The sequence below is a fragment of the Mustelus asterias genome, chromosome 7 (genome assembly GCF_964213995.1).
Source record: "Mustelus asterias chromosome 7, sMusAst1.hap1.1, whole genome shotgun sequence".
Lineage (NCBI taxonomy): Eukaryota > Metazoa > Chordata > Chondrichthyes > Carcharhiniformes > Triakidae > Mustelus > Mustelus asterias.
In genome coordinates this window covers 74,560,566-74,627,722 of record NC_135807.1, presented here as the reverse complement: position 1 = coordinate 74,627,722, position 67,157 = coordinate 74,560,566, and the positions used below count along the sequence as shown (strand labels likewise).

At 41.2% G+C, this 67,157-nt stretch overlaps 1 protein-coding gene across 1 annotated transcript; it reads right to left on the bottom strand.

Moving 5' to 3' along the window:
- Positions 1-14,611: 14,611 nt before the first annotated feature.
- On the bottom strand, positions 14,612-65,583 carry mcmdc2 (minichromosome maintenance domain containing 2). Its single transcript, XM_078216281.1, has 14 exons — positions 65,515-65,583; positions 63,317-63,447; positions 63,113-63,172; positions 61,610-61,805; positions 53,776-53,898; positions 47,808-47,915; positions 43,056-43,184; positions 41,788-42,025; positions 31,389-31,594; positions 31,132-31,298; positions 28,570-28,749; positions 19,257-19,399; positions 15,492-15,601; positions 14,612-15,328 (listed from the first exon to the last, which is right to left on the bottom strand). Exons 1-14 carry the CDS (start codon positions 65,525-65,527, stop codon positions 15,162-15,164), a joined length of 1,971 nt encoding a protein of 656 aa, XP_078072407.1. The 5' UTR covers positions 65,528-65,583; the 3' UTR covers positions 14,612-15,161.
- Between the last annotated feature and the right edge of the window lie 1,574 nt (positions 65,584-67,157).

Genomic DNA, 67,157 nt, shown 5'->3' with positions numbered 1-67,157 from the left:
CTGTGGTTCTGGTCTCTACATTTAACAAAAAGGAAAAATTTGCATTGGAGGCTTGTGACGATATTGTGCTTTAAGATATGTATCTAAACATGTTTCTCTGCAGGTTTTTCAAGCAGGTCCTAGCATTTTTATTGGTGCCGGGATGTCTATGACCAGTGTCCTGTATTACTGAGGCGTATAAATGACATCATGCAGATTTTAATCTGGACCTGTGGTTTAATGGTCCTTTGGGGATTACTGTGTGGTACTTGATTTGGAATGATTGAGAGGTCAGGTGATATGCCTAGGGACATTTTTTTCACAGAAAAGTCCAGTTTTTACTTTCGGTTCTCAGTTGCTGCTAGAAGCTGGTGAATGAAGGCAGTGTCTCTGTCTCTCTCTAATGGCTTTTTGGAAAATTCCAGGACTGGGAAACGTCAGAGATTTAATCCAACATTTAAAGCACCAATTCACAGCAGGTGTTAAAAAGCTGAAAATCCAGCACCGTGTGAGCATACTTGTTTTTGTGCCAAGTCTAGAGAAGGGTGCATGTCTCTGGGATGGTGTTTGACTTGAAACAACATAGATAGCTAGCTGTTACGGTTTATACTGTGTCATGTTTGAATCTTGTAGTTGGTAAAAGTTGTGCTAATTCTTTTTATTATATTTTAATTGTGTTCTTAAATAAAATTTAAAAGTTTCTTAGTGGATCACTTGAGTCATACCTGAAGTGAAACACCGTATGCTCACCCGTGCCAAATTCAACTGTAAAAACTTAGGATTTAGACTAACTTCATAAAAACCTTGGAGTTTCTGGCCTGGATCTTAACAGGCTGCACAGTGAAGATGCACTAAATTGGACCCTGAGATGAGGGATGTCCTTTGTTGAAAGGTTAAGTAAATTGGGTTTATATTCTCTGCAGTTTAGAAAAATTAGGCAACCTTAATTGAAACCTACAAAATTCTGAAGAAGCTTAATATGGATGCATAATAAGAGGGCACATAATTCTTAAACCACATTCATAGAACTTATTTTGCCAATACGTAGCAGGCTCAATGAAAGGCGGTATGACCAAGAGTCATCTAGACTTGAAATGTTGGCTCTGTTCTCTCACCACAGATGCTGTCAGACCTGCTGAGATTTTCCAAGTTACTTTGCTAGCTAATATTGCAATTTTTGTTACGATTTAATATCTGAACGATTTCAGTAATACCTTTCACTAGTTTTCATAGTTTCAAAATGTCATAGGTCAGGTATTCATGTACAGCAGCCATCAGCGTTTTAAGCTGACAGATTTTCAATACTCTTGTCAGAATTTCACAATGAAATAAAATCTTTTGTGGAGGTTGTTGAGATGCCCTAATGAAATAGGTCAGGCAGCACCACAAGCTGTAGGAGCCATATGGATCACTGGACGACATTTGTGCAGAAACTCTTGAGGCAGAATGTTTTAAGTGGAACCAATGGTCTTGGAAGCACATAATGACTATATTATTAGAATGAAACTGCTGAGACTTTCCAGCACTTTGTTAGAAACCATAGAAAATTACAGCTCAGAAACAGGCCTTTTGGCCCTTCTTGTCTGTGCCGAACCATTTTTTGCCTAGTCCCACTGACTTGCACTTGGACCATATCCCTCCACACCCCTCTCATCCATGAACCCGTCCAAGTTTTTCTTAAATGTTAAAAGTTAAAGTTAAAAGGCATTTACCACTTTATCCGGCAGCTCATTCCACACTCCCACCACTCTCTGCGTGAAGAAGCTCCCCCTAATATTCCCTTTAAACTTTTCTCCTTTCACCCTTAACCCATGCCCTCTGGTTTTTTTCTCCCCTCGCCTCAGCGGAAAAAGCCTGCTTGCATTCACTCTATACCCATCAAAATCTTATACACCTCTATCAAATCTCCCCTCAATCTTCTACACTCCAGGGAATAAAGTCCCAACCTATTCAATCTCTCTCTGTAACTCAGCTTCTCAAGTCCCGGCAACATCCTTGTGAACCTTCTCTGCACTCTTTCAACCTTATTTACATCCTTCCTGTAACTAGGTGACCAAAACTGTACACAATACTCCAAATTCGGCCTCACCAATGCCTTATATAACCTTACCATAACACTCCAACTTTTATACTCGATACTTTGATTTATAAAGGTCAATGTACCAAAGGCACTCTTTACGACCCTATCCACCTGTGACGTCACTTTTAGGGAATTCTGTACCTGTATTCCCAGATCCCTCTGTTCAACTGCACTCTTCAGAGTCCTACCATTTACCCTGTACGTTCTACTTTGGTTTGTCCTTCCAATGTGCAATATCTCACACTTGTCTGTGTTAAATTCCATTTGCCATTTTTCAGCCCATTTTTCTAGTTGGTCCAAATCCCTCTGCAAGCTTTGAAAACCTTCCTCACTGTCCACTACACCTCCAATCTTTGTATCATCAGCAAACTTGCTGATCCAATTTACCACATTATCATCCAGATCATTGATATAGATGACAAACAACAATGGACCCAACACCGATCCCTGCGGCACACCACTAGTCACAGGCCTCCACTCAGAGAAGCAATCCTCCACAACCACTCTCTGGCTTCGTCCATTGAGCCAGTGTCTAATCCAATTTACTACCTCCCCATGTATACCTAGCGACTGAACCTTCCTAACTAACCTCCCATGAGGGACCTTGTCAAAGGCCTTGCTGAAATCCAGGTAGACAACATCCACCGCCTTCCCTTCATTCACTTTCCTGGTAATCTCCTCGAAAAACTAATAGATTGGTCAAACATGACCTACCACGCACAAAGCCATGTTGACTCTCCCTAATAAGCCCCTGTCTATCCAAATATTTGTAGATCCTATCCCTCATCACACCTTCCAATAACTTGCCCACCACCGACGTCAAACTTACTGGCCTATAATTTCCCGGATTTCTTTTGGAACCTTTTTGAAACAACGGAACAACATGAGCCACCCTCCAATCATCTGGCACCTCCCCCGTGAATACTGACATTTTAAATATGTCTGCCAGGGCCCCTGCAAGTTCAACACTAGCTTCCCTCAAGGTCCGTGGGAATACCCTGTCCGGTCCTGGGGATTTATCCTCTCTGATTTGCCTCAAGACAGTGAGCACTTCCTCCCCTTTAATCTGTAAAGGTTCCATGACCTCCCTACCTGTTTGCCCTATTTCCGTAAACTCCATGCCCATTTCCTCAGTAAATACGGATGCAAAAAAACCATTTAGTATCTCCCCCATCTCTTTTGGTTCCATACAGAGTCTACCACTCTGGTCTTCAAGAGGACCAATTTTATCCCTCACTATCCTTTTGCTCCTAACATACCTATAGAAGCTCTTTGGATTTTCCTTCACTCTGTCTGCCAAAGCAACCTCATGTCTTCTTTTAACCCTCCTGATTTCCCTCTTAAGTAGCTTCTTGCACTTTTTATACTCCTCGAACATCTGATCTGTTCCTTGCTGCCTGTACATTTCATACAACTCTCTCTTCCTCTTAATCAGTGTTACAATCTCCCTCGAGAACCAAGGTTCCTTATTCCTATTTACTTTGCCTTTAATCCTGACAGGAACATACAAACTCTGCACTCTCAAAATTTCTCCTTTGAAGGCCTCCCACTTTCCATTTACATCCATACCAGAGAACAGCCTGTGCCAATCCACACTTCCCAGATCCCTTCTCATTTCATCAAATTTGGCCTTTTTCCAGTTCAGAACTTCAACCCGAGGGCCAGATCTATCCTTATCCATGATCAGGTTGAAACTAATGGCATTATGATCACTGGATCCAAAGTGTTCCCTCACACTCACATCCATCACTTGCCCTAACTCATTTCCTAATAGAAGATCCAATATCGCATCCTCTCTAGTTGGCACCTCTATATACTGATGTAGAAAATTCTCCTGAACACATTTTACAAACTCTACCCCGTCTAAACCTTTAACAGTATGCGAGTCCCAATCTATATGTGGAAAATTAAAATCCCCTACTATCACAACTTTGTGTTTCTTGCAGTTGTCAGCTATCTCCGCCGATTTGCTCCTTCAATTCTCGCTGACTATTGGGTGGTCTATAATACAAGCCCATTAATGTGGTCATACCTTTCCTGTTTCTCAGCTCCACCCAGGTGCATTTGGAATACCGCGTCCAGTTCTGGTCGCCACACTACCAGAAGGACGTGGAGGCTTTGGAGAGAGTACAGAGGAGGTTTACCAGGATGTTGCCTGGTATGGAGGGGCTTAGTTATGAGGAGGGATTGGGTAAACTGGGGTTGTTCTCCCTGGAAAGACGGGAGACTTAATAGAGGTGTATAAAATTATGAAAGGCATAGATAGGGTGAACAGTGGGAAGCTTTTCCCCAGGTCGGTAGTGACGTTCACGAGGGGTCATAGGTTCAAGGTGAAGAGGGGGAGGTTTAACACAGATATCAGAAGGACATATTTTACACAGAGGGTGGTGGGGGCCTGGAATGCGCTGCCAGGCAAGGTGGTGGAGGCGGACACACTGGGAACGTTTAAGACTTATCTAGATAGCCATATGAACGGAGTGGGAATGGAGGGATACAAAAGAATGGTCTAGTTTGGACCAGGGAGCGGCATGGGCTTGGAGGGCCGAAGGGCCTGTTCCTGTGCTGTATTGTTCTTTGTTCACCCATAGGGCCTCTGTAGACAAGCTCCCTAATCTATCCTGCCTGAGTACCGCTGTAACATTTTCCCTGACCAACAATGCCACACCCCCCCCCCCATTTTATCCCTCTGCCTCTATCCCGCCTGAAACATTGGAACCCTGGAACATTGAGCTGCGAGTCCTGCCCCTCCTGTAGCCAAGTTTCACTAATGACTATAATGTCATATTTCCATGTGTCTATCCACGCCTTCAGCTCATTTTATGACAATATTATTGACCTTTGTCTCCAAGTAGAATTACAAAATGCAGCTTGTAGGAATATTGCTCATCAAATGATCTTTCTGGAGAATATCTAGCTGTTATGTTATATGATGGTTTATATTACTCAGGACTAGGTACAGCTGCTTATTGAGATGCTTTGTTTCATTCTTAGAAAATGAGCAATGAAGGTCATGTATTCTCCATCCTAGTTGCCCTGAGAAGATAGTGAAGGGCCATCTTGAACTGTTGCAATCCTCATTATGCAAAACACTGTGATGCTGCTTGGTAGAGAGGGTCAGTTAGCTAACTGACAGAGCGATACCAACAGCGTGGGTTCAGTTCCCATCCCAGCTCAGGTTATTGATGAAGGCCCACGTTCTCAACGTTGTCCTTTGCCTGAGGTGTGGTGATGCTCAGGTTAAATCATCACCAGTCAGCTCTCCCTCTCAAAGGGGAGAGCAGCGTATGGTCGTCTGGGACTATGGGGACTTTACCTTTGGTAGAGAATAATAATTGGCCCAGCAAAGACAAAAGAATCATGATATATGTCAAGGTTAGGGCACTGGGCTGCCTGATTAGATGTCCATTTATTGCTGTTTAAAAGGGGTTTTGTTTAGTTTTAATCTGGGACTAATGTGATGTCCTGGAGTTTTACGATTTTATGACCTTTTTGAATTGTTAGGGGAAGAATGATTGACAGCTCAGGTGACGAGTGCTTTTACTTTGTTTTTGGCTGCTGTTTAGTTAGGTGGTGTGTGGGCCTGATTTTACCATCGCGTTGCGCCCATTTTCAGGTACGAAAACTTAGTAAAATTGGGCGTGTGGCGAGTAGCGTGAACTGCACCTGCCTCCGCACTGGTTCCCCCTTTACCGAGGCCTGAAAATGGCCATGATCGGGACCGTTCCACTTTTTTTCTGCGCATGCGCAGTTGGAGACGCCACTCGGAGCTGCAGAGTTTCAGGTGCATGAAGCCCCGCCCACAGACTTGTGCAACATGATTTGAACTCGCTGATATTTTTGCAGGCAGAGTGCGTATGGGGGCACCTCAGAATGGATCTAAATGTCGGATCTGAAACACCCCCAATTTCAATTCTGCCCAGCAATTAGGATCAAAATGGTAAAGTAGGGCCCAGTGTGTTTGCTGTTCTCCCTGTTATTAGAAATTTTGCTATATTAGAGGCAGTGTTTCTTGCCTTCCTGGAGTGAAAACTTTGCTGTAAGAGGTTTGCTGGCTACAAGCTTTATCTCTACCTCGAGGTCTGCTGGAAGTCACAAGGCTGGGAAATCAAGAGTTTCAATTCTATGCAAAGGACTAATTCACAGCAGGTAGAACCACGAGCATTCTTATTTTCTGCTCTAAACCTGGCAGGGGTATGTTTATAAGGAGGTTTGTTGTATTGGAACAGTGCATTTGGTTATTAACGTTTATACAATATAATGGGTATTTTTTCTTGTTTGTAATTAGAAAGAAAATTAGCAATAACTTTTACTATGTGTTAAATGTATTCTTAAATAAACTTTGTTTGATAAAGGTTCCCTAGTGGGTCATTTAAACCATACCTGGAGTGAAACATCTGCTTACCCTAACCAAATTCAAAGTGCCAAACTTATGGTCTAGGCTGACTTCATAAAACACCTTGGAGTTTCTGACCTGGATTATAACAATCTGAACGATGATGAGCAGGAAAAGACTCTCCATCCCACCTGTGCTAGATAATTGTATTGTTTCTGTGTCTGTACATATACTATCCAAAAGTTATACGTTCTCCTGGAAGAGGTGAAAAACCAGACAGGGAAGGGTAGGTTGAAGTGTGGAAAATTCCACTTCTCCTTGACAATTAAAACCAGTTCCAGGCCATAAGTAAACTCTTGTAGATGTGCAAAATCATTCCAGCCAGAAACTTGTCCAGCTCTCATTCAGCAAGTCAATGCTCACCACATGAACTAGCCTGTTCCAGAGGTCCATTACCTTTTGGGAGGAGAATCATCTCCTGACATCTAACTTGTATAATTTAAATAAGCACCTGCTGGTCCACCCTATCATTACTTTGTGACTTTCATGTCATACCCATAAAGATAATTGGTCGTGGACACTACTTTTTTAAAAAAGTAACATAGAATAATGGACACTGCACCCTTTTAAAATGGATTTCAGAAAGTCAAGTGACTCCTTTGTGGTTTCTAGACAGAGACAGTGGCACAAATCTTTCCATTGCCATCTGTCATATCACAGAGGAATCCCAGAAGTACTCCTTTGGAAGTCCTAATGTAAGGACTCCATAGAAATTTCCAACTTCCAATGGGCATTTGGAACCCTCTGAAAAATGTCAAAGTTGGAGTCAAAGACATCAGAGGATTCTGACTTTCCAGAATAGTTACCCAGGATCATTTTGAGAGTACATAGTGTCCATTATTCTATAAATAAAAGCAAAACATTGCAGATGCTGGAAATCTGAAATAAAACAGAAAATGTTGGTTAAACTCAGCAGGTTCTGCAGCATCTGTGAAGACAGAAACAGAGTTAGCATTTTGAGTTCATAAAACTTCTTCAGAAATGAAGGGGAGTTGTAATGTTCTTGATTATATAAGTGGAGGAGGCAGGCAGAATAAAAAATCAGGGATAAATCGGAGCTAAGGACAGTTTGACAAAGATATCACAGACACCAGACAAAGGGAGTGTTAATGGTAGCATTAAGGACTAATGTTGCTTTCTTTTTAAAAGCACCAACTAACTTTACTGGTATAATGTGATTGTCACAAATAGATTAGGGTGGACTAGCAACATGATTTTAACTTGTATAAGACCAGAACCCGGTTAGGTGTAAAAAAATGTAGAATCTCTGGAACAAGTTGCTAGCTCATGACATGGGCACTGACTTGCTGAACCCCTCCAAATAAGAGCTGGACAAGTTTTTGTCTGGCATGGAGATGATTTTGTACATGATTTAGACTGAAAAAGTAGAGGGTGATTCTCCCAGCCCGCTGTGCTGCTCTAGTAGTGCAGTGGGCTGGGAGACAGCAGCAGTGGCCATTTCACAGGATTCCTACTGGGCGTCATGGCCTCCACGTGTCTCCCAGCATAAGTTTTCTGACGGAATCAGCTTTCACTGTGCATTGATCTTTGTTCTCCTATTAACACACTCTGCTGTCTTACCTTAATGCAGCTATCAGCATCTTCTTCAGTCCTTAATGCGACCATTAACACTCCCTTTGTCTTCAGTCTAAGGCATCTTTGTCAAACTCTCCTTAACTCCAACCTATCCCTGACCATCCGTTCCACTTTCTCCACCCCCTTTCCAACTATATAATCACATTGTTACCCCTCTTCAGCTCGGAAGAAGTCATATAGACTCCAAACATTAATTGTTTCTCTCTCCACAGATGTTGCAGGATCTGCTGGGTTTACTCAGCACTTTGTTTTTATTTCAGATGTCCAGCATCTGCAGTATTTTCATTTTATTTAACTTGTGTACTTACCTTCTCCCTGGCTTTTCAAATACCTTTAAATTTGACTAGATCTTTAAACTTGCTTGGTTTACGGAAGCTAATGCCACAAGGAAGAGGGTATGGGTTACTTACCTGCAACTGAGCTGCCCTTAACTGTATGCCCGAGTGGACACTCCACTACACAGATCTCACCTGGCCTGAGTGAGGTCAGGTGAGATAGAAATGGCTGGATTTCAAGGTAAGTAACTATGAGTGGAGTGGCAATCTGACTCAGTTGCCAATGGCAGTTGGCAATGGTCATTCTCTCTTTTCTCTGCCCCAACTTCAGCTCCTTTGTTTAATATGGCCCTGGGAAAACAACAGTCCAGAGGTCCCATATTCCTCAAATGTAGGTTCATTCTTAAACAATGAGATGTGTAAACTTCACAATGGCGATGAAGTACTCTTATTCGGGTCCATTTTAACTAACTATTGGTCACAGAATCAAACACTCTCCCCCAGTTTAAATGCCCATGGTCATCTGTTAAACTGCAGGTTTTGTGGCCACTTTCACAAAGTCGGATCTTATAGTCCGTAATATCCAATATCCTCATGCTTCTACTGAGCATGACAGTACCATCAAATTATTGGTTCAAGAAGTCAGAATAAAGTTCTTGCTGCCAATACTTGCATCAGCACTCAATGAATCTGCATTCAAACTTCAAATTCATGCATATTCTCAGCGTCTGCAGCCTGTCAATATTGTAATTAAATGTTTTTTTTTAATGGTGAAACTGTTCTCTGCTATAATAGTATATTGATTTTTATCTTGCTTTTACTAACTTTCAAGGAACGGTAAATGTTGAATAGCTGTCAAAATCATTTGTTCTAATATCATCAATCTTGTTCATTTGACAGGTTTTGGATACAGACATCATATAGAGGATCAATTAGTCAAATATTCAATGACTGAAATTGTCAATGGAGTGTCCTTTGTTCCCTTTCCTGCAGTTTTCAACACACATTCTCTGTCAATATCTTAGAAAAAATCCAATGGTTTATATTTCTCCTCAGCTGCCACTGATGATACTGCATGATGGGCAAATAGGAGGGATGCATTAAGTGGGCAGCTCTCTCTGGGCGATTCACCTCTAGAGGGTTTGCTAATAACTGAAAATTCAACCAGCTGAGGCAAGAAGGTTCAGCTACCTAACTCGAATTTCAATTCAAATTTCTGACTGCGAAGAAATAAAATGCCTATTTGTGCATTGGGATAATGATCTATTAGGCTTTCCTTGCTCGAGCACCCCATTTTCACTTACCTTATTAATAATATTAATGATATTTTACACTTATGCAAAAATGTCTCAAAATGCTCTAATTAAACAATTACACTTTGAGGTGCATTAACCTGTGCAGACAAATTGGGAGCCATTTACATCACCAATATCCAGCAATCTTCAATGAAATTTTAGTGGATTGAGGAATGTTATTGCAATTCAATACTTTTGACCATTTTTCCATAGTGCAGTCTTGGACATGGACTATATTTAAATGTTTACTTCAAATGAAAGTAAATTTGCAGTTTGCCATATGCTGCAACTGTTGAGAAAAAAGGATGTTGATATATAAATGAGTCAAACACTGAAGAGGTTATCCACAGCTAAAGACAATAAGTCATTCATATGCCCTCTCAAGCTGCCATCAATGACAACAATTCTGGGCCCACAGGTGGTACTAGACCCTGTTACACACCCTAGAACCAGTTTATGTAGGGGGTCAAAAATGCCAGCACACAGGTAACATGTATCTTGGGCTGATATCCATGCAGCCAGTAGGCTTCTAACAACTGTCATTTTGAACATGCCTGGAGTCAATGCATTATCTAATGATGAGGGAAGAGATTGCAGAGCCTTCTGGCGATGATCTAATAATGAGGGAAGCGATTGCAGAGCCTCTGGTGATGATCTTTGCGTCATCGATGGAGACGGGAGAGGTGCCAGAGGATTGGAGGATTGCGGATGTGGTTCTTATTTTCAAGAAGGGGAATAGGGATAGCCCAGGAAATTACCGACCGGTGAGTCTAACCTCAGTGGTTGGTAAGCTGATGGAGAAGATCCTGAGGGACAAGATTTATGAGCATTTAGAGAGGTTTAGTATGCTCAAGAATACTCAGCATGGCTTTGTCAAAGGCAGATCATGCCTTACAAGCCTGGTGGAGTTCTTCGAAAATGTGACTAAACACATTGACGAAGGGAAAGCGGTAGATGTGGTTTATATGGATTTTAGCAAGGCGTTTGATAAGGTCCCCCCATGCAAGGCTTCTAGAAAAAGTGAGAGGGCATGGGATCCAAGGGACTGCTGCCCTGTGGATCCTGAACTGGCTTACCCAAAGGAGGCAGAGAGTGGGTATAGATGGGTCTTTTTCTAAATGGAGGTCGGTCACCAGTGGTGTGCCCCAGGGATCTGTTCTGGGACCCTTGCTGTTTGTCATTTTCATAAATGACCTGGATGAGGAGGGATGGGTTGGTAAGTTTGTCGACGACACGAAGGTTGGTGGGGTTGTGGATAGTCTGGAGGGATGTCAGAAGTTACAGAGGGACATAGATAGGATGCAAGACTGGGTGGACAAGTGGCAGATGGACTTCAACCCAGATAAATGCGTAGTGGTCCATTTTGGCAGGTCAAATGGGATGAAGGAGTACAATATAAAGGGAAAGACTCTTAGTACTGTGGAGGATCAGAAGGACCTTGGGATCCGGGTCCATAGGACTCTAAAATCGGCCCCGCAGGTGGAGGAGGTGGTTAAGAAGGCGTATGGTGTGCTGGCCTTTATCAATCGAGGGATTGAGTTTAGGAGTCCGGGGATAATGATGCAGCTATATAAGACCCTCGTCAGACCCCACTTGGAGTACTGTACTCAGTTCTGGTCACCTCATTACAGGAAGGATGTGGAAAAGATTGAAAGGGTGCAGAGGAGATTTACAAGGATGTTGCCTGGATTGAGTGGCATGCCTTATGAGGATAGGCTGAGGGAGCTCGGTCTTTTCTCCTTGGAGAAACGTAGGATGAGAGGAGACCTAATAGAGATATATAAGATGTTGCGAGGCATAGATCGGGTGGACTCTCAGAGGCTTTTTCCCAGGGTGGAAATGGCTGCTACGAGAGGACACAGGTTTAAGGTGCTGGTGGGTAGATACAGGGGAAATGTTAGGGGGAAGTTTTTCACACAGAGGGTGGTGGGCGAGTGGAATCAGCTGCCGTCAGTGGTGGTGGAGGCAAACTCAATAGGGTCTTTTAAGCGACTCCTGGATGAGTACATGGGACTTAATAGGATGGAGGGTTATAGGTAGGCCTGAAAGGTAGGGATATGTTCAGCACAACTTGTGGGGCCGAAGGGCCTGTTTCTGTGCTGTAGTTTTTCTATGTTTCTATATGTGACACTGTAGTATCATTATGTCAAGACATAAATCAATACCTCTACAAAAACAAAATACAGCAGATGCTGGAAATCTGAAATACAAATGGAAAATGCTGGGAATACTCAGCTGGTCATGCAGCATCTGCAGAGAGAAACAGAATTAATGTTTCAGGTCGATGACACTTCATCAGAATTTAGCGAAGATAGAAATGAGCAATTAAGGCTGGAAGGGGAGGGGAAGTAAAGAAGAGAAGGTTTGTGATAAGGTGGGGGCAAGATAGATTAAATGATAAAAAGGGTACAAAATTAATGGGTAAACAGAAAAGGTGTCTAGATGAAGTATAAATGGCTGCCATCTTTATGGAAAGCAAAGGAATAAAGAAATGTGGGAAACCCAAACCAGCAAAAAGACACAAAACAAAATGGAGTCAGAGACTATAACCTAAAATTATGTCCAGAAGGTTGGAGAGTGAAAGTCAAACTTATCTCTTCCTAACTTCGCCCCTTGTCCATTCTTGATGAGCCCATGAAAACGCCATAGCATGCAATGCTACAGACCAAGCGCTGGAAAGTGGGATTAGAATAGACAGGTGCTTGACACCCAGTATAGACATGATAGGCAGAAGGGCCTCTTTCTGTGCTGTAAAACTCTGACTGCATGGGCGAGATTTTCTGGCCGCACTTGCCCCAAAGCCAGAAAATCCCACCTGAGGTCAATGGACCTTTGCATAGTCTGTGTCCCACCCACTGATTCCTGTGGCAGGCGGGACGGGGAAATTCCACCCTATGACTCTTTCAATCTTCCAAGGGAAGAGTGGTCCACCCTCAACAGATTCAGGACTGGCCATGGCCCCTACTTGACCAACCTCCACAGATAGGACATTAGTACCAGCCCCTTATGTGCCTGTGGGAGTGTGAAAACCATGCACCACATCTTAGAAGAGTGTTCAATCCAGAGACTCAACGGAGGTCTATCTGCACTTAACACAGCAGGACTGGAAGAAACTGCTTGGGTTAATAACTTTGCATTCGCTAAATAAAACATCTTTTGTCCATGTTTGAACCAAGGTTGTAATGAGGTCAAAAGCTGATTGATCCTGGTGGAACCCAAACTGTTCTTTTTGCCTCATAAGGAATACACCTATTCTCTCCTGCACCAGACATGTTCGACTTATTCAAGTCCACAGAGCTTTGCTGGAAGTTGGAAGGGTAAAATCCAAGCAACCCTCATTTGGGAGCATGGATATTGCTGGAGTTTAACCAGTTAAGGACATACAACTTAACAACAAAGTTTCTTGCTGCTTATCTGGACACAATCATCACGTATTCTATTAGGATATTGGTTTACATGGTTATCTGAAATCAAATGGGAAGAATCCAAACCTCAATGACAGCTCTATCCATTAAGGTTATATTTATCGCTGGGTGATTAATCAGTACCCTAAAGTACTGTGGGCCTGCCCAGCTCACTGAAAATGGTACAGAGGTTGACTTGGTCAGAATTTCCACCTCCATTGTTTCAAAGAGAAGATAGGAGGTAGTGTAGCTTGCTGAAGTCAGGTCTCAGTCTAAATACACTCCTTCCCCTTATCAAAGAAATTGTACCATAAAGTGAGAGGGAATTGGATAACACCCAAATATCTCCATGCTGACAGGAAAAATTACACTCTCAAAAAACCTCAAATAATCATTTTGCTCAATAAAAAGTGGGAATACCTTGAATAAAATGCACGTTCTTAACCCATCCTTTCTCCTGACCATCACTAACCTTTTAAAGAAATCATGTAAGCAACATTAACATTACAAGATAGCTACTAAAAATATATGCAGTGAATATTTAGTACATCATTGAAGAATTAGTTTAAAACAGTTACTAAACTTGCCAATGTGAAGGAGACAAATAGTGAGATACAGCAGGGTACTTTTAAACTTTGCTGCATAACAAACATTCTTACTGCCACCTAGTGTTTACAGTAAGTCAGCCAGAATTGAAGACATCTTAATTAATTTGTCTTTTTTAATATGTGGATCTGATTAAAACTACTTTACTAAGGTCACTTTAAGTATTTAAATATATTTGAGGTTCTCTCTAATCTCAGATTTATTATAGAATTATTACAGTAAAGGTTATCTAGGGCCTGGAATTTTCTCTGCATTTGCACCAAGGTTGCATATCAATTATGTGACTTTAAAGGTTGCAAAACATTTGCAGTGAATTACCTGAGTAATATGGTCAAGTGCCCTAGATCCATGGAATCAGTCAATGAAAGTCTCAATGTGAACAAATCTCAGCACAAAACTGGCCATAGCCTTGATTCTCAAAAAATGACTATCCTCCAATTGTTCTTGTTTCAGGGACAGCTCCACATTATGCCCAGATTTTAACAAAGTAATATTTTTGGTTCTTTAATTGCGTTTTAAAAATGTTTTTAAAAAAATTATCTGCACTGAGATCGCTCCTTTTTCTATTTATTAATTTAATTTTATGCCCAAAATATAAGTTCTACTCCAGAAGTGCAGGACAAATGCAGAGTATTTATTTAAGTAGAATAACATTGTATTTTTAAAAATTTTATATCATATTGAACTATACGTTTCATCTTACTGTGGAATAAAGCTAATGAATCAAATCAAACTTCGTCTCATTAATGATAATCTGCTCTACAGTTGGTGAAGTTGAAGAGACACACGTGAAAGGCAGATCCAATCCAGATCATAAAGGAGTTTCATTGTTTCCCAAGCACTTGCTTTGCACCAGTAGAAACTGAGCAGTTGTGAATCAGCAGCCACAAAATAACTCAGTGATTGATGCCACTGAACCTGAGGAGATATCAATGGTAGAATCTAATTCACACCTAAATAAAGTCACAGAATCTTGCAAAGTACGTTAATATTTTTATTATAGGATGCCTGTATTAGGGCATAATGAGCTATTCCTTGACAGAATAAAACAACAGCTTCCACAGTTTAAGGTGGCTAAAAATGGGGGAGAGAGTGGGGATACCACACTTGTTTGTAGTAATTGGAAATCTACCTGCTCAGATGTTCCCTGTGAATGCCCCTTTATAATTTTCTGTTTATAATGCAACCTTGTATGTTGTAAAAATAATCACATATAGATGCTAAGCAAAGGATCATTGTTTAATACCAAACATTAGAGCTATTAGTATCATTTTCTGTTCTTTAACTTGAGATTTTCTTCTACAAAAGTATTAGAATAAATATTAAATATTAGCAATATACATTTTATGTAATGCTATATTAAGTAACATAATTCAATAAATTTTATTATCCTTACCAATAAGTTATCATTTGTGTTCTTTTATATTTATTGAATTTCAACATTCATAAAAAGTTACTAAAAAGCAATAATACAAAAATTACACAAGTGTTGATGGAAAATTCTCAGTACAATGCATATAAATCTGTTTCCAGTTATTCTTCAGGAAAGTGTACAGACATCCCAGGGGCATATGTAGAACAGAACTGTAACAGTTGTTGATGGAACTGTACCAAATATATATCTCTTTGATTTAGGCTGTGCTCATCACACAGATCAAATGGAAACACTGCATTAGGAGCCACACATAACACTGAGGTACCTACAGAAATGAACATGAATGAATTTAATTCATGATTATGTACTAGATCTTGTTACAAGTTTACAATACTTGAAAGGCTTTCTAGCCCTTTAAAATGTATTTTTCTTTTCCAATTACAATCTAGAATTGATATTATTGTTGAAAGGGATGCAGTCATCATTACCATGCCTTGCAGTGATGGAAATCTCATATAGCAAGATTGCAATGACAGCGTCCTGTTCCAATACTTTGTTTCTCAGGCTGAGTTTGGCATGTGTTTCAGACAGTGACATTCTGTCAATTTGGAAAAGATTCAGAAGTTTAAAACATAAATAATTTAACTGCTGCTCCACTGACATGTATTAGCTGCAAAACTCCACACATTCTCACACAATTCTACTATAATTACAAATAATACTGAGAGAGGTTTGTGCTTAATATACAATTTTAAAATACAATAATAGTTTTAAGAGAATATAATTATTTAATCAAATGATTTATCAGAATGATAACTTGCAAAATGAAACATTAAATATTTTAGCAAATATTAAAATATATCTTTATAGTTATTACTTTGTGCCTGTTATTATGCATAACAAATACAACTTAAATTATATGCAGATTTTTAAAAATAGGTTCCATCTCATCTGCTGCTTAAGATTATCAAGTGTTAGTGTGTGTGCATGTGCTTTGGATCTATGGGCAAATTTTTATGCTTATCAAGCATGAAATATGGAAAACTTTGTTAGTATCTGACATTTCCATAACCAGATCCAGATAGATGCTGAGTAAATACTCTGCTCCTGTACAACTTATTCTGTGGGTGAAATTTTCTGTTCTGGAGAGAAAGTGCAGTGGCGGGCAGGAAAGTCGGCATGATTCCTGCTGAGCAGGAATTGAGGGAGGCCGATCTCGCCTTCTGTGCAGGGTTGATCTCTGTCCTTGCCAACCAACTCTGCGGCCTGCCCTTCATGAGATGAGAATGCCCTCAGCTCCAGGGTACCTTCTCTGCACTGGGAAGGGCTCAGCACACAAGGCAAGCATGTATGCTTCTGAACTGTTCTTTCATCCATAGCACTCACAGTCAATCCATCTGTCTTTATGCAAGACAAGTTCACCCATAGTAAGAAGTCTCATAACACCAGGTTAAAGTCTAACAGGTTTATTTGGTATCACGAGCATTTGGAGCGCTGCTCCTTCATCAGGTGAGTGGTGATGAAGGAGCAGAGCTCCAAAAGCTCGTGATACCAAATAAACCTGTTGGACTTTAACCTGGTGTTATGAGACTTCTTACTGTGCCCACCCCAGTCCAACGCCGGCATCTCCACATTGGAGCTGCGACATTGCAGGGTGAGATTGTAGATGATGCTGCTAACCTTCATGGGAGACCAGCCTTCAACCTTTCCCTATCTCCCTCCTGAACCCTTTAACATCAATGGCCCCATGCCCTTGTCGACTTGACCCTTGCCCTTTTCAAGGCCACATGCACCCTGACTTTCCGTGATCCCCTATAGCACCATACAAAATTCCCTTTATGACTTTTCAGCTACTGACTCACAGGGTGCAGATGCCTTCCCTGATCATGACTGTGCCAGCTGCCTCACGCTACCATTTGGTGTATGTGCTTGGCTGAGGAGCCAATGGTGCGAAGCTACCATTCATGGGATTATGACTGAACGCCTCTAAGTCAGAGTCCCGCCTAAAAGTTCTAGCTCCCAGGACCAAATTTCTTAGGTAACTGACCGTGCCCCGCACACCTTGCTGTGTGCAACTGCCTCTGCCCAGAGAGGCCTTCCTCCACCCAAGACTGGAGTGAGACATACATGCTATGCAGAGCCCTCTAACATGGCCCACACAGCCCCAACACAGTCTCTTTAATATATCTCAACAGCATGGCCCCAGGACAGTCTTCAAGATCAATGACCTTCAATGGGATGGAGTCATCCATCCCATTGAGGGAGGACAGAAATATCACTATAGTTAACGATCAATTCAAAGATAACAGCGAGAGATTGGATATTGATAAAAGGAAAGGTAATTAGGAGGCAGTGAGGATGGAGGAGGATGAGACTGACTTGAAGGGTGATAGTGGAAGGTTGGAGGTTGGTCTGGTAGAGGTCTACAAAATTATGAGAGGCATAGACAGGGTGGATAGTCAGAGGCTTTTTCCAAGGGTGGAAGTGTCAATTACAAGGGGGAACAGGTTCAAGGTGAGAGGGGGAAAGTTTAAGGCAGATGCGCAGGGGAAGATTTTCACACAGTGGTAGGTGCCTGGAACGCGCTGCCAGAGGAGGTGATGGAAGAAGATACATTAGCAACATTTAAGAGACATCTGGATGGGTACATGAATAGGGAGCGAATAGAAGCATATGGACCGAGTAAGGGCAGAAGGTTTTTTTTAAAGTTTAGTTAGGGCATCATGATGGAGGGCCAAAGGGCATGTTCTTTGTTCTTATATCCTCGACAGCATGGCCTAAACACCATAATAGTCTCTCAGAATCCCTACAGTGCAGAAGGAGGCCATTCTGCCCATCGAGCCTGCACTGACAACAATCCCACCCAGGCCCTATCCCCATAAATATGTGGATTTACCTTGATAATCCACATATTTACCTTGATAACCCACATATTTACCTTGATAACCCCCGACACTAAGGATCAATTTAGCATGGCCAATCCACCTGATCCACACACCTTTGGAGAGTGGGAGGAAACCGGAGCACCCGGAGGAAACCCACGTAGATACAGGGAGAACATGCAAACTCCACACAATAGTCACCCAAGGCTGGAATCGAACCCGGGTCCCTGGCGCTGTGAGGCAGCAGTGCAAACCACTGTACCACAATGCCACCTTCAATATGCCCCTGACAACATAGCCACAAACCCAGGACAGATCCTGACTCCTCCTTGGATAGTCTTAGAATCCTTCCCTGATGACAGTCTTTCACTACACTTTGTTCCTACATGCTCCATCCTCAGGCCCATTGAGGCTATGCCGACTCTCCAAAAGAGCATCTGACCCAGGCCCGTCACCCACCCGAGCACATCTACCCCCCACTCCAATAACCCCGTGCATTTACTATGCTTGATCCACCTATACTGCACATCTTTGGACTGTGGGAGGAAACTGGGACGCCTGGAGGAAACCCACACAGACAGTGGGAGAACATACAAACTCTACACAGTCACCCAAGGCTGGAATTTAACCTGCGCCCTTGGCACTGTGGCGCAACAGTGCTAACCACTGTGCCACCATGTTGCCCCTCCAATCATGAGATGCAAATGAATGCATATATGGTTCCTGACATAGCTCAGCAGGAAATTCGACCTGCCTCGAAAGTCAGGAGAACAAAAGTCCAAACTAATTTTCTGCTGCCAGGAAACTGGCTTTTCTCAAATTTAGTGAGCCCATCCGCCAGGATCCCACTGCTGGTGGGAGCAGAAAATTCCATCCTCAGATTCCAAACTCAGAAATGCAGCAAATTCTCCACCATCTTTGTGACAGTGTGGAGGTAAGAGAAAAGTGCTATTTTAGAAAATATAGGCACCTTGTGACATTAGTTCTTTCATACCGTTACCATCTTTTGGCATGTTTTGAAACCCCAGAAAGGCTAGAATCTGCACAAGGTTTTTCACCATTAATACCTTTTGCGGTAGATCAAAGAACAGACGTAAAAGCTAAGCAGTTTCTCTTGAATGGACTATAGACTATCTTGTACAATATTAGGTAGACTGGGAATTTAGGATTAACTATAGTACATTTTCAATTGTGTTTTTAAAAGTCACAGATTTTTCAAATCAAAATGCATCTGTACCATCTTAGTTGAAATATATTATAAACCTGCTTTAATTGTCAATTAATGCTACGTTGTTCTTCCTGCATAAGTAAGGCCGTGTAGATTATTTTACTAAATATCACTGGGTGATGAATTTTAATAATATGACTTACAATGTCTTCAGTGCAGTTGGGGAAAATTTAGATCCATGGACAGGATCAGTTCGGACTCTCCGACTCGCAGTGTAATACCCCTGTATAAGCCTCTCGGCCTCAGAGGTAAGTTCCGCCTGCTGGTTTCTGGCACATGCTAGCAGCTGATCAAAATATACTTTAAGTTAGGATCCACATACATTCACAAATAATCAGAAATATTCCAGAGGAATATATTTGACTTGATTCCTAAATACACATTTAGTAAATTACTTTTTTAATTAAGTGAAACTACTAATTTAGTAAATGCATATTAATGAAAGATCTTATGATGCACAAATCAATTCCAATTTTGAAACCCTTTTCTGCAGGTGACACGTAACTTTAGTCCATCAAGTAAAATATCTATATTCTTCACCTTCAGAAGATGGATACACAGAAGACCAAGATTAAGGCTGGAAAAGCTGATTTATAATACAAAGGTATTGCCACTCCAATAGGAATTAGTCATCATTTTGTCCTCTGTAAAGTAGATTTTCATTCAAAAACTCATCTCCACCATATCCTTTGAGGAGGGATCCTGAATTGTTTGGATCTGATATTTTAAAATTAACATAGAACAGTACAGCACAGAACGGGCCCTTCGGCCCACGATGTTGTGCCGAGCTTTATCTGAAACCAAGATCAAGCTATCCCACTCCCTATCATTCTAGTGTGCTTCATGTGCCTATCCAATAACCGCTTGAAAGTTCCTAAAGTGTCCGACTCCACTATCACAGCAGGCAGTCCATTCCACACCCCAACCACTCTCTGAGTAAAGGACCTACCTCGTACATCCCTCCTATATCTTCCACCACGAACCTTATGGTTAAGCCCCCGAGTAACAGGTACATCCACCCGAGGAAATAGTCTCTGAACGTCCACTCTATCAATCCCCCTCACCATCTTATAAACCTCAAGTTGCCTCTCAACCTCCTCCGCTCTAAAGAGAAAAGCCCTAGCTCCCTCAACCTTTCCTCATAAGACCTACCCTCCAAACCAGGCAGCATCCTGGTAAATGTCCTTTGCACTCTTTCCAGTGCTTCCACATCCTTCTTATAGTGAGGTGACCAGAACTGCACACAATATTCCAAATGTGATCTCACCAAGGTCCTGTACAGTTGCAGCATAACCCCACGGCTCTTAAACTCAAGCCCCCGTTAATAAACGCTAACACACTATAGGCCTTCTTCACGGCTCTATCCACTTGAGTGGCAACCTTCAGAGATCTATGGATATGAACCCCAAGATCTCTCTGTTCCTCCACATTCCTCAGAACCCTACCTTTGGCCCTGTAATCCGCATTTAAATTTGTCCTACCAAAATGAATCACCTCGCACTTATCAGGGTTAAACTCCATCTGCCATTTTTCGGCCCAGCTCTGCATCTTATCAATGTCTCTTTGCAGCCTACAACAGCCCTCCACCTCATCCACTACTCCACCAATCTTGGTGTCATCCGCAAATTTACTCATCCACCCTTCAGCCCTCTCCTCCAAATCATTGATAAAAATCACAAATAGCAGAGGACCCAGCACTGATCCTTGTGGTACACCGCTGGTAACTGGTCTCCAGTCAGAAAAATTTCCATCCACCACCACCCTCTGTCTTCTATGAGATAGCCAGTTACTTAGCCAAATTTCCCTCTATCCCACACCTCCTTACTTTCTTCATGAGCCGACCATGGGGGAACTTAAGAAATGCCTTACTAAAATCCATGTATATGACATCAACTGCTCTACCTTCATCGACACACTTAGTTACCTCCTCAAAAAATTCAATCAAATTTGTGAGGCAAGACTTACCCTTCACGAATCCGTATTGACTATCCCGGATTAAGCTGCATCTTTCTAAATGGTCGTAAATCCTATCCCTCAGGACTTTTTCCATTAACTTACCGACCACCGAAGTAAGACTAACTGGCCTATAATTACCAGGGTCATTCCTATTTCCTTTCTTGTTCAGAGGAACAACATTCGCCACTCTCCAGTCCTCTGGCACTATCCTCATGGACAGTGAGGACCCAAAGATCAAAGCCAAAGACTCTGCAATCTCATCCCTTGCCGCCCAAAGAATCCTAGGATATATCTCATCTGGCCCAGGGGACTTATCGACCTTCAGGTTTTTCAAAATTGCTAATACATCTTCCCTCAGAACATCTGCCTATTCCAGCCTATCAGCCTGTATCACACACTCATCCTCAAAAACATGGCCCCTCTCCTTGGTGAACACTGAAGAAAAGTATTCATTCATCGCCTCTCCTATCTCTTCAAACTCTATGCACAAGTTCCCACTACTGTCCTTGACCGGCCCTAACCTCACCCTGGTCATTCTTTTATTCCTCACATAAGAGTAAAAAGCCTTGGGGTTTTCCTTGATCCGACCCGCCAAGGGCTTCTCATGCCCCCTCCTAGCTCTCCTAAGTCCTTTTTTCAGCTCATTCCTTGCTAACTTGTAACCCTCAATGGACCCAACTGAACCTTGTTTTCTCATCCTTACATACGCTTCCTTCTTCCTCTTGACAAGACATTCAACCTCTTTTGTGAACCATGGTTCCCTCACTCGGCCATTTCCTCCCTGCCTGACAGGGACATACCTATCAAGGACACGCAGTATTTGCTGCTTGAACAAGCTCCACTTTTCATTTGTGCCTTTCCCTGACAGTTTCTGTTCCCATCTTATGCTCCCTAATTCTTGCCTAATCGCATCATAATTACCCCTCCCCCAATTATAAACCTTGCCCTGCCGTACGGCCCTATCCCTCTCCGTTGTAATAATGAAAGACACCAAATTGTGTCGCTATCTCCAAAGTGCTCTCCCACAACCAAATCTAACACTTGGCCCGGTTCATTTCCCAGTACCAAATCCAATGTGGCCCCAACTCTTGTCGGCCTACCCACATGTTGTGTCAGGAAACCCTCCTGCACACACTGTACAAAAACTGCCCCATCCGAACTATTCGACCTATAAAGGTTCCAATCAATATTTGGAAAGTTAAAGTCACCCATGACAACTACCCTGTGACCTCCACACCTATCCATAATCTGCTTAGCAATTTCTTCCTCCACATCTCTATTACTATTTGGGGGCCTATAGACAACTCCTAACAACATGACCGCTCCTTTCTTATTTCTAACTTCAGCCCATATTACCTCAGTAGGCAGATCCCCCTCGAACTGCCTTTCTGCAGCTGTTAAACTACCCTTGATTAACAATGCTACTCCACCACCTCTTTTACCACCTTCCCTACTCTTACTGAAACATCTATACCCCAGAACTTCTAACAACCATTCCTGTCCCTGTTCTAACCATGTCTCCGTAATGGCCGCAACATCGTAGTCCCAAGTACCAATCCACGCTTCAAGTTCACCTACCTACCTTATTTTGGATGCTCCTTGCATTGAAGTAGACACACTTCAACCTACCTTCATCGCCTCTCCTATCTCTTCAAACTCTATGCACAAGTTCCCACTACTGTCCTTGACCGGCCCTAACCTCACCCTGGTCACCCGAGGGGGATCTGCCTACGCAGTACACTCCTGCGACCTTGATATCTTCCTCAGTACCTCACTACACTCAACACTGACTTCTGGACTACAGCTCCTTTTCCCATCCCCCTGACAAATTAGTTTAAACCCCCCCCGAAGAGCCGTAGCAAATTTCCCTCCCAGGATATTGGTGCCCCTCTGGTTCAGGTGCAACCCATCGTGTTTGTACAGGTCCCACCTTCCCCAGAATCATAGAAATCATAGAAACCCTACAGTGCAGAAACAGGCCATTCGGCCCATCATGTCTGCACCGACCACAATCCCACCCAGGCCCTACTCCCATATCCCTACACATTTACCCGCTAATCCCTCTAACCTACGCATCTCAGGACACTAAGGGGCAATTTTTTTTTAGCATGGCCAATCAACCTAACCCGCACATCTTTGGACTGTGGGAGGAACCCAGAGGAAACCCACGCAGACACGAGGAGAATGTGCAAACTCCACACAGACAGTGACCCAAGCCGGGAATCGAACCCAGGTCCCTGGAGCTGTGAAGCAGCAGTGCTAACCACTGTGCTACCGTGCCGCCCCATGTGTTCCAATTATCCATGTAGCTGAAACCCTCTCTCCTGCACCATCTCTGCAGCCGCGTGTTTATCTACACTCTCTCCCTGTTCCTCAACTCGCTATCACGTGGCACCGGCAACAAACCAGAGATGACGACATGATTTGTCTTGGCTCTCAGCTTCCACCCTAGCTCCTTAAATTCCTGTTTTAAATCCCCGTCCCTTCTCTTACGTATGTCGTTGGTACCGATGTGTACCACGACTTGTGACTGTTCCCTCTCCCCCTTAAGAATCCGGAAAACACGGTCCGAGACATCACGGACCCTGGCATCCGGGAGGCAACGTACCATCCCTGAGTCTCTTTCGCTGCTACAGAACCTCCTATCTGTCCCTCTAACTAACGAGTCCCCAATAACTATTGCTCTCCTGCTCTCCCCCTTTCCCTTCTGAGCCACAGGGACGGACTCAGTGCTGGAGATATGGTCACCGTGGCTTACCACTGGTAGGTCGTCCCCCTCAACTGCATCCAAAGCAGAATACTTGTTGCCGAGGGGAACGACCACAGTGGATCCCTGCACTGACTGCTTCCTCCCAGCCCCTCTAACCGTCACCCATGTATTTTCATTCCTCGGAGTACCTATATCCCTGAAGCTTCTATCTATGGCCACCTCTGCTTCCCGAATGATCCGAAGTTCATCCAGTTCCAGTTCCCTAACGTGGTTTTTGAGGAGCTGCAGATGGGTACACTTCCCACAGGTGAAATCAGCAGGGACACTGACGGCGTCCCTCACCTCAAACATTCTGCAAGAGGAACATTGCACTACCCTCACTGCCATCCCCTCTAGATAACTTGCTAATACAACAAACAAACAAAGAAAGAGCTTACCTGATATTTACTCACCCCCGTTAGGTTAGAGGAGTTGGAAGGGTGGGGGACACTTAGTGTAGTGTCTCGGGTTTAGGAACCGCCCAACTTATATACAGGTAAAAATAAAACACTTAACCAAGCAAACTACAAACCTTCCCAGAATTCCTCATGGCCGACTTCCGGTTTCCTGCTGCTCTGGAAAAAAAAGTTAGTTTTATACTCACAGTTACGCTCAGCTCCGCCCTTCAACCACTCGCTGCAGACTAGGCCGCGAATCCCCGAGGTAAGTTAGTTTTATACTCACCGTTACGCTCAGCTCCGCCCTCCGACTGCTCGCTGCAGACTAGGCCTAACTAAAATCAATGTTTGCATTCCAAAGTTGTAAAAATGCATTTTTCCCTTTGACATTGATTTCACACTTACATTTTTTTTATTCATTCGTGGGACATGGGTGTACATAAGACCATAAGACATAGGAACAGAATTAGGCCACTCGCCCCATCGAGTCTGGTCCGCCATTCGATTATGTGTCACTGTCTGCCCATCCCTAGTTGCCCGAGGGCAGTTGAGATTCAACCACATTGCTGTGGTTTTGAAGTCACATGTAGGCCAGATCGGGCAAGGATGGCAGATTTCCATCCCTAAAGGACATTAGTGAATCAGATAGGTTTTTCCAACAATCGACGACGGTTTCATGGTCAATAGTAGACTCTTAATTCCACATTTTTTTTACTGAATTCAAATTCCACCATCTGCCGTGGTGGAATTCGAACCTGGGTCCCAAGAACATTAGCTGAGTTTCTGGATTAATAATCTAGGGATAATACCACTGGGCCATCGCCTCCCCACATTTACCAAATCTTAATACTTAGCCCCATGAAGATATTCAAGTTTCTTCAAGATTGTTCAAAGTTGATCAAATGCATTTGTTTTTATCTTTAATCATCAACATTTATGGTTAAGTTTACAATAGCTGCTCAAATTTTACAACCTTTCGATTCTTGCAGCATCACACTGCCACATACAGCCATTAATTTTTCCTTTACAGGAGAGAGGTCACACAAATGATCAACCAAGTGTATTGGATCTTCAAAATAAAAGACAGTGTTCATCAGCCTTCCTAATCACTGAGGATCATTGTTATGATACTGCTCATGTGTTTTGAAATTCATACTATCAGGGCCCCTCTGGAACACTGGGTGGTTGAAGTGGTTATTTTTGTTGTGATTTACTGTACTTTCGGACACTGCACACACATTCACCAGTTCACCGATTTGTGCTCCCGTTCCAGACCAATATCTCGAGCTCTTCTCCTGCATCTTCCTCTACCGAGGTGACTTTCATGTATGTGGTGCAGCATTTCTTTCCTCAGTGTTGCAGGAATTATCTTTACTCCCTTGAACAGTATCCCCTCTGCTACATAAGGTGCCTAACCAAAATTCCAGTACCTTTCCACAGCAAAAGGGGCTTTGCTCTGATGTGTTGGATAGCCAGTATGCACAATTTGCTGCAGTTTTCTCAGGGTGACATTGTACTTGGTAATTTCCCTGATCTCCAGTTTGGTTACAGCCACAGGGAAGTTCTTTGTCAGTACGTGAGCTTGCGCTTCTGTTCCTTTTTCCTCTTCTTCCGTGATTGGTAGGTATGCACATTACACAGTGGCTGGAATTTTCTAGCCGTCCTTGCTGGCAAGGTTTTCTGATCCCGCTGACGGTGAACACCTACTGCAGGTTTCCCAGCGCCTCTGCTGCCGCAAAACATGCCGTAGGGGGTGTGGAAAATCCCTCCCAGTATCTGTGATTTATATTTCTTTGCCCGGTTTATATTTAACTCTGACCCTTACTTCTGCAGATGCAATAGTAATCTTTGGATTCTTGGTGTTCAGTGGCTTATTAGCTTCCAAAGGCTTATGCTCAGACTCCACCTCCACATCTTTGCCTTAGACAAACTGGTGGAAGCGTCCTAGGCCAAACAGCATTACTAGCATTTCTTTTTCTATTTGGGCACAATACTGTTGTGTTTCAGTCATTGTTTTTGAAACATACACCATTGGTGCCTTATTTTACAAGAGGCCATCTTCTAGGCTGTCTTTGAAACATCCATTGATATCTTGACTGGTTGCCTGACATCATAATACTTTAACACTAGTATCTGGGTCAGTGTTCTCTTCAGAATGGCCAAAGCTACTTGGCAACTTTTTTCCCCAGTGCCATTCCACATCATTTTGTAGAAGTTCCTTGAGAGGTGCTGTCAGGTCTGACACGTTCAGAGTGAATTTCCCAAGATACATCAGCATTCCCAAAAAGCTCTCCAGGTCTTACATTCTGAGGGTGACATGTTCACGACATGTTTTGAATTTACTCTGGTCCAGCTTTAGTCCCTCACTTATTATCACATGTCCCAAGTACTTGATTTCATGAAAACCTACATGGCACTTTTCTTTCTTCAATTTGAAGTTCCTTTCTCTGCACTTGTCAGCACCTACTTCACTCAGTCAGTGGTCATATTCTTCTTGTGTGGCTCCCCAGACCAGCACGTCATGGATTTAAGTTTCCACACCCTCTAATCCTTCAACAGCTGCCCTCACTATTCAGGAGCTGAATTAATACCAAAAGGTAAGCATAAAAACCTGTAGTGTCCATATTGCATGGTGAAGGTATAGTGACAGGAGCCATTCTCTCACAGCTTGATCTGCCAGAAACCTGAATTCACAACTGAGACTCTTCAAACAGAGCTCTGATGGTGCTTTCAGAACCTCCATTGTTACATTCAGTTTACTTCTGAGATCATGGGCGGAAGTGAGATCGGAAATCTCCGCCCAAGGTCAATGGTCATTTCCATTGTCCGCCCCTCACCCACTCCAATTCCATGGCGGGTTAGGCAGTAGAATTCTGGCACATGTTTTGTTTTTATCATGGAATCCCTACGGAGCAGAAGGAGGCCATCTGGCCCATCGAGTCTGTACCAACTCTCTGAAGGAGCATCGCACCCAGGCCTTTCCCTCCGCCCTATTCCTGTAACCTCACAAATTCATCATAACTAATCCACCTACACATCTTTTGGCCACTAAGGGGCAATTTAGCATGGCCAATCCACCTAACCTGCACATCTTTGGACTGTGGGAGGAAACTGGAGCACCTGGAGGAAACCCACACAGACATGAGGAGAATGTGCAAACTCCACACAAACAGTCATCCAAGGCCGGAACTGAACCCGGGTCCCTGGCACTTTGAGGCAGCAGTGCTAACGACTGTGCGCACTGACCGACACCATTGCTGTTGAACTAACTTTATTGATGACACATTTTCTTAACATGAGCACACACCTGCAATGCATCTGAAGCCTTATCCCTCTAACATGTGCTATCTTACCTTCAACATAGATCAGCTGACCCCCGTCTATAATAGAGTGTATTGTTTGGTATCTAATACTGGAGACTACAGCCACAATCAGCTAATATTATGACATCTCCCATTTTCATGGTATTGCTGTTTATTACCTAGCTGCTTGGATGACTTACAGCTGGATCAATAGCTTTAAAATAATAGCTTCTTGCTGTTACAATGGTCACATGATTTTCAGCAGCAATTTGCCTGTGTTCAAAATTAAAGCATGGACTTAAAAGTTTATAATACACTGGAATATGAAAGCAGCTTGACCAAAGGCTCTTGAAGGAACCATTAATAACTGCGCAAGAAAATCATTATTTTGGGAGAATTTTGTGTGGGGCCTGGAGGAGCCGAGTACTGTTCCTCTTGGCCCCACAAAAATACTACAGGCTTCTTATGATTCATACTTGATATCATCCAGTTCAGCTCTTCTTTCCAATCCACATGCCCTCCTTCCAGCAAGTTAAATTAGTTCTCGCTCCCTACAACCGGCGAGCTGCAGTGGAGTGTTTTTATCACTAACAGCTCAACAGCAGCATTCAGCTGTACCGAGTAGTTCATGACTCCCAATACTGCCTTTGGGTAGGAGCGCAGCTAATCTGCTGACTTTCTCAGCATTTCAGACAACAATTGAAAGGTGTACCCCCTTTAGAGACTGGTTAAAACCATGCTACTTTGTTCACTAAACACTAGCATCAAAGTAAATTATTGTTCTGACAAGGAATGTGTTTAGAACTAAATTCAATATATTAATTTAGAAGTTAGTTAGCGAGATACCCAGATAAATGGTATGCTTCACATCGAGCGGATTTTCTGATCACTTCAGTATTTGCACAATATGACTGTGGAGGACGTAAACTGAAGAAAGAAAACATTGATACTTGTTTGACTAACACTATTTTAATTGCAAATACACCTGCTGTTGCAACATGCTTTCCCGCTGATTCATTTGTCAGTAACTAAACTAATCTCTTATTTTTACCTTTTCATAGTCTTGTGTTGTAAATTTCTGTAGTGCTGGATAAAGGGGTTCATCTGGATTCATAGCTTCACTCAGTATATGCTGTACAAGTTGCACAGGAGAATAGTAGTTCGATGATTCACTGCAGTAAATCAATAGACCAAAGGCATCAACCAGATTAGCTGGAACTGAGCTGATATCCTAAATTACAAAAACCAAAACAAAATCAACAATCTTTTCAAAAAGGTTAAAAATATAATATTGGGTCCATATCACTCATTTTCACTTCAAAATACAATGGTAGCAGGAACAAATAGACGGTTTGGTTGAAATGCCAATTTAATCATATGTTTCTTGCCCATTTCAATTATTGAGTACAACTCAATCCAAGTGGTTGATGCACCATTTGGGAACCTTACTAATATATGTTAATTGAGATCAGATGCCATAGTTATGATCCCAACACCAATTTCATCTCTGCTTGCTAGATTACTATTTGCTACACTACCAACCAAACACGTGGTGGATATCAGCATCTAGTCAACTTGATGGTGCACAAGAGTGTTGGGGTATAGGTTGGGAGAACTGGTTGCCTGATTGACACTATACAAGTCATCTGTGGGCTTTAAGTCTCAAAAGGTTTCACATTAAATTTGATTTTTCAAAAACTGTGCCTCCTCTCTCTCCTGGCATTCAACGCCTCCTATTTAAGGTGCTGTTGCAGGCCCATCATGTCAGTTGTCCGGCTGAATTTTCTATGATCTAGACCGACAAACCAGCAATAAGGAACATGTTTGTGAGGGCAGCTCACTGATTTAATGTAAATAAGGGTCAGCCATAGAAATGTGCCTCATGCTAACACACACCTTGCTCACTCAATAGTCATTCAAACTGAAAACTGTCTTTTCCAAACAATCCTTGATAAAGTTTAATATTTAGTTTTGATACACATATTACTTAATGCTGAATTTATAATTGAATCTGGATGCAAAAATCTGATAAATGTTCAAACTGTCCACATGTTAGACAATTTTTCCATTGAAATAAAAATCAACACAGATGAAAGTCACCTTTCCATATTACCTATACAGAGTGGGTATTTAAATCTATAACGATACAGTAACTTTTGCTTGCACTAAGTGTTTTATCCTAGTGGTGGGCAACTAAGTTTATTTTCCACATAAAGATTCTAAGTCACCACTAAAGCACTGAAACTCTGGGTGTATTCAGTATTACCACTATTGCAAACCTTGTGTCAACATTGAACACTACAGCCATGGAAAAAAGGTAAAGGTGAACTTGATCTGGACTGAAAACAGGAAGAATCACAGTACTTGCCCTTTTCTTGCACTCACCATGACTTTGAGAAGGACTAACATACTTGGACAATATGAGTTGATAGAGTCAAACATTGATTTATGAAGCGCAAGTACTTCATAAATTTAGTTGATTTTTTTTTAGGTCACTAATATGGTGGATAAGAGAGTGTCTATAAGCGTCACATACCCATTATCATTACTGTCTGTCTTTTATCTCTCAGCCAATTTCCAATCCATTCCATAAGGTTACCTCCAATTCTGTGGCCTTTCATTCTTGCTCATAGTCTCTGTGCAAAGGCTTATCAAATACACTCCTGCTCCTCCTGGCCCCACGAGAAAAAAAGACATGTTTTAAACTTAGCCTCCTTGGCCTGATTTTCTTCATTGCTGAGTACTCACAGCAGGATACTCACTGATGTTTCCCACTCTGAAAAGTATGGGAAAGTGTTGACAAGCTGGTTTCCCATTAACTATGAAAGTCTGTAGAACTGGATCACAGCTGGCGAGCAGAGGAGAGATCATGGTCAGGGGGACAAGGGTGATCAGGGGAGTTGGAGATTGTAGGCTAAGGATTGGATCAGTGATTGTAGTGAGTTGGTGGAGGCGAGTCACAGGGAAAGGAGGCTTGTTGGATCTGGAGAAAATATTCCTTCTACTCTGGGCCCACAAGCAGTACTATAACTGCACCTTTGAAAAACCTTAGTCATTCAGCCCTACTCTACTTTTACCTGCCAGGATTCCGTGGAAACCTAGCTGAAAAGGGTAACAAAAGATTTAAAAATCTGTTAACATGGAAGTATGCTAGCTACTTTCATAAAAGATCTTTTCAACTGTCTGCCTCCCAGAAGCAGGTGGGTTGCTGTCAGGTTTGATATTTAAAATTATATTAATTTTCACTTGCCCCAAATAACCCTTTTGGCTTGCCCCAAATCCACCCATTCTTGGGCATTAACATTTCCCTCAGTAAGTCAGCCTCAGCTTTTCTATAATATTCCAGCAATATTTAAAATGGACTACTAGTAGAAGCTGGGAGATTACTTCCTATTTTAGGTTTCAGTACAATGTATAATAGGAAGAAAATAACTTAGTATGTGTGTGTGAATAATTCTTTAACTAGAGATATTTACAAATTTCAAATTTTATTTAATAAGGACCAAAGTTTAAAAAATAAATCACACGAAGACTGAACTGCACTACAAGCCCATCCTTGAATGGAATGATAAGATTCTACCTGGCAAGATAGTATTATATAATTTTGTCTTACCATTGAACCAATTACAGCATCTTCTCGTTGCATGGTTTTCTTCAGGTGTGTATCAGCATCAGCGAAAGCCCAAAAATTGCATTGAATTGGAAAAGTCATCTGCTGATCAACATCATCTCCAAACTTTTTTCCAGAAATAAACACTGTGGTACTCCTGGTCTCTAAAACTAATACATACAAAGTGGAAGACATTTTCAATGCAAAGTTCTATTAAATATGAACTATTTAGTGCACACATAGTGAGGTATGCACCATACCTGTCTGAAGTGATTTAAGTTTGTCTTTCTTGTGAGAAAAAAGTTCTCCTATATAGCAGATACCTCCCTTGGCCAGTAAGGCAGAGCCAGCTTCAACTTTGGCAGTGCCAGTTCCATGTTGATCTTTGGAGACCGTAGCAAAAATCTCATATGATGGTAAATGTCGTATTCCACAAGGCACAAGGGTCAGACTATATGTTAACAGCCTGCAGAAAAATACAGAAAGATTACAAAAGACATGGGTATCTACCAAAAGGGCAAAACTGATGTTATGAGCTTAGGTAGAACCCAATGTCACCAGTACAAAATGTAGAAGAAATTGTTGAGTTTAGTTTTACTTTTTTTTCAAACAGGCTGATTAACCTGTAACGGACGCCAGAACGAATCAAGATTCATTCACCATAGACCTTAAGACTGAGTTTGATGGACTTATGCATTCCAAGGTTATCACATCATCTGGAAGATATTTCCTGGATATGATTCCTAGATAATAAAGAAAGGGGCCGGGCTTGCCTATGAAGGGTTGTGGAGAACTCTTTTCAAGGATTTCTGAGCTTGCAATGGATCTGTTTTGCTGCTTCTCCCAGACATTTGAGGGGTCTGTTGATTGGTGCATAAAGGTGCACTGAAGCTATAGAGGGGCTAGTATGAATGGGCCTGATGGATTTTGTTCATCCTGAATACATAAACAAGTGCCCAGTCTCCATATCTGCTTAAAAATTGTCAAATTACTATGCAAGCATGACCTAACTTTAAGACAATGTATAGGCAGATTGAGTCAGTTCCTCAAATTAAACACCTGGTTTAAATGGGTGAGAAAGTAATTGTGGGTAGAGCCACATTGAATTGTTAACAGTGGTAGACAACTAAAGAACTAACTGGAAGATGTGGTAGAAGGGTTAGCTTGGGACTGAGTACAGCACCATCCACCGCTGATGTAAGAAGGCACATGACCTAGAACTTAGTTCGGCAGTGGAGAGCTAGGTAACAATGTATAAAGGCATGCCATGGGGTCCTCTCCATACCAATACCCTCTGCTGTAAATATGTATAGTTCAGTGATGTTAAAGGTTTCTTGGTAATTTCTACAAGACTGCTTAATGGTGTCTACGCAGTACACACATGGATAGTGACAACCAACAAAACATTGTGTCAGCTGGAGAGCAAAATTTACATCCTCCATAAAAAGACTGAAAAAGAATCAAGAAAAGGATACTCGCAACAAATTTATTTTCTCACCTAAATTTACCATTCTAACCTCTATTCCCTTTTCTCTGAAATGCTTGTCTAGCTTCCCCTTAAATGCATTTATACCATTCACAGAAAAGCGATATGACAGAACTTCAAGTTGAGTTTGAATATATAACTGAGTGCAAAGCTTGGATCTTAAATTTAAACAAAAGCAAATATGTAGTTATGAGGAGAATTAGCTCCTGTGGATTGCAAAATTAAATTAAAAGATATGACAGCAGAGAAGCAATAGTGAACATTTAAATAAACAACTCTCAACAAATATATATTCCCTTAAGGCATAAAATCTCTAGTGGAAAAGTGTAAGGCAGAAAAAGGTGAGTAGGAATAAATGGGCCAGTTTTTGGATTGACAGACTGTGCTTGAACCCCAGCAATTTACAATATTTATCAATGACTTAGGAGGGGGCCAATTTAGGTTTGTCGATGGCACAAAACCAAGTAGGAAAGTAAGCTGCGAGGAGGATGCAAAAAGGCAGCAAAGGGATATAGACAGGTTAAGTAAGTGAACAGGAGGTTGGCATATGGAGTATAATCTGGGGAATGTGAAATTATCCACTTTGATTGGAATAGAAACATAGGAAGTTCTCCATTCCTTATTCCTCATTATAATTTCACCTGTCCCTGACAGGGTATTCAGGACTCTTAGGGGGGAGGGAGATAAACCACAAGTTATTGTACATGTGGGGACACACGACATAGGGAGGATAGGGGAAGGGGATATTAGGCAGGGATTTATGGAGTTGGGGTGGAAACTAAAGGCCAAGACTGACAGAGTGGTTATCTCTGGACTCTTGCCTGTTCCACGGGATAGTTTAGAGAGGAATAGGGAGAGGGAAGGTTTGAATTCATGGCTGAGGGGATGGTGCAGGAGGGAGGGGTTCAGGTACTTAAGCAATTGGGGCTCGTACTGGGGAAGGTGTGACCTCTATGAGAAGGATGGTCTACACCTTAATCAGAAGGGGACCAATATCCTGGGGGGTAAATTTGCTAAGGCCATGCAGGGAGGTTTAAACTGATTCGGGGGGGGGGGAGGGATCCTGAGTAGTGGGGCTGAAAGTGAGGGATGCATGGATGGGGACTGCAATGCACGGCTTTGCAGAGGTGGGGTGGAGCAGGGTTTGAAATGTGTATACTTCAATGCCAGGAGTATTCGCAATAAAGTGGGTGAACTTGCAGCGTGGATCAGTACCTGGGACTTCGATGTTGTGGCTATTTCAGAGACATGGATAGAGCAGGGGCAGGAATGGATGCTGCAGGTCCCGGGGTTCAAATGTTTTAGTCGAAGTAGGGAAGGAGGTAGAAGAGGGGGAGGGGTAGCATTATTGGTCAGAGATTGTATCACAGTGTCAGAGAGGAGGTTTGATGAGGACTTATCTGTTGAGGTAGTATGGGCGGAGATTAGAAATAGGAGAGGAGAGGTCACCCTGTTGGGAGTCTTTTATAGACCTCCTAAAAGTTCTAGAGAGGTTGAGGAAAGGATTGCGGAGTCAATCCTGCTTAGGAGTGAAAGTAATAGGGCAATTGTTATGGGGGATTTTAACTTGACTAATATTGACTGGAATTGTTATAGCTCTAGCTCGTTAGAGGGGTCAGTTTTTGTTCAAAGCGTGCAGGAAGGTTTTTTGACTCAGTATGTAGACAGGCCAACTAGAGGTGAGGCTATATTGGATCTGGTGCTGGGAAATGAGCCAGACCAGGTGCTAGACTTGGAAGTTGGTGTGCATTTTGGTGATAGTGACCACAATTCGGTTACGTTCACCTTAGTGATGGAAAGGGATAGGCATGAACCTCGGGCCAGTGGTTTTAGCTGGGGGAAGGGTAATTATGAGGCTATTAGGAGAGAATTAGGAAACATAGGTTGGACTAGGAGATTACAGGGACTGGGAACGTCCGACATGTGGAGTTTTTTCAAGGAGCAGCTACTGCGAGTCTGTGATAGGTATGTCCCTGTCAGGCAAGGAGGAATTGGTAGGGCTAGGGAACCGTGGTGCACCAAAAAAGTTTCTTTGTTGGTTAAAAAGAAAAAGGAGGCTTATGTTCGGATGAGACGTGAGCACTCGGGTAGTGCACTAGAAAGCTTTAGATTGGCTAAGAGGGAGTTGAAGAGCGAGCTTAGAAGGGCTAAAAGGGGACATGAGAAGACTTTGGCGGATAGGGTTAAAGAGAATCCTAAGGCGTTCTATAGGTATGTCAAGAACAGAAGGTTGGTTAGGGCAAGTTTAGGGCCAGTTATAGATGGCAGAGGGAAGTTATGTGTGGAACCGGAGGAGATTGGTGAAGCATTGAACCAATATTTCTCTTCGGTGTTCACGCAAGGGGACATGAATATAGCTGAGGAGGACACTGGGTTGCAAGGGAGTAGAATAGACAGTATTACAGTTGATAAGGAGGATGTGCAGGATATTCTGGAGGGTCTGAAAATAGATAAATCCCCTGGTCCGGATGGGATTTATCCAAGGATTCTCTGGGAGGCAAGAGAAGTGATTGCAGAGCCTCTGGCTCTGATCTTCAGGTCGTCGTTGGCCTCTGGTATAGTACCAGAAGATTGGAGGTTAGCGAATGTTGTCCCATTGTTTAAGAAGGGGAACAGAGACTTCCCCGGGAATTATAGACCGGTGAGTCTCACTTCTGTTGTCGGCAAGATGTTGGAAAAAATTATAAGGGATAGGATTTATAGTTATTTGGAGAGTAATGAATTGATAGGTGATAGTCAGCATGGTTTTGTGGCAGGTAGGTCGTGCCTTACTAACCTTATTGAGTTTTTTGAGAAAGTGACCAAGGAGGTGGATGGGGGCAAGGCAGTGGACGTGGTATATATGGATTTTAGTAAGGCGTTTGATAAGGTTCACCATGGTAGGCTTCTGCAGAAAATGCAGATGTATGGGATTGGGGGTGATCTAGGAAATTGGATCAGGAATTGGCTAGCGGATAGGAAACAGAGGGTGGTGGTTGATAGTAAATATTCATCATGGAGTGCGGTTACAAGTGGTGTACCTCAGGGATCTGTTTTGGGGCCACTGCTGTTTGTAATATTTATTAATGATCTGGATGAGGGTATAGTTGGGTGGATTAGCAAATTTGCTGATGACACCAAAGTCGGTGGTGTGGTAGACAGTGAGGAAGGGTGTCGTAGTTTGCAGGAAGACTTAGACAGGTTGCAAAGTTGGGCCGAGAGGTGGCGGATGGAGTTTAATGCGGAGAAGTGTGAGGTAATTCACTTTGGTAGGAATAACAGATGTGTTGAGTATAGGGCTAACGGGAGGACTTTGAATAGTGTGGAGGAGCAGAGGGATCTAGGTGTATGTGTGCATAGATCCCTGAAAGTTGGGAATCAAGTAGATAAGGTTGTTAAGAAGGCATATGGTGTCTTGGCGTTTATTGGTAGGGGGATTGAATTTAGGAGTCGTAGCGTTATGTTGCAACTGTACACAACTCTGGTGCGGCCGCACTTGGAGTACTGTGTGCAGTTCTGGTCCCCACATTACAGGAAGGATGTGGAGGCTTTGGAGAGGGTGCAGAGGAGGTTTACCAGGATGTTGCCTGGTATGGAGGGGAGATCCTATGAGGAGAGGCTGAGGGATTTGGGATTGTTTTCGCTGGAAAGGCGGCGGCTAAGAGGGGATCTTATTGAAACATATAAGATGATTAGAGGTTTAGATAGGGTGGATAGTGATAGCCTTTTTCCTCTGATGGAGAAATCCAGCACGAGGGGGCATGGCTTTAAATTGAGGGGGGGTAGTTATAGAACCGATGTCAGGGGTAGGTTCTTTACCCAGAGGGTGGTGAGGGATTGGAATGCCCTGCCAGCATCAGTAGTAAATGCGCCTAGTTTGGGGGCGTTTAAGAGATCCGTAGTTAGGTTCATGGACGAAAAGAAATTGGTTTAGGTTGGAGGGTCACAGTTTTTTTTTTTAACTGGTCGGTGCAACATCGTGGGCCGAAGGGCCTGTTCTGCGCTGTAATGTTCTATGTTCTATGTCCCTGTCTCTCATGGGTTTACATTTACTTTATGAATATACACCAATCTCTTCCTATTTAGGTACCTATAGAAACATTAAAAATCTGTTTTTATGCCTCCTGCTGGCCTATCTCATATTCCTTTTCCTTAGTAATTTCTTGATCCTCCTTTGCGATATTCAACAAGCCTCCTAGTTTTCAGGCTTACTACTTTTTTGCAACATTATAAGCCTCTTCCTTTGATCTAATATTAACTCCAACTCTCTTTTTAGAAACAATTGGGCCATTTTTTTCTGTGTGATTTTTGTGCATAAAAGTTTTATTTGTAAATTATGAATTATTTAAAGTCTAACCATTGCTCATCTACTGGCTTATCTTTTAATGTAGTTTGCCAATTTAAGCCAATTCACCCCTCATACCAATGTAATTTGCTTTGTTTAGATTTAAAACCCTAGTTTTGCACTTAACTAACGTTACAATTGTGAGATTTATAAGATTATTTGAATTGTCTTTTTATTTAGGTTAAAAGGGTCATGGTCTATTTTGAATCTTGCCTAGCAACGTCAAAGGACTGGCTGAGCAAGGAGCAAAGTGTTCACACCTGCAACAAAGAGCAAGGACAGCTGTCCTGACACTAAATAGATTGGCCAGCTCCAAGCTATTGATGACAGAAAAGAGAGGAAAACAACAACAGTGTATGTGGTCGGGTAGAAAGGAGAGGCTGCAGGTTGCTTGTATGCAACTGAAGCCAGATGCAGAAGGGAGATGGTTTCCAGTTGAAGAGACGCATTCCAGAACTATCTAAGGAATTCAGGATATTCATCCTGGTATGGTCAAGGGGAAAAATAAACTATTAGATCGGGTAATAGTAATAATAACTAGTGGATTTGGGAAACTTTCAAAAAACTGAGGGAAGCATCTGAAGATGGTCACTTGAGGTTACTACATGCTGAAATCAGAAAATGTGAACTCATTGGAAGCAACTATGGATGGATTAGTATAAGGATTACAATTTCATGGTGAGTGCGATCTATAATGAGTAGGAAATAGGAACATTCCTTTCTGTAGTTTAAAGTGCAAGTTGCCTACAAAAATATTATTTAGTAATGTTTTTCGTCATGTTAGAGTAAAAATCTTAAAATGTGAGATCTTGTATTATCTTTTTCAGCGATTAACCGGAAGTTCAAATTTCTTGTCAAACACCTTCAGTCTCTACAGGGATCATAACACCAAAACACTTTCAAACTATATATTATAGTTACTCTTCCCTAGCAGCCCCTTCACAAGTTTATTAATTAACCTGTTATCTGTTAATACCAGATCCAAAATCACCTGCTCCCAAGTTAGTTCCTCCACATACTGACCCAGAACACTCCATAAACTTATCCTTCACACTATTACTACAAATTTATATGAAGATCAAGACCATTATTACTGTATTGCATGCAACTGTAATTTCCTGATTTATATTCTGCCCTATAATACAACCTCCTGTTAGAGGGGTCTATAAACAACTCTCAGCAATGTTTTCTTATGCTAATGCAAAGTACTGCAGATGCTGGAATCTGAAAGAAAAACAGAAAAAGCTGGAAAATCTCAACACGTCTGACAGCAACTGTGGAGAGCATAGCTCTAACGGAGGGTCATCCTGACTGGAAACATTGGTTCTATTCTTTCTCCACTGATGCTGTCAGACCTGCTGAGATTTTTCAGCATTTTCTGTTTTTGTTTTCTTTTCTTTGATGTTTCTTACCTCCACCATGGTGCAGGAGGCCATTTGGCCTAGTGTGTCTGCGGCTCTTCGAGTTAGCAACTCACCTAGTACAGGTACTGTACTAGGACTAAAACTAATACCTGATACTGGTGTCAGGACTAGTACCTAGTACTAGGTTATTTTTTACTGTCTTAATCCCATCCTTTATTTTCAAACCTACCCTTCCCTATAACCTTGATCATATTGCTTATCTCTTCTAAAGGCATTTTGCTCCTGATCGTGATTACTTTGCAACCACATCCCTGTAATGGCTATTAGATAAAACATATTCATTTCTACATTTGCTATTAATTCATACCCAGACATTACCTTAATTACTAATGCCCTATTTCTTTTGTTTCACTTGCTTCCCTTCCTGATCCGTTCTTGTTACCCAAAACTTGAGTAAAGCAGGCCCAATGCACACATGACCTACTCCCACTACTAATCTTTGTTTTGCAAAGTATGGTATAAAGTCAAGTTCTTAGAAAATAGTGCGTTTTTTTATTCTTCACAGGATTTTGGCATCGGTGGCTAGGCAAGTATTTGCTGCCCATCCCAAATCATAGAATCCTTACAGTGCAGAGAGACTATTTGGCCCATCAAGCCTGCACTGACAATCCCACCCAGGCCCTAACCCTGTAACCCACATATTTACCCTGCTAATCTCCCTGACACTAAGGGACAATTGAGCATGGCCAATCCACCCAACCCGCACATCTTTGGACTGTTGGGGCAAACCCAAGCACACAAGGGGAGGATGCGCAAACTCCCAGTTACCCGAGGCCAAAATTGAACCCGGGTGCCTGGCGCTGTGAAGCAACAGTGCTAACCACTGTGCTGCCCTTGTGAAAGTGATAATGAGCCACCTTCTTGAACCACTGCAGTCCATATGTGTAGGGACAGCCACAGTACTGTTAAGAGGGGATTCTGACTCAGCGACAGTGAAGAAATGGTCATATAGTTCCAAGTCTATAGATGCTTTGTGGCTTGGAAGAAACTGGTAGATGGTGCTATTTCCATGCATCTGCTGCCCTTATCATACCCGGTGGTAGTGGTTGCAGATTTAAAAGGTGCTGCAGGAGCTTTGGTGAGTTTTTGCAGTACATCATATAGATGATACACACTGCAACCAAATGTGCATCATTGAATGGAGGAGGGAGGGAATGTTTAAGATGGAGAGTTGAGTGCCAATCAAGCGGGTTGTTTTCCTAGATGTTGTTGAGCTACTCGAGTTTTGTTGGAGCTGGACACATCTAGGCAAGTAAAGGGTATTCCATCACACTCCTAACTTTTGCTATGTATATGGTGGACAACCTTGAAGGACTCAAGTGAGTTACTCTCCTCAGAATTCCTCTGACCTGCTCTTGTAGCCACAGTATTTATATAGCTGGTTCAGTTCAGTTTCTGGCCAATCGCAACCCTGGGATGTTGATAGTGGGGAATCAGTGATTGTAATGCCATTGTATGTCAATGGGAAATGGTTACATTCTCTCTTGTTGGAGATGGTCATTGCCTAGCCCTAATGTGGCAAAATGCTACATGCCACTTTTTAAGCATCAGCCTTAATGTTGCCCAGATTTTGCTGCATATTTACATGGATTGCTTATCTGAGCAGTCACAAATGGTACTGAACATCGTGCAATCATCAACAGACGTACCAATTCTGGCCTTATAATGGAGAAAAGGTCTTGATGGAGCAGCTGAAGGTGGTCAGCCCTAGGGCATTACCTTGAGGGACCTTTGCAGCGATGCCCTGGGACTTCAATGATTCACCTCCAACATCCACAACAATCTTCAGTGGAGTTTTCCCCCCCCAACTCTCATTTACTTCTGTTTTGCCTGGGCCCCTTAATGCTACACTCAGTCACGTGCCAATTTTATGTCAAGGCAGTCGCTCATCTTTTTGCAATTCTTTCACAGGATGTGTGCATCTCCGACTAGGCCAGCATTTATTGTCCATCCCTAATTGCCATTGAGAAGATTGCTTTCTTGAACTGTTGCAGTCCATGTGGTGTAAGTACACCCACTGTGCTGTCAGGAAGGGAGTTCCAGGATTTTGAGCATGCAACAGAGAAGGAACAGTGATATAGTTCCATGTCAGGCTGGTGTATAGCTTGGAGAGGATCCTCCAGGTGGTGGTGCTCCCATGCATCTGCTGTCCTCACTCACCTCTGTAATCTTACTACTTTTGCTATATTTAAATAGTACCAAACATTTTGCCAGACCGGAGGGCTGGAGTTGTTTGCAAGAACACTGCCATCATACAAAAGGTAGGGTTTAGCACTCTTGTGTTATTGGTTTTAGATTTTAGTAGTTCTGCCCAAGGAATCATCTATTTAAGATCAGCCACTATTAAAAGAAGCATCCAAATCACTATATGATGAAGGCTGAATTCTCATGTTTCACTGTGATGGCATATAGGAGCCTAAATTCCTTAGTGTCCCTAAATTGATTACTGATAGGACCTGTAAAACATGCACAATTACATTAAGTTTAGATCCCAAGAGTAGGGTTTCTTTGGAAAATGATTTCTTTCCAAGCTCATTAGTTTTATTTGGAAGTTTTTGTTTAGAATATTTTTTTAGATAATTTCTCTCAAATGTTCTGTATCAATTTTCCAATGGGGATTCTCTGTTTATGGTATATTGGAGGCCAGGTTAAAGTAGCAGCATCACAGAAGGATCCAATTAACTTCTTGGATATAAGGTTTCAAGACTATCATAGGTATAAATTCTGTGCAATATCCTAATTATTACAAATGTTGTAGAACTATAATTGGATCTTATGTTACCCAAAATCTCTGGACAGATGGCTTTGTTTACAAGTACTCAGCCACCAGTGCACCTGGACTATAACACTTCATTTGAATAAATGCCTGAGACTGTGGTTCAACGAAGAAGACAGTGAGGATTATTTTTTCCATTCTACAGGAAGATCTGCACATTTCAAGAACTAGGACTTTACATTTTCAGCACAAACAAAATCATGAACATAACTATATTTTGATCAACAAAATCATTTAGGAGTTCTCAGGAACTTTACATTAAAAGTCAAATAAACTTTTCACAGTGAATTATTAATCTTTTGTTTTTTTTCACTGAGTCCTATTCAAATATTTTTTCTAAATGTCACTTGAAGCCTGAGATTTGGATGGTTGTACATATGACTATGAAATGATTTGGATAGAGATGGCCCTCCTCTCAGGGTTGGAAAGTCCTGAAATAGACTTATGACACATTAGGTATGGGGTTAAGATCAGTTGCTATAATATGTAGAAGAACAAACCTAATAGAAATATTAACATTTTGTAATCTCTCTGATATAAAAAAAATATTTTGCATATCTTCTAAGTTAGACCTTAAAATCTGGTAGATACAGTTCTTTCCATTGTCCTATAGAAATTTTATGGGAACTTAAATAAAATGATAAAGCACCTGTCTACTGTTACTGGATCACTTGTAAGAACTAAAATGTCTAAGTACTCCATAGTCTGCTTCTCTTTATTGCAGCTCTGAACCAGACTCAGTAGCAAGCTGAGTTTGAGCATGTTGTAAGTTCCTGGAGGAACAATCTGTGCAGCGAAGATGTCAGCTAGAATGGCTGTGAATCTCCAGGGTGAAGACGCTGTTATAGACAGTAGATATTTGAAGTTGTCACTGATGAAAGGCAGATCTTTACAAGAACAATAAAGAAAAATCAATATTTTTACTTTAGTAGATTCAACAATTAATGCTGGAAGCACCACACAAAACCAAAAAATATACTTTTACAGGATGGTAATGTGATCAACCTGAGAGATGGTGTCACGTTAGTAAGCAGTAAGGATACAGAACAATTACTACTGATAACCAAAATATGAAGGTTTGAAAGTTAGAAACAAACTGTTCAGTTCTCTTAAATCTTTACCAGAACCAATAGAAATGCACGCACAATGGTTCAGTGAGTAGTTGAGGCAGAAGATCTCAAGTTTAATCCCTGGCCTGTGACATGCTAGTTGACCTTAGTTGAGCATTGGTAGAGATGCAACTGGGGCTGTAACTGAGATTCTACAACTGGCCTCAGTGTCACAATTGAGGATCAGAGATCACATTATCAATATCTAGCTATACCTCATGGAAGTACACGTATGTAGAGGTTGGACTGAGGACTAACTAGAATTAGCTGTGGTATGTCCCATGTTCAAAAAGCTAGCTGTTACCCTATCTATAAGGATCAAACCATGAATAATGGTCAAGGCAGAGGTTACCTGGTGCCCTTAGAATGGAATGGAGAAAATTGGTGAGAAAGAGGTCAGACGCAGGTGTATATGTTTTGAGTATAACTGCATTCACCTCTGCCCTGCCTAATTGACAATTGATGAAAACACTGAAATCCAGTTCTCATTAGGACTGGTGTTATAAACAGGTTTGCATAAATGTACATTCTGTGAGAATTAAAAGTGGCAACTTCCAATACCTTCAGATAATCAGAAACATCTTATTACACTCTAAGCCTATATGTTTAATAATATTAAAAGGGGATTCTGAATGCATTGCTCGGCTTTCATCCCTTTGAATGAAGAGCATTGAGAACTTAGGCTCATCATGACCTGTATCAACTGAACTCAATAATTGTTCATACCATATTTAACCATTTTATAATCTAATGACACTCATCTCAGTTAGGGTTTTGCCTAAGTATTACAAATTAATAAAGATCTTACCATTTGAAAACCAGGGTTGTATGCTGTTTGCTTCCATGCATAATTGTAGCTGTGAACCACTGTATATATGAGCTGGAATTCCTGTTACATAGTATCTATCACCCATCTTCATACTGTTAGGAAGCTCATCTTAAAAATAATAAGTACATCATATTTCCAACATAATTTCCTTATATCTTATGTATTGGTTTTATTGAACATAATACAGTGCTGGTACATATTTTAATTCAGAAGTTCCAACTGACCCACAGACATGAGTCTGCCTTTTTAATACTGTTGTTCACTTTGTTGGGTTTCTGTCAAATAATCTCTAAAATCAGGCTGCTGGAAAGATTATTCAATAAAGAAAAACATGCAATTCTGTGTCAGGACAAACTTGTATCCAAGTCAGCCAAATTTTATTGCACTTTCTCCACCACATTAATTGAAAGATATAATGAAACAGGAAAAATTAAGGATGAATCAAAGAGAAGTAGGTCACACAGAGATTTTGAATGTTTTAACCCCAGATATGTTATATTTATGGGACATTAAATTTCCAGATTAATTGCAGATTGTAATTTAATAAATAAGCAGTAAAGACATTGCAATTCTATGTAATCATTACACTATCAAAAGGCAAGAAGCTCACCGACACTTCAATCTGGATACTTAGACACCCCATCATTTTTTAATCTATTCATTTTAATGGGCAGAAAATTGTGCACTGTCACACAGCAAAGATAAGTTTACAAACCATGATATTCTTTGCTAATACCAAACCAAATTATAATCCATACACAAGAATTGATTTTCTCGTGTGACCATAAAATGGTGCATGGTTGGTTAACCTTGTGAGATTGCTCAAGGTCAGTCTCATTTTCATCCACAGGGAGCATTTGGACTCATTTGGCAGGAAATTCTACTACTGAGGGTGGTAAACAGCTTTTTCAAATCTGAAACTGCTATTTAAAAGGAACTTATTCATAACTGCTTGGCATTAAAATGGAAATAGCTGGGCAATGATAAGAACACGTTTATTTCTATTTGCTGCTTTGTAGGTGCTTCTGCAAGTTCAGCAGCCAGGAGGAGTGCCCCCCTACATGGGACCCCAGCCAAATTATTTGGGTTCATATTCTACCAAAGTAAGGTTAGCTCATATCCTGTGTAACAAGTAGATTCATGCCACAAGGACTGTCCTTTCAATTGGTTAAAATATCACTGCGACAGCAAACAGCTACTTCAGGTTTAAGCAATCAAGCAGCAGGGTACACTCTACTTACTACCACTTCAAATTGGAATGGTTGTTGAATTTCAAAACCACCTCATAATACAATTTACTTGCATCTGGCAACTTCATTTATTCACATTCAAAGTAGAGCACAAATTAGGTGCAACGATACTGTGCCTTTAAAAAATACGTTAATCATATTTCTTGTAAGGGGCATGTTTAGAATTCAGATCTGTTTTGCAGGATGCTGATTTGTCTAATAAATCTTTTGAAATTAGTAGCTGGGAGAACAAGACAAGTACATGAAGTGTTTGTTTCATCAGGGCTAATGCTTTTATGTTTACTTGGGTTCCCCCTGGGGTTTGAGAGTTGAGTTTTGATTAGGTTGATTGACAAGGACAAAGTCATGTGCTTAATAGGTGGAGTTAAGCTTGCAGAGAAAACACAGTTTCTCACGTTTTTAAAACAAGTAGTTACTGCCTGGTTCTGAAAGAAGCAAGGCTCGTCTCTCTGTCCCTCTCGTTTTAGAGGTTGTCTGAAAGCTCCAAAATTGGAAATCCAAGTACAAGCAGGTGGACGTGTGTTTTGCTGACTAATTTTAAAGAGAGCGTTTAAGTGTATAAGATGAATATTGCTTGAATTGGAACTCAAAGGTAAATGAGCAATTAAGAATTGTATCTTGTCATGTTTAAGACTTATTCAATTGTTAAATGTTAAGCTAATTCATTTGTTATAGTTAAAGTGTGCTGTTAAATAAATTTTTTGAGAAAAGCTTTCCAGTGTGTCAGTAGAATCATGCCTGGAGTTTATCATATCCTCACAATTTGACTTAAGATCAGAAATCACAAGGTATATTATGGTATCTCAACATAGGTGGCTTATGTGCCTTTGAAGTTTCTAAGGCTTCAGCACTATTTCTCTGCTGGCAGGACAAGGTCCTCATTTACTTTCACATATATTACAGCTTACCACTCCACCACAGATTACTAGCTGTGTTTAAAGTGGTATTATGCAACTGACTTCTAACATGTTCCTCTTCTGTTTAGAGTCATAGAGGTTTACAGCATGGAAAGAGGCCTTTCAGCCCAACTTATCCATGCCGCCCCTTTTTTTAAACTCTAAGCTAGTCCCAATTGCTCGTGTTTGGCCCATATCCCTCCATACCCATCTTACCCATGCAACTGTCTAAACACTTTGTAAAAGACAAAATTATACCCGCCTCTACTACTTCCTCTGGCAGCTTGTTCCAGACACTCACCATCCTGTGTGAAAACAATTGCCCCTCTGGACCCTTTTGTACCTCTCCCCTCTCACCTTAGACCTATGCCCTCTAGTTTTAGGCTCCCCTATCTTTGGGAGAAGATATTGAATATCTAGCTGATCTATGCCCCTCATTATTTTATAGACCTCTATAAGGTCACCCTTAAACCTCTGACTTCCCAGGGAAAAAAGTCCCAGTCTATCCAGCCTCTCCTTATAACTCAAACCATCAAGTGCCGGTAGCATCCTAGTAAATCTTTTCTGCACTTTCTAATTTGTGTAGACAAATCCAAGTACAAGCCACAGCTCCCAATAGTACCGCAGAAGCCTTTCCCTTGCATAATAAAAGTGAACAGAATATAAACCTGAGTCACTCTTATTGCTGTGTGGCAACTACATTAATGTATTGTCCTTGCCTGACAGTCAACCAGGAGTCAAAGACTGCAGCAGCATAAAGAATTTTGAAATCATGTTGGTCAGCTCAGTTGGCTGGAAGACTGGTTTGTGATGCGGAGCAACACCAACAGCACAGTTTCAATTCCCATACCGGCTGAAGTTATTCATGATGGCCCGCCTTCTCAACCTTGTCCCTCGCCTGAGGTGTGGTGATCCTCAGGTTAAATTACCATCAGTCAGCTCCCCTTCTCAGGGGAGAGAGCAGTCTATGGTCCTCTGGGACTTGATGAGAAGGATTGACATCATGGCAGTAACTAAGAATGATCCAGGTCCCTGGAAAAAATCACAAAAAGAGGTGCACTACACCTTTGGTGCAAGCATGGCATATCCAGCACATTTCACAAATGAGATGCATTCATATCTCTAGAGTTTGTTTTTGGAAAGAAAGCAATGGAACATATAACTTTTCCTCAATTTTTTTAAACCAATAAGCAACCCCAAAAGAGGGACTTTATTGATGAAAACTTATTCTTAACAATCATTACATCTGGCATGAAATGTATTTTCTTACATTGTCAAATATCCATCTGTTTTTCTTCAGTTCTCTGCCTGAAGGCAGGTCTGATCCACAGCATCACAACCTCCAGTAGGGATAGCAGGAAGGACCTGAAACACCTGAGGCAGAACAGAGGTCTAATCCCATGCGAATGATACCAATCTAGTCCACACCAGCGATCCAGCCAACTGAGTCAACCCCCCCCATCCCCAAGAAATCCGAGTTGCTTTGGCAACACACTTTTACATGCACGTTATAAGCCTCGAGCTACGGACAGTGATGGTAGGGGCTCTTGTTGTGCTCTGTGTGGCCTCTTGTTCATTCTCCAAGTCATGTTGTATTTCAAGGGAATGTCTATGAGTGTATTCATATCTGGCAGTTCACTGGTTTATGCAGAAGATCTGAAGTAAGCAAAAAGTCCTCCTGCACCAGCCACAGCACTTGTTGGAGACTTTTGTAACTTGAAACCACTATAGAAAGCCTCAGTCACTTGGAGAGGCAAAGAAAGCCAGAAGAAATTGGCCAGCCAGTAACCTGTAGGCAACTGATCCCTTTAAATACTGGTGAGGAAGAGTTGGGTTCTTCTTCTTGATGAAAACATGTTAAACTTGCAAGATTAAGAGAGTATGTTAAAAGGACCATTGAGCCCCAAAGTGGCACCACTGGTGTCAAATCAGCATTGCGTATTGACTGACATGATCTACATACTTCCTATGGCTGTTCATTTCACATGTGCTGCCACCATCACCAATATGGCACCTGACACAATTCACCCCAAAGGTGTGTACATATGCCATGAATGCTACTTTGGAGCTCTGAGGCATTCATAGACACTAATGGCCACTAATGAGTCCAATTTCTTACCGTTTAAAATGTACTGGTTTATATTAGTGATTCTTAACCCCAGATTGTGACTAAGGAGGATACTCATCCAAAATAGATCCACCTTTAATGTTACCATCTAAATATTTTTCTACAATACATCTGAAATGTAAAAGAAATAAGCCAGTTGTACAGTCAAAAATGGGAAACTACTAAATATGATTTACAAAACCTATGTCATCTTTGCTTTTATTTCAATACATAAGGTCAGTATATATCTATCAATAAACAGAAATAAGGCATTAAAGATTAAAATTTCAGTCCACGAATTTGAGTGAAATGGTATCACTTTACAAAACTACTGACCAAAACCTAACATTTACCTGTGACAGCGGAATTTATGAATTAAATGATTTGAGATTGCTAACTTTTAAATATTGTTTACCATTTCAATAAAATTGTGAAAACAGAACTTTCAGCCCAGGTTACAATAAAAAAGCAAACTTACCCCTTAAAAATACAGTGAAAGACTGATATCTGGTATATGATCTGATGACTTGATTTCCTTTAATAATACTGAGGGCAGCTGCATCAATCATTTCAACAAGCTGCTTGTCTTTTGAAAATGTATAAACAAACCAAAATTAATATTTTAGTAAATGTAGTTGTATTGCAAAGTTTACAAGAATTACTATTTTTGTGCTTTCAAGTCACAATTTCTGAAGTTAAAGACATTTAACAGAAGCAATTAAGTACATATTGGCCTTGAAGGGCAGATGCAATAAACTAATATCAAGTCTTAAAGGGTTTAAGTATGAGAACTAGTTTGTACTCTCGAGTGTAGAAGGCTGAGAGTGATCTCACCAAGTTGTTTAAAATGATGAAAGGATTCTATAAGATGATTGCAGTATTTCCGTTGGCTGGAGAATCAAGAATCAAATTATAACTGGCCATTCAGAAGTGAAATCAGAAAACATCTTTCTACATAAAAAGTACTGGAAAACTGGAACTCACTACCAGAGAAGGTAGTGGATGAGCCAAGAGGAATACAGAAGTTGCAGAGGGGAGGTGAAACAGCATATTAGAGAAGCAAAGAGGGATTTTGAGAAAAGACTGGCGGTCAACATAAAGGGGGATAAATGGTGCTGGCCATAAACTTCCAGTCTTCTCTAGACTCAGGGGAGATGCCAGTGGACTGGAGAATTGCAAATGTTATACCCTTGTTCAAAAAAGGTTGTAAGGATAGCCCCAGAAATTACAGACCAGTCGGTTTAACATCAGTGGTGGGCAAGCTTCGAGAAACAATTATTTGGGATAGAATTAGTGGTCACATGGAAAATGTGGGTTGATTAGGAAGAGACAGCATGGATTTCTAAAGGGAATTTGTGTTTAACTAGCTTGTTAAGAGTTTTTTGAAGCGGTAACAAACGGCCGATGAGGGTAATATACTGTTGATGAGGTGTAACATGGACTTTCAAAAGTCACTCGATACAGTGCCACACAACAGACTTGAGTGGAAATTTATAGCTCACAGAATAAAAGGGACAGTAGCAATGTAGATACAAAATTGGTTGAATAATAGGAAGCAAAGAGTAATCTCAAAGGATAGCAAAGACTAATAGCAGAGACAGAAGAGAGTAATGTCGATGGATATTTTTCAGGCTAGAGGAAGGTTTATAGTGCTGTTCCCCCGGGTCTGTAGTGGAACCCTTGGTTTTCCTGATGTATATTAATGATCTAGAGCTTGATGTATAGGGGGCAGTTTCAAAATCTGCAGATGACACAAAATTTGGAAGTATTGTAAAATGTGAGGAGGGCAGCGTCAAACTTTAAAAGTTCGTAGACAAGCTGGTGGAATGACAGATAAAGTTCAATGTGGAGAAGTGTGAGGTGATGCATTTCGGTAGGAAGAACATGGAGAAATAATATGAAATAAGGGGTAAAATTCTTAAAGGGGTGCAGAGGGAGGGAGAACTGGGTGTATATGTTCATAGATCACTCAAGGTGGCATGACAGTTGGAGAGAGTAGTTAATAACCCTGGGCTTTATTAATAGGGGCGTAGAGTACAAGAGCAAGGAGGTTATGCTGAATTTATACAATACACTAGTTAGACATCAGCTGGAGCAGTGTGTACAATTCTGGGCACCACACTATAGGAAGGATGTGAATGCATTGGAGTGCAGAACAGATGAGAAACTTCTGTTATGAGTTGAGATTGGAGTGGTTGGGACTGTTCTCCTTGGGAGAAAAAGGCTAAGAGGTGATTTGATAAAGATGTTCAAAACCCTGAGGGGGCTGGACAGGGCAGATAGGGAGGAACTGCTCCCGCCAGTAAAAGGATCAAGAATGAGAGGGCACATATTTATAGTATTTGCAAATGAAGCAAATATGATGAGAGAAAAAGCTTTTTCACACAGTGAGTGGTTTGTGTTTGGAATGCACTGCCTAGAAGTATGGTGGGGGCAATCAAGGCATTCAAGAGGACATTAGATGATTATTTGAATAGACAGCGGTATGTGGAAAAGGCAGGGGAATGGTGCTAAGTCATAATGCTCATTTGGCAAGCCAATACAGACACAGTGGGCTTAATGGCTTCCTCCTGCAGTTATGATCCTGTCATTTTAATATCAATACATTGCTTGACCAGGGGCCAATGCACAAAAGTGAGCTCAGGGGTGATAGATGAACTGGTCTTGGTGCAAGTTAAGACACAGGTTGCCCTCTTATTGAGGGAAGAACATGGGAAACCCGCCAGGAGTGTGTTGGAATAGTAAACTCTAAAGATAACAAAAGCATGTATGAGGGTTTCAGCAGCAGATGAGCTGAGACAGGACAAAGTTGGACAACATTACAGAAGTGGAATTAGAGGGTCTTAGTGATGGTATGAATGTGAGGTCAAAAGTTCATGGGGGGGGGTCAAATATAATACTAAGGTACAAACAGACTGACAACCTCAGAATGGGAGATGGATGGATGGAACAAAGTTTGGAGTGGGGATCAAAAACAATGGTTTCAATCTTCCCAATACTTAATTGGAAGAAATCCATGTAGAAGATTGGAATTGGAAGAATTTCAATTGGAAGAATTTCTGCTCATCAGGTACCTGATGTCAGATAAATAGTCTGCTAGTTTAGTAACAGTGGAGGAGTTGAGAGAGATGGTGGTGGGAGTGGGACATGTGTAAAATAAAACTGCTTAGGATGTCACCGAGGGGCAGCATGTAGATGAGAAATAGGTGGGGACAAGCATAGACCCTTGAAGGACATCAGAGGAAATGGTGCGAGTAGGAAGAGAAGCCATTGCAAGTGATTCTCTGGAAATGCTGAGATAGATAAGAATGGAGCCAAGTGAAAGCAGTCCCAATCAGCTGAATGACAGTGGACAGAGGTAGGAGGAGGATGGTATAGTTAACTGTGTTAATGGGTACAGAAGGTCAGGAAGGGTGTGGAGGGAGTGTTTCCCTGCCACAGTTACATAGGATATCATTTGTGCCTTTGACAATAGCTGTTTCAGTTCTATGATATGGGCAGAAATCTGACAGGAGGAATTTAATAATGGAGTTCAGGGAAAAATGGGCATTGATTTGGGATGCAACGCCACATTTAAGGTCTGTGGAGAGGAACATGAGGTTGGAGATGGGAAAGTCGTTGGCAGGAATAGTGGGGTGAGAGGTTGTTTCTGGAGAAGTGTTGACAACAGCAGATGGAAAGAGGGACAACACCTGAAGGGAGAGAATCATTCATAATATTGGCTAACATGAGGACCAGGAGGGGGGAGATAGGTGAACAGCAGTTTGGTGGGAATGGGAAGGTGGGTCTCATGGACAAGATGAGCTCAAAGAAAGCATAAGGGGGATGTAGGAGAGAAAGAGAAACATGCAAATACAGGGTTAATGTAATACTGAGCATTAGAGGAAATTTGGCCAGATGAGGTCATAGAAGGGAGTGACATGGCAGATCCAGCTAAATCGATGGTCTCGGTCTTCGTGACAAACAAATCCATGAACTCCTTGCACATGTTAGCAGTCATGGTCGAGAATTCAGTGAAGAGGGGTTTAAGAAGATGATTTACAGCACAGAAAAGAGCTGGGTGTTATCTTTACATTGCAGGATGATCCCGGAAAAGTGAGCAGTTTTAGCAGACAAAAGGAAGATCCTATAAAGTTAAGTTATCCAGCAGATCTGGTGGTAGATGGCTAAACCAGTTGTCCACCTTTCAAGTCTGTGTCCCTTGGACATAAGTGAGTGGCGATAAAGGCCATACTGGGGGAATGGCGAGTAATGGTTTCACTGGGACCACAGCATCAAAGGTGGAGGTGAGGGTGCAGTTGAGCAATAGCAGAAATGTTGTGGCTAATGGAGGGCCAAAGGCTAGACAATTGGGATTTGAACATGCAGATGTAAGTGAACTGGGAGATAGTTTTTTCTAGGGACTGCTACAGTAGAGTTGGGAATGGAAGGAGGATTGGATGATGAGTGATAAAAGGAAGTGATCAGAGATGGTCTTACCTGTGATTGTTATGATAGGTCTAGTCAGACTAAATGATGAAGAAGTCAAGAAGATGGCCATAAATATCGGCTGGGAATTTACATTGAGGGAGTAATTTGAAAGGACAAGAGGTCAATTAACTCGAAATGAAAGAACATGATGAATTGAGATGGAGGTTAAAATCACCGAGGATGAGAAGTTGTTTGATGCAGAGGGTGAGGGTGGAAAGCAGGAGAGAAAATTTTTACCATGTTTTGGAGGGCAGTCAAGAATGATGGTTTTGGAAGAAAGGTGAGAGTGGTTTAAGAAGTAGAGATGCTCAAAGGAGGAGGCAGTGCAAGAGAAGTAAGGAGTCAGGTCTAGGTGTGACCTGATGTTAAGCACCACCCTGCCGCCATGACAATCTTGGCAGGGCTAGTGTGAATGATGTAGTAGGCAGGGAGGCTTCATTATGTGGAAAGGTGCCACCACCCCTCAGAAGTTTCCTAGAAGACCATGATGTCGATATAACCATTCTATAACTCCATGGATGGAAAAGGTCTTCTTCAGTGAACAGACATTCAGGAGGGAAATGTGGAAAGGGTGGAGGGTGGTAAAAGTGGTGGTAGTGTCTCAGGATCAGCTGTGGGAATGATGAGTTGGATAGGAAGAAGATTGGAACGGCTAGTCCACACTGATGCACTGGAAGGGCAGGTCGACAAGAGAACAGGATGGGCTTAACACTTCGCTTAATCTTAAATAGTATTACATTCTTAGTTCATTTCACATTTGGGGAATTCCATGCTCCCATCCAAAAAGCTTTACTTTTCATTATTTTTTGCTGTAGGCCATTCGAACAACCTACTCATGACCGTATTAAATGGGAGACACTTAAACCGGTAGCCGCTAGTTCTAGATCCCCCCCACCCCCACCAAGAGAAAAATCCCTTATTATCTACTTTGTCAAGCCCCCTCAGAATTGTATGTTTCAATAAGATCACCTCCCATTCTTTTAAACTCCAATACGGACAGCAAGTCCCTGCTTAATGTTGACTCAGTTAACAGTTTCATTTTAACATTAATAAAATTGGCACAATATATCCATTTAAATGTTACAAAGTACACTGTAACTTCACTTGTCACAAACTTCCTGTTCTGTAGCCTGCATGTGACCATGACATTTTCTCCAATGCTTCCCCTCCTGCCACTGTCCTGAAGTCTCTCTTCCCCTCCACTCGTGTTCCTGCCCTTTTTTCTGACTTTAAAGTCCTTGGTGTCCGTTACCACCACCAGGGACTACTTCAGCAGCTCCAGACTATCTGATGCTATGACATGGAGGTTATATGATCACAGGGGTAAGTGGTTGGTACCTGACAGACTCTCCTACCCTCTTTCCACACAGTTTCTGGTTACCAATGTGGAGTAAGAATCCTGGCCTACTTTCTGCTCTGTAATCTTTAGGCCATTTAAGTTAATTGTAGCATCAATGTTGACGTCCAGTGTGAAATAAGATAACTCAGCAATAGCTGGAACAAATGTGGGTCTATATTGGCTTGCATGGTTCAAACAATCATACAGTTAACCACTTATGCCATTAGGGGAATATATTTTACATTTTCACCATTTGACATCCTTACAAGACATACACAAATAATTTTAGAGTGATGCACAAATTACTGATAATATTTCTCTGCATAGAGCCAGCAAAGACACAACAGACCAAAATGGCCTCCTTCTGTGCTGTAACCACTTTATAATTCTACTTAAACAAAGCACACAAACAATTAATTAAAATTTTGGAACTAAATCTCGATTATTTGTATTTCCAACATGCAATATAAGCAATTCATTTATTGCAGGTTTTGATTTGCAATCCTAAGCTATCTAACGACATACTTATAAAAGTTGTTTTAGAATTGTCTCAGTACTATCTGCCAAGCATCATTATTTCATGCATAGTTACAATAAGGAATTCAAAAGCTAAGAAAGTAAGAAATTGTACACATACCACCCAACACTCTGAACTTCACATCTTCCTGGAGTGCAGAGTTACACAACGTGCACGTGAAATCATTTCGCACGGTTGCTGATTCTGTAGCACCTACAGTGTGCACCCGAATATACTGAAAGCCTAGTACATTTTAAAGATAATATTTAAATCTCTTACAAAGTCTGGTGGGAAACTAGAGCATTGTGCTAATTGACTATGCTTGAAGACAAGGTCATAGAGTGTGGACCCAAAATTTCTCAACATTTTGACCTCAGTGGGCTGGCTACATTCACATAGAACCAAATGTTAGCTGTTCTCAGTGGAAACACTTGCATCAAAGTCAGAAGGTTCTGGCTAATTTTTATCCATGAACCAATACCAGTGAAATAGATTAATCAGTCATTTCGCACATTTTCTGTATGTAGCGCATTGCTGTACTCAAACAACAACGATACTTTAAAATAATATCCTATCAATATGACAGGTACTATACAAGAACAAGTTTCATTTATGTAGCATCTTTAACATAATGAAACATCCACTTCATATGAACATTATAAAACAGACTTGATTTACATAAGGATGTATTAGGTCAGGTGACCAATAGCTTGGGTCAAAGAGGCAGGCTTTAGGAAATGTCTCTAAGAAGGAAAATGAGAATAAGTAGGGAAAGAGTAGGGCCAATTAGGGATCATATAGGTACGGTATTTGTCAACCTAAAAGACGTGGGTGCAGGCCTCAATGAATACTTTGCAGCGATCTTCACAATGGAAAAGGACAACTAAGGATGGGCAATAAATGGTCAGCCAGCGATGCCAATGGCCCACGAATTGAGGAAAGATATTAGCAAAGATGATGTGGAATCTGTATGGGCCGAAGTAAGAAACAAGGAGCAAAATAATATTGGTGGGGGTGATACACAGACCACCAAAGCGTAGTGGTAATATTGGGAAAAGCATTAGACAGGAAATCAGAGATGCATGTGTTAAAGGAACATCTGTGATTATGGGTGACTTTAATCTGCATATAGATTGGGAGTGTCAAATTAGTCGCAGTACAATAGAGGAGGAATTTCTGGAGTGTATACAGGATGGTTTTCTTGAGCAATACGTTAAGGAACCAACAAGTGAGCAGGTCATCTTGGACGGGGTGTTGTGCAATGAGAAAGGATTAGTTGGCAATCTAGTTGAGAGAAAATCTTTGGGGATGAGACCAAGGTCCTGAATCTCAATATAGGCAACTATGATGGTATGAGGCATGAATTGGCCATGATGGATTGGGAAACATTACTGAAAGGAAAGACAGTGGACAGGCAATGGCAAGCATTTAAAGAGTGTATAGGTGAACTCCAGGAGTTGTTTATTCCTGTTTGGCGCATGAGTGGTAAGGGAATTGTGACCAAACCATGACTTACAAGAGAAATTAAAGATTGTATCAGATTCAAGGAAGAAGTATACAAATTGGCAAGAAAAAGCAATAGGCCTGAGGATTGGGAGCAGTTTAAAATTCAGCAAAGGAGGTCCAAGGGATTGATTAAGAAGGGAAAAATAGAGTATGAAAGTAAGCTAGCAGGGAACATAAAAACTGACTGTAAAAGTTTCTATAGGAAAGTTTCTATATGTAAAGTGAAAAAGATTGACGAAAACGAATGTAGGCCCCTTAGTCAGAAACGGGAAAATTCATAACGGGGAATAAAGAAAGAAAACATGAATAATGTACCAGAAGTGTTGTGAGAAACAAGTGAGGAGCTGAAGGAAATTAGCATTAGTAGGGAAATAGTTTTGGGGAAATTGATGAGATTGAAGGTGGATGAATCTCCCGGTCCTGATAATCTTCATCCCAGAGTACTTTAGGAAGTGACTCTGGAAATAGTAGATCCATTGGTAGTTACTTTCCAAAATTCTTTGGGCTCTGGAATAGTTCCTACAGATTGGAGGGTAGCTAATGTAAGCCCGCTATTCAAAAAGGGAGATAGAGAGAAAACAGGGAGCTACAGACCAGTGAGCCTAACGTCGGTACTGGGGAAGTTGCTAGAGTCCATTATTAAGGATTTCATAACTCAGCATTTGGAAAGCAGTGGTACAATCAGACAAAGTCAGCATGGATTTACAAAAGGGAAATCATGCTTGACAAATCTACTGGAATTCTTTTGAGTATGTAACTAGTAGAGTTGACTGAGGAGAATCAGTGGATGTGATTTATTTAGGCTTTCAGAAAGCTTTCGACAAGGTCTCACATGACAGACTACTATGTAAAATTAAAGCACATGGGATTGCAGGTAATGTCTTGAGATGGCTATAAAGCTGGTTAGCAGATAGGAAGCAGAGTTGGCATAAATGGGTCCTTTTCTGATTGTCAGTGACTAGTGGGGTTCCACAGGGATCTGTGTTGGACCCCAACTGTTCACATTATATGTTAATGATTTGGAAAAGGGAACTGAATGTATTATCTTCAAGTTTACATACAATACAAAGTTGGGTGGGAGGGTGAGCTGTGAGGAGGATGCAGAGACGCTTCAGCTTAATTTGGACAGGCTGAGTGTGTGGGCATGTGCATGGCAGATGCAGTATAATGTGGATAAATGTGGGGTTATCCATTTTGGTAGCAATAATAGGAAGACAGATTATTACTTAAATGAGTGTAAATTGAGAGAGGTGGGTATTCAATGAGGCATTGGAGTCCTCGTGCATCAGCTGCTGAAAGTACGTGCCCAAGTACAGCAGGCAGTAAAGAAGGCAAATGGCATGTTGGCCTTCATTGCAAGAGGATTTGAGTATAGGGATAGGGATGTTTTACTGCAATTGTATAGGACATTGGTGAGGCCACACCAGGAGTATTGTGTGCAGTTTTGGTCTCCTTACCTGAGGAAGAATGTCCTTGCTATAGAGGGATTACAGCAAAGGTTTACCAGGCTGAATCCTGGGATGGCAGGTCTGTCATATGAGGAGAGACTAAGTCAGTTAGGATTATATTCACTGGAGTTTAGAAGAGTGAGAGAGGATCTCATAGCAACTTACAAAATTCTAACAGGTTTGGACAGGGTAGATTCAGAAAGAATGTGCCCAATGGTGGGAGAGTCCAGAACAAGGGGTCATAGTTTGAGGATAAGGGATAAACCTTTTAGAACTGAGGTGAGGAGAAAAATAGAGTATGAAAGTAAGCTAGTACGGAACATAAAAACTGACTGTAAAAGTTTCTATAGGAAAGGTTCTATATGTAAAGAGAAAAAGATTGACAAAAACGAATGTAGGCCCCTTAGTCAGAAACGGGAAAATTCTGATTTCAAGAAGAAATAAGATATAGCTCTTGGGGCTAAAACATTCGAGAGATATCAAGGGATGATGAGGAGGGAATCAGGATATTGAATTCGATGATCAGCCATGATCAAAATGAATGGCAGACCAGGCTGAAGGGCCGAATAGCCTACTCCTGCTTCTAGTTTCCAGGAATGAGAAAAAAAACAAATGTAAACATCAGGGTGGAGGAAATATTTGTGCAACATGTATATTACTTGCCACTTGTCAGCCAGGATATTGTCCAGATCGTGCTGCATTTGGACATGGACAGCTTCAGTATCGGAGTCCCCGCAAATGATACTGAACATTATGCAGTCATCAGCAAACATCCCCACTTCTGACCTTATGATGGAAGGAAGGTCATTGATGAAGCAGTGAAAGATGGTTGGGCCTAGGACACTACCTGAAGAACTCTTGTACTGATGTCCTGGGACTGAGATTTTGATTTCCAACGACCACAACCATCTGCCTATGTGCTCTCCCCCACCGATTCCCATTCCTGTTTTGCCAGGCCTCCTTAATACCATACTCAGTTAAATGCTGCCTTGGCATCACAGCAGTCAGTCTCACTTCACCTCTGGACTTCAGCTCTTTTGTCCATGTTTGAACCAAGACAGTAACAAGATCAGGAGCCAAGTGATCCTGGTGGAACCCAAACTGAGTGTCAGTGAGCAGGTCATTGTTACGCGTGCCGCTTAATATCACTACTGATGACCACTTCCATCACTATCATGATGATCAAGAGTAGCCTGATGAGGTGGTAATTGGCCAGGTTGGATTTGTCCTTTTTGTGTACAGGACATACCTCGACAATTGTCCATATTGTCAGGTAGATGCCAATGGTGTAGCTCTATTAGAACAGCTTGGCTAGGGGTGTGGCAGGTCCTGGAGCATGAGTCTTCTGTACCATTGCTGGAATATTGTCATAGCCTTTGCAGTGTCCAATGCTTTCAGCCATTTCTTGATGTCAAGAAGTTTGAATAAAGTTTAAAGAATTTGATAAAATAAAGTTTGAAGAATGGGATGAAAGCAGAATTGATAAGAGTGCAGATGTCGGAAGGGGTTTGATATGTAAAGTAACTAAGAAGCAGGGTAAACATATTTACATAAGTGAAGTGGAGAACAATAGAGTATAAAATATCAGGTGTTAAAATTGCAGAAGAAATTAGGTCAAAGTGGCGACATAAGAATACAGTTCACACGTACATGCTAAAAGCCTGGATTCAAGGTGAGTCATTTAGATAGAAGGAGATCAAAAGGGAAATATAGTATATCAGTGGCCAACTAACTCTGTACTGACAGGAGCAGGAGGTGGATCGAAAGAAAAAAAGCAGCTGGAAAACAGTTATGACCTTAGGCATGGCTAGCAGGAAAGAGGAACTCTACCAGAAAGCAGAACTCTAGGCTAAAAGCTGCTAATTTGAAAACTTCAGAGAGAAACCCCACACTGAACCGAAAGAAAGGCCTCCTAAACTTAAAGATACCCCATCGGTGGTAACTATTTACTGGAATTAGCTCATAGAGTTATACTGTATGGGAGATTGTTTGGGAGAAGGGACATTTCTTAGACTTCAAGAACAGAGGAAGATGGGAACGGAGTTAATTCCAGAATAGTGTGCACGTGAGTAGCCATTACTGTAGTTAAGTGTACCGTTGTTTTGTATTGTGGCCTTTCTTGTGTGTTTTACATGTCAATAAACATTATTTTATTTGAATGGTTACAAGACTCTATAATTTCGTCAAAGGTTTGCAAATCTTTCCTCACATTATATCAAATTGATGAAATATACTCTTAAGAACTGGTGTTGTAAGTTACCCTTCTGAGTTTGGGATACCCTCGCATCTAACATCAGTGGGATTCTTAACATTTGATATCACCTGCAGTGAATCGAACTGATTGAAAGTTGACATCTCCGATGTTGGGGACCTAGAGGAAGTTGAGATGGATCATCCACTTGGCATTTGCTGAAGATTGTTGCAAACGCTTCAGCCTCACCATTTGTACTGAGTACTGGGCTCTCCCATCTTTGAAGATGAGGATATTTGTGCAGCCTCCTCCTCCTCCAGTGAGTTGTTTACTTGTCCATCAATATTTATGACTGGATGTGGTAGTACTGCAGAGCTTTGAACTGATCAGTTGGTGGTAGGTGCATTTAATACTGTCTATCGCATCTACCTACAACTTTTGGAACACTAGCAGTCCTGAGTTGTAAGTGGGAGATCAGCCAGGGGTGCATTGAAAAAGTCAAATCCAAAAGTAACAAAGGTATGGACGAGGGATTCAGCAGCAGATGAGCTTAGGTGAAATTGAGCAATGTTATGAAGATGCAAATATACAGTCTTAGTGATGGCACAAACATGAGGTCAGCAGCTCACCTCAGGATAAAATATGACACCAAGGTTGTGAACAGATTGGTTAATTTCAGATAGTTGCCAGGGAGATCAATCAAATCAAAAACATGCTTTCAGATGATGTCATTAAGGAATGGCATGTAGATTGGAGGAGATCAACGAAGGATCCTTGGGAGACATTAGAGGTAACAGGAGCAGGAAGAGAAGCCATTGTAAATGATTCTCTGGCTACAATTAGATAGGCAAGAATGGAACCAGGTAAGTCCAGTTTCACCTAACTGAATGGCAGTAGAACAATGGAGAGGCCTTGGAGGAGAATGGTGTGAACAACTGTGTTGAAGGCTGCAGACAGGTCGAGAAGGATGAGGAGGGAAAGTTTTCTGTTGTCATAGTCACATAGGTTGTCATTTGAACAAAGAACAAAGAACAATACAGCACAGGAACAGGCCCTTCGGCCCTCCAAGCCCGTGCCACTCCCTGGTCCAAACTAGACCATTCTTTTGTATCCCTCCATTCCCACTCCGTTCATATGGCTGTCTAGATAAGTCTTAAACGTTCCCAGTGTGTCTGCCTCCACCACCTTGCCTGGCAGCGCATTCCAGGCCCCCACCACCCTCTGTGTAAAATATGTCCTTCTGATATCTGTGTTAAACCTCCCCCCCTTCACCTTGAACCTATGACCCCTCGTGAACATCACCACCGACCTGGGGAAAAGCCTCCCACCGTTCACCCTATCTATGCCTTTCATAATTTTATACACCTCTATTAAGTCTCCCCTCATCCTCCGTCTTTCCAGGGAGAACAACCCCAGTTTACCCAATCTCTCCTCATAACTAAGCCCCTCCATACCAGGCAACATCCTGGTAAACCTCCTCTGTACTCTCTCCAAAGCCTCCACGTCCTTCTGGTAGTGTGGCGACCAGAACTGGACGCAGTATTCCAAATGCGGCCGAACCAACGTTCTATACATCTGCAACATCAGACCCCAACTTTTATACTCTATGCCCCGTCCTATAAAGGCAAGCATGCCATATGCCTTCTTCACCACCTTCTCCACCTGTGACGTCACCTTCAAGGATCTGTGGACTTGCACACCCAGGTCCCTCTGCGTATCTACACCCTTTATGGTTCTGCCATTTATCGTATAGCTCCTCCTTACATTATTTCTACCAAAATGCATCACTTCGCATTTATCAGGATTGAACTCCATCTGCCATTTCTTTGCCCAAATTTCCAGCCTATCTATATCCTTCTGTAGCCTCTGACAATGCTCCTCACTATCTGCAAGTCCTGCCAATTTTGTGTCGTCCGCAAACTTACTGATCACCCCCGTTACACCTTCTTCCAGATCGTTTATATAAATCACAAACAGCAGAGGTCCCAATACAGAGCCCTGCGGAACACCACTAGTCACAGGCCTCCAGCCGGAAAAAGACCCTTCCACTACCACCCTCTGTCTTCTGTGACCAAGCCAGTACTTCACCCATCTAGCCACCTCCCCCTTTATCCCATGAGATCCAACCTTTTTCACCAGCCTACCATGAGGGACTTTGTCAAACGCTTTACTAAAGTCCATATAGACGACATCCACGGCCCTTCCCTCGTCAACCATTCTGGTCACTTCTTCAAAAAACTCCACCAGAGTTTTTTTTGAGACTTTGATAAGAGCGGTTTCCACAATGTAGCAAGGTGATTTGGGGTCATTTGATTTGAGAGATTGTAATATGATTTTCTGGGAAAGATGGGAAAGGATTTGGAAGATGACAATACATTCAAGGACATTGGAGAAGAAATTGAGGTTGAAGATGGGATTGCTGTTTGTAAAGAAGTCTTTACTTTTTTGAGGTTGACTAATGAAAGTTATGACTAAAGGTAATAAGCAACTGAACTGTTCCCTTCTAGTTTTCAAAGACTTATTGTGGAAGAAAAATAAACCTTAAAATTGAGGAAGGGTAGAAATACTTACAAAGGAATAAAACACTTTGAAAATAACTTTGTTACTTGCTTATAAAAGTTATTATTAATTGTAAATACATTCCCAGATTCACATTTCAAAACAACAAATTAAACTACATTACAAATTGCATGAAATTATATTAACACATTTCAAAACAACAAATTAAACTACATTACAAATTGCATGAAATTATATTAACACATTCAAACATAAGATTGCCTTAAAATAAATTTCCAGTTTTTTTTACCTGTTGAAAAAGGGCAGCTTGACTCTGAACAAAGGAATCTTGCACCTTGAGTGTATTTTGTTACGGTTGTCATTGCAATTACGACCCCTTCTATCATATAGTATCTCAGCAGCTCGTACCCACGGGGAAACTGGCAAAAGTTAAGTGAGTAATTCGGTAGTGGAGGCAAGTGTGTCAGCTTTAGCACAACATTAACCTTGAAAATACAAAATGATGTTGTCAGTGGAAGGATTGCTTTTAAGAATTTGGCTTTATTCCTGAAAATAGATTTCAGTTGGTGTCAGTATGATTCAGTTAGTCTTATCTCTTAGCCAAAAGGTAGGGAGGGCATTCAAGAATTTCAGTATATAATGCATGTGACACTTCAGCATGGTATTGAAGGAGTACTCCAACGTTGAAGGTGCCTACCTTCAGTTGAGATCTTAAATCAGACAATATCTGCTTTCTCCTGTAGTTCACAAGGATTTTCAAGGTCCCTTGTCACTATTTATAAGAGTGAGGAGTTCTTCTACTGTTTGTGGGATTATGCGGTGTGCAAATGGGCAGTAGTTAAGTAACAATAATCCTACATTTAAAGTAATATAGTGTGTGAAGAGCTTTGGTGCACAAAGATATGTGATAAGTTGTATAAATACATGAAACTAAGAGGGAATGACAATCAGCTCTGAGAAGATCAGAAAAATTTAAACCATTGCTAAAGGTTAATAAGCTAAATGGCCTTCTCTCCTCACTATGTTGTACTGTCAACATTCATACTTTAATGAGCTAAAATATAATTCTACTGTAGTGCCAAAATTAACATTTGGTGCCATGGTAAACTAGTGTGAAGCCATTTTTTGAATCGATTTCAAATAAAACTGTTGGACTATAACCCGGTGTCATGAAACCTATTAAGAAGTGTCCAAGGAGTCCCATCATTGGTGGAGTTGCCTTAAATGTTTTTAAAATGTAGGAACTCCAGCTTTCCTCCAAGGATGTATGCCCAAGAAAAAACAGAAAAATAAGTCAAACATTTAATGCTAATTTGCTACTTAAATAGATAGTAGAACAAATCAATTATGTAGAAAAAGTTCAATTAAACTTAAAAAGAACAAAAATGAACAAGAGGGTAAATAAAGATAATGGGAAAGGGATGTGAATGGGGAAAAAAGACTCAAAGGGCAAGCACAATTGAAGAATTTATTTTTGTTTAAAATTGTGTTTTCACCACAAAGTTGTAATAATAAATGATAAGTTAACACACTCCTAATATCCACAGATTTATTGTATGAATGTTTGTTTCATTGTCAGTTTTCAGAGGTGAAAACTTACAAAATTGGATGTATTTATTTAACTGAATTGTTCAGCATAAAGAGTTAAAATTTTGAAATGCAGAAAGAACCTTGTAGAGTATGAATTGATAAATAAACACGGTAATGACTCAGACAATATACTATCTGTATCTCATTTTGAAGAAACCTGTGATTAAAAACCGCTCACCACACTGGATTAAGACCCATTTACCTGGTTTTCTGTTTCTAATTGTTGAATTAATAACAATGTCTTGATACTTGTAAAGCAAACCTGAAAAACACATGTTCAAAATGAAATATGTACAAAAATGTAAATCCTAAATCACACAATAGGAATTGAGGAACCAAATTAAAAATGTGATTATCACAGTATGAGTGTCATTTGCCTAATTCAGGATTTTTCTTTATTACTCACAGACTGAAACAAATAGGCAGCTTTTAGTGGCTGATGAAGAACACAGTTACCAAGCCTTGCATCCAATTCCGTCAGGTCAGCTGGATTTATACTAATAACGAAGCGATAAACAGCAAGAGACTGTTTGGAATCTGTAAAATTAATACATTTTAGAACAAATATTTATAAATACTGGCCCAAGAGTGCTGAAATAAATGTACATAAATGCATTATGTTCATCTATAAAAAAACTTAAAGTTTAAAGTGGTATAACTGACTTTTTCTTAATTATTTCATGGAATGTGAGCATTGCTTGCAAGGACAAAATTTGTTGCCCATCCGGATTGCCTTCCAGAAGATGGTTGTCTCTTTTCATCTGAATTTTAAGCATTAACACTTACAGTTGTATGAACTTAAATATAAATGCACAAACTAAACAAAATAGGCCACTCCTGATCTGCCTGCACATATCCATAAGTCACTGATGGATATGCTCTGCAAGGTATCCCATGTCAGAAATCACTAGTCCAATAACAAATCTGGGGTCTGCACCAGATATTCACTCATGTTCAACATCATTAGTTTCTCTCATACATTTCACCTTGCTTATATTGAGCAATTATCTTTATTTCTCAATATCTAGTTACATGAGTGTGACTCAGGATCTGTATGAGATACTGTAATCTCAATGCTATCCCCCACATACTTCTCTTGACCTAGAAGAAAGGCTGATAGACAGAGACATGAGCATTATCAGGCTAATTTATTTTACACATGAACGTTTACAGTGAGTTTTAATCTATTTCATAATGTTTCTCTTATAACAGTGTGAACGACAGCACATCACACCACCTCTGTTAGCAGGCTAACTACAGTGCTAAGAGAAATTTCCCTAAACTACTTTGCATTTAACAAACAAGGAACTGTCATTCCTTGTGTCCAACTTTCTTATCACTGTCCTTTCTCAGTCTGACAGATGACCAAAAGCTCCATCATTGACATTCTCCAGTGCTCCATGTTCTGGGATTGAGTTGTCAAGGCTGATTTTCCCTGCCTGGAATAATGGTGCAGATAAGAAAATAATTTTATGAATTAATGTATATTGGAATACATTCAATTAACCCCGAATGTCTCAAGGCGATTTGATATACAAGATGCACCTTCAGTGCACGCATTTTGGCTGAATGTATCTTGCATTCCTACAAGATATACATTATGTATTTAATTTAGTGGCAAAATATTTATACAAGTTAACAGTAATCTTCCTTTAACCAAATTATCAAAAATTCCAAAACATGACAATTGGACAACAGGATTCTACAGAGGTTTATTTTGAAGATATACAAAATATAAATCAAAAGAACTGATTTAAAAATGCATTAAAATGTAAGACTACATATGGACTAATATACCTCTATTTTAAAAGGGGTATTTTTAAATTGGTAAATGTGTAAACAGATTCACTTGTTACTATTGCATGGCATGATTTAATGTTAAAACAGCTATATTACAAATAATTGATTGGGCTGGCTGGATAGTCTTTCCCCCTCTTGTTGGATGTTGTATGTTCATTAGGTCTTAGGAAGAGGTTCTGAATCTTGTGTGGTTGAACATTTACTGATAATACATAATTATGTACATTCATACAGGGTATAGCCCAAGCAGAGATAGATCCATGTTTGCTTCTACAAGGTCTCTGTCCAGTTCACAACTCTTTCTAGTCTCAGGTTGAGTCTCTCCTTACATCACATTGTGGGTGGTACTGCTTCTCAGTCCCAAATTAGCCCCAGCTATGCTACACACCCTTATTACATTGGGTGGATAAAATTTTGATGCTGATCATTTATTGCTGCTGGGATATTTGGAAGAGATACATGGCAACTCTTGGCCCAAAACAACAGGGCAAATGTGCTGCAAATGGTTAGCTGTGTCAATGCAGTTTCGCACATCATAAATTAGGTCATGGGAATAAATGAGGAAGAGATTCTCTCAATTGAGAAGTAATGCCAAGTTTGGGATTGTTTAAGTGGTTGTTTAAAAGACAAAATAGCTTGTTTCATACATGCACCAAGTACCTAACCCAAAGTATGGTGCCACTTCAAAAATGCAAGTTGAAAGAACCCAATGCTTACATCTCCTATTCACAACTACTATTTCAGTGAGCTGAAGCACCAACTTGTTGGCTAGGGAAGGAAAAAAAGAGGCTTTCTTTGACTTACATAATTGTTGCATGCTTTGCTATCAGGTCACTATGGCTCCTCTTGCATGTTCTGTGCACACCACACCAAATGGAATATAAGGTGGTTATTGAAAGAGTGGGCTCTTCACCACATTCTAATGCTGAAAGCATCTGGCTTATTCAGGTTGTTTGGATTGTCACTAGTGCAGATTTCCCTCAATGGCTGTGGGTAGCTTTCATATTGCCAGAGGAGCTGTTACCTTTAACAGGCTAATTAACTACTTTCACCAGCTGTCCATTTGTGGTCAGCAGGTAGCTCGGCTGTGGCTGTTTTCACCTCTTAAAAATCCCATGGCAGTGTAAAAATGTAGCTCTTCACTAATTGCTTTCCACTGCCATTTTAATCAACCCTCCCACCTCCCAACCTGTCTGCAGAGGGTTTGTAAATTCCTGGCCTATATATCCAAGCAGAATTTAGATGAGTGCACCATCCAAAGAGAAATCTTTGCACTCTTTCTTTGGTACAGGAGTTTCTATACAGTGAATAACTGCCAGTGGATAATAACCCTTAACTAGTAAGGTAGCCCTCATTACCCAGAGACCATTCAACCAGTCTGCCTGCCAACACCCTCCCAATAAAGGTCAGTGGCAAGCATTCTTGCTTCGTCACTAACTGCAAAGTCCAAGCCAATTGATTATTTCCTCCATATATTCACTCAGGAATAAGAATGCATTACCAATTTACCAAGACTTCAAGGATAAATGAATAAAACATATGTTAAGTCCTGAACAGGTTAAAAAGGCTCAAACCAAATGAAGGATGGATTGTATTTATCCTTATTATGGGGTGAGATTTAGAATCCTACAGTGCAGAAAGAGGCCATTCGGCCCATTGGGTCTGCACCAACCACAATCCCACCCAGGCCCTAGCCACATATCCCTACATATTTACCCACTAACCCCTCTAACCTATGCATCCCGGGACACTAAGGGGCAATTTAGAATGGCCAATCAACCTAGCCCACACATCTTTGGACTGTGGGAGGAAACCGGAGCACCCGGAGGAAACCCACGCAGACATAGGGAGAATGTGCAAACTCCACACAGACAGCGACCTGAGCCGGGATTCGAACCCAGGTCCCTGGAGCTGTGCTACCGTGCCGCCCATAGTCATAACGAGGCAGTCAATGCATTTTGGTAAATCCAGTAGATTGGAAACTGGCTAAAGAGGCTCCTATTTTCAATAGACCTGTAGAGTTTCAAACCCATTAATCTTGCATCAAAATAATCAAATCAAAGAAGGAATTTAAGGATTTCCTGTACAATAATAGTCTAGTAAAATCAGCCAACATACTCAAAGGGGAGATCCTTTCTGGCTAATTTCCCCAATGGTTGAGGAAGAACCATCACAGATTTACTGCAGAAAGTACCAAAAAGTGGCTTTTACTTATGAAAAAATAGGAAAGTTACACAAGAAGGACTCTTCAGGATAAAGCAGTTGAAATTTATATAATCTGATAAATTGGCTAAAGGATAAGAAACAGCGAAGCACACTGGAAGAAATATAAGGAGACAGTGCTGAATGGGTGCTCCAGGAATTGGTATTGAGATTCATACTGTTTTTAATCTACATACATTATTTGCATTCCTAGGTTCAAAGAAAATGGTCATATTCACAAATAC

Bases quoted from the DNA above. Each gene is read 5' to 3' on its own strand.
- mcmdc2 (XM_078216281.1), bottom strand. The intron at 31,595-41,787 runs GTGCTTTATCAT...ATTTTTCTGCAG, and splicing joins GATCCAGTAACAGTAGACAG to GCTGTTAACATATAGTCTGA. The intron at 31,299-31,388 runs GTATGGTGCATA...TGTATGTATTAG, and splicing joins ACTTAAATCACTTCAGACAG to TTTTAGAGACCAGGAGTACC.